The sequence below is a fragment of the Gracilinanus agilis genome, chromosome 6, assembly GCF_016433145.1.
Source record: "Gracilinanus agilis isolate LMUSP501 chromosome 6, AgileGrace, whole genome shotgun sequence".
NCBI classification, from domain to species: domain Eukaryota; kingdom Metazoa; phylum Chordata; class Mammalia; order Didelphimorphia; family Didelphidae; genus Gracilinanus; species Gracilinanus agilis.
Window position 1 is genome coordinate 210462627 of NC_058135.1, and position 72089 is coordinate 210534715.

General features: G+C 37.2%; 3 protein-coding genes across 5 annotated transcripts in view; 1 reads left to right on the forward strand and 2 right to left on the reverse strand.

The window, feature by feature from the left end:
* The window catches only part of TMEM128 (transmembrane protein 128), an 18155-nt gene extending 6680 nt beyond the window's left edge, over positions 1 to 11475 (reverse strand). Inside the window, exons 1-3 of the mRNA XM_044680936.1 lie at positions 11364 to 11475; positions 7425 to 7566; positions 5384 to 5542 (exon numbers count right to left, since the gene is read on the reverse strand). Of these exons, the coding sequence (XP_044536871.1) occupies positions 5384 to 5542; positions 7425 to 7566; positions 11364 to 11475 (413 nt within the window). The remainder of the gene's footprint in view (positions 1 to 5383; positions 5543 to 7424; positions 7567 to 11363) is intronic.
* A 19939-nt stretch (positions 11476 to 31414) lies between these two features.
* Positions 31415 to 49864, reverse strand: LYAR (Ly1 antibody reactive). 3 transcript variants are annotated; one of them, XM_044680367.1, is made up of 11 exons: positions 49426 to 49864; positions 47524 to 47642; positions 45993 to 46114; positions 44188 to 44358; positions 42823 to 42937; positions 38171 to 38278; positions 37114 to 37197; positions 35642 to 36086; positions 35381 to 35461; positions 33443 to 33528; positions 31415 to 31901 (listed from the first exon to the last, which is right to left on the reverse strand). In XM_044680367.1, the coding sequence occupies exons 4-11, from the start codon at positions 44307 to 44309 to the stop codon at positions 31767 to 31769; spliced, it is 1176 nt and encodes a 391-aa protein (XP_044536302.1). In that variant the 5' UTR covers positions 44310 to 44358; positions 45993 to 46114; positions 47524 to 47642; positions 49426 to 49864; the 3' UTR covers positions 31415 to 31766. The 3 variants fall into 3 exon arrangements, with proteins under 3 accessions (XP_044536302.1, XP_044536300.1, XP_044536301.1); XM_044680365.1 differs by having other exon boundaries at positions 35381 to 35464; positions 49426 to 49863; XM_044680366.1 differs by lacking the exon at positions 47524 to 47642 and having other exon boundaries at positions 35381 to 35464; positions 49426 to 49863.
* A 9606-nt stretch (positions 49865 to 59470) lies between these two features.
* Positions 59471 to 72089, forward strand: part of ZBTB49 (zinc finger and BTB domain containing 49) — a 30142-nt gene continuing 17523 nt past the window's right edge. The window contains exons 1-3 of the mRNA XM_044681164.1: positions 59471 to 59622; positions 61326 to 62428; positions 64852 to 64898. Coding sequence (XP_044537099.1) covers positions 59471 to 59622; positions 61326 to 62428; positions 64852 to 64898 — 1302 coding nt within the window. The remainder of the gene's footprint in view (positions 59623 to 61325; positions 62429 to 64851; positions 64899 to 72089) is intronic.

Genomic DNA, 72089 nt, shown 5'->3' on the forward strand with positions numbered 1-72089 from the left:
TAAACTCACCCATCAAGTGGAATTGGATGGCAGAGTAGATTAAAAGCCAGAATCCTATAATATGTTATTTACAAGAAACACATTTGAGGCAGGGAGATACCCACAGAGTAAAGGGAAAGGGCTGGAGCAGAATTTATTGTACATCGTTTGAAGTAAAAAAAACCAAGAGTAATAATTATGATCTCAAACAAAGCTGTGAAGATAGAATTAACTCTCCCCTTGTCTATTTTTAGCTAATCAAATCAAGAACTTAAAGTACCCCTACTCATAATTTATGCGGTTTTATTTTGTATCCTGCAACTTTCCCAAGTTATTATTTCAATTAGTTTTTAAGTTGATTCTTTAGGATTCTCTAAGTATATCATCATATCATCTGCAAAGAGTGATAGTTTAGTTTCCTCATTGACTACTTTAACTCCTTCAATTTCTCTCTTTTCTTAGTTGTGAACTAATCCAAACATCCTGAAGGGCAATTTGGAACTATGTCTAATGGGTTATAAAACTGTGCATACCCTTGGATACTGTAATACCACTACTGGGACTGTATACCAAAGAGATTGTAAAAAAGGGGAAAGGACCTACTTGTACAAAAATATTTATAGCAGCTCTTTTTGTGGTGTCAAAAAATTGGAAATCGAGGGGATGTCCACCAATTGGAGAATGGATGAACAAACTGCAGTATATGTTGATAATGGAATGCTAATGTGATTTATTTATTTAAGAAAAAGCTGGAAAGGTCTACATTAACTGGTGCAAAGTGAAATAAGCAGAACCAAGAGAAGAAAAGAAGGGAGACAATTTGGATCTTATCATTTCAGAAAATATATGTTGAAAACTGTTATCACATGTAATTGGGAAAATAAAATATCTGAACAAAACAAAAAGAAACCAAAAAAGAAAAAATAATAAAGTGGTATAAAAAGTCCAATGGGCTAGGAATAAATTAAAAAAAAAAAAAAAAGGCAACTTGTTGACTCAGTGAAGAGAGAGCCAGGCCAGGAGATGAGAGGTCCTAGGTTAAAATCTGGCTTAGGAATAGCTGTGTCAACCTGGGCAAGTGACTTAACCTCATTGTGTCTAGCCCTAGCCACATTCCTAGCTTGGAATCAATACTAAGACCTCAGGTAAGGTTTGGGGGCAAAGGCGGTGGGGAGAGAAAGGAAAAAAATGGTCACTTAAGTGCTGTGTTGGTCCCCAGGTAAAATAAAACAACAAAACAACAGAAAGACCTCCACCACCACTCTATATGGATTCTTTACTGAAAATTTATAGGATGAGAATTGCACAGAATGAGAAGATGATTTGGCTCACTTTTTCTTTCTTTTTTTACACATATAATTTTTTTCAAATTACTGGCAATACAAATTTTAAACATTTGTTTTCTAAAATTTTGAACTCCCAGTTCTCTCCCTCCCTCTTCAGTATGGTAAGCAATTTGATCTAGGTGGTACATGTGTGATCATGCAAAACACATTCCATACTGATCATGCCGTTGCTCACATTTTCCAAAGGTTGGGGGAAAGGCATGATGGAAAATGATTATGGCATTAAAGAAACTTTTAAAAAAATAACATTGCCACAATGAGCAAAAGTGCAGTTCTTATGGGAACAGAGGAAGTGTTATAATATTTGAAATGGAAATTTGTAGGTTTCCATGAAAGGTAGTTTCCATACTGATCAATGTAACTCCACTTCCTCCACTACTCTCTCAGTACTGAAGACTATCCCAAAAATTCTTGCCTATGTGAGAGCTTTACTAAGCCTAAACTATACATGATAGCATGCATCATTTTTTATAAAACTCTTTAATTCAATGAACTGAACTCCAATGTCAATGAAATTTAATGAAAACTATGTCTATAGGGAGGAGCTCGGCCTTGGTAGTTAGGAGACTTGAGTTCTGATCCCAGATCTTGCCATTCTGACTTCCATAATGCTCTGTGTACCGTGACAAGTTCCTTCTCTAGTCCTCAGTCTTCTCACATGAAAACAAGGCAGTGGGACTTGATGTCTAAGGATCCTGGAGCTAGAATGAATGTATGTCCCTAAAGACAGGAACTCTTCTGTTCCTTCCTATCCTCCCCTTCTACCCCAATGTAACAAGAGTAGTAGATATTAATAAAAATGACTAGCAACTTTAATACCAATTATTAACCAAGATTTGCTATAATGTATATATTTGATCTACAAAGACAGTTCAATGTCATTTTTAAAAAATATCACTTTACTTTGTGACTTTCACAATACAAGACTTGTGATAAAAAGGGCAGAGGAAACACTATTTTCCCTGAAATAGCATAAAAAAAATTAATTCCCAGGGACAATCTTCCCTATACAACAAACTAAAAGAGAACATAGACATCTTTCTCTACCTCAAAGATTTGTGAGGAAAAAACTTTTTAAGTTTTAAATGAATATGAATAACTATGATTATTAGTAAGTAGTGGCAAACTAAGCTAAAAACACTACAGGAATATTTCAATTTAGAACTTTTTTATTTAAGAGCAAAAATCAATAAAGGGAAAATCTGGCCAGGCCAAGTAGGCATAAAGCTCCAGGATTAGATTCAGAAAGACTGGAGTTCATATCTGATCTCAGAGATTTACTAGCACTGTGACTACAGGCAAGTTACTTAATCCTGTTTGCTTCAGTTTCCTCATCTGTAAAATGAGCTAGAGAAGGAAATGTAAAATCACTCCATTATCTTTGGCAAGAACTGAGATCACAAAGAGTCGGATATAACTGAAACAAGTGAACAACAAACCTAACTTATAAAATTATTTTTCAGATATTCATCAAATATTTTAAAGGCAGAATGGTTAATATAAATGGAAACTGTTCATTGAATATGACTTTATAGGCCTAGTAATGCTATTTTGAAGATAAATTTAGTCTCCTAAAAAGGAGGAGAAAAAAACACTTCACTACCTATTATCAGGGAGGCAACTAGGTAGCGCAGTTGAAAGTGCTGGGCCTCGAGTCAGGAAGACTCATCTTCCTGAGTTTAAATCAAGCTTTAAGACACTGTGTTACCCTGGGCAAGTCGCTTAAATCTGTTTGCCTCAGTTCCTCATCTGAAATTAAGCTGGAAAAAGAAATGGCAAACCACTCAAGTATCTTTGCCAAGAAAACTCCAAATGGGGTCACAAAGAGTGGGTCAGGACTGAAGACTGAAACAACTGAATAACAACAACATTCATAACCTATATCAGACTAGATAATCTCTAAAGGCTTTTCCTACTGTAAATCCTATAATCCCATAATCTTCACTTCATTCTTTATTTCTCCTTCTTAGGCTTTTTGCCTCTGACTTCAAAAGATAAGAGAATAGTGAAGTTAGTTATGTATCTGTGCTTCTAAATTTTATGCCCTGAAAACAGTAAAGTTAGGCAAATAAACCTGTGTTCCCCCTCAAGTGAGTTAAAGAGTTGGTAACTTGAAGCCAGAGCTACATGAAAAAGTTACTTGAAAAAGCATGTGCCAATGAACTCAGGTAGCTATCACAGAACTTAACAATTAAGAGGAAAATTCAGAATCATCAGTCTTCCAGCCCACAACATTAATTCACCTAAACAATACGTCCTACTAATGTTCATCCAGCCACTTCTTGTGGCAGGCAGACAGACTACCAGGTATGAAGTCAATTAGCTACTTATTAAACTGAATATCTTTTCAAAATTATGGATCTCCTCCGGCATCTAGCCTAGGCTCTCTTGAGTGTCAAATGGTTTATAATATTTGCTGTAAGAAATCCATTAATGAATGGGAAAAGACTGAAAAATGGTCAAAAGGAAAATATTCTGTACCTTTAGCCATACTTTGGGCAAAAGAATCAGAGCTTTGTTCTCAGGGTACAAAATTGAGCCTGCTTTACCCCAGGGTTGCTCCCTTCCCCAAAGCCAGGTCCCAAATGAATTCCTTTGCTGCTATATAGCCTCCTCAGGATGGTGCTCTCTAAGCAGGCAGCCTGCCAACCTTATTTCTCCAATACTCACCAGGCCTTTGGTATTTTCTAAGTAGATATCCTGGAGTATACTTTGTCCTCCACACATATTAGTCCTAAGCCAGGTGAATTTTCTCCTTGCCTACTCTAAGATGAGCTTTGGCCCAGGTGTCTGGGCCACCTCCTCCCTGCTGGTGTCTGCTTTATTGATGTCCAGCCCTGTCTGATTCTTTGTGACCCTATGCACCACCACACAACATGGGCTCTTCTATCCTCCACTCTCTCCCAAAGTCTGTCCAAGCTCATGTTCACTGCTTCCATGGCACAAGCTATCCATCACATCCTCTGCCCTCCCCTTTTCCTTTAATCTTTTCCAAAATCAGGGTATTTTCCAATGAGTCCTGTCTTCTCATCATGTGACCAATGTAGTTCAGCTTCAAGATTTGTCTTTCTAATGAATAGTCTGAATTAATTCGTTTAAGTAGTGATTGAATTGATCTTCTTGCTGTCCAAAGGACTCTAAAAGGCTTCTCCAGCACAATTTGAAAGCATTGATTCCATGGCACTCAGCTTTCCTTACAGTCCAACTCTTGCCCACCATACGTATCTACTTTGATTATCTAGACCTACGTCAGAAAGGTGATGTCTCTGCTTTTTAGTATGCTGTCCAGATCTGCCATAGCTTTCATTGCACCTGACCACTCACACCATCTCACTGCCAGAACAGGCTAATCCCTTATCGGTACAGAAATTTCATGATATCATAGAGTAGATTTCCTTGCTCATCCTGGCAACTATGTCACAGCTGCAAACTGTTCTGTCAGATTTGAAACTTTAACAATTCAAAACTCTGCCAAAATCAATACAATATAAGACATTGGCATTTCAGAGAGAGAAGATGGATAGGCAGAAAGATCTACTTCAAAATGTTATGTTGTGTTTTGAAGTTTTTCCAGGAATGAGATATTACTGAAGAGAGGTAAACTAAGTCATTGACCAGAAAACCTGTTTTTTCCCTGGGGAAAGTAGAAATCAGAAATGAGCTTTCCTGTGAAGGCCAGTCAGCTCAGAACCGAAACAACACAGTCAGGATCCATGAGGAAGTAACTCCCTTTACTGCCTCACAGTCCAGGATAAGATATACGATGTCGAGTCCCGGACCCCACGCTGGTGTAACCAAAAGAGCTTCCAGACGATAAAGTGTGCTCGCTTCATCAAGGTTACGTCTCGGTGATGAGCATTGTTTGCTTTGTATCTTGCACCCTATAAGAACTGCATTGTAATTTTAGTTCGGGGCAGCTTCACTAGGAACTGCCCTGGTCAGTAGGTACAATTATAATTAAATATTGGTTCCATTAATCTGAACTTCTGGGTGACTGGACTCGCTTTATGAAATGCACTACATTATTAATCACATGTTTTACATCAAAATTTACTTACCAAATTCCTGATAAAATGAAAGAAGCAGTTGTAAGAGGTATCAGTACTGGATATTTGATATCATAGTCTCCAATTCCACAATACCATTCCAGATACAATATGCAGTAAAATGCAATAGCTAAACTTGTGATCAAAAGGCTGATACCGACCAGAAGCCACCTGAAGGAAAAAAAGAAGTGAACAAATTAAAATAAACTTCAAAAATTTAGTCCATAACATAAAATCAAAACAATCTTCTACAAATTATCAATGAAAGAAAAACAAGAAATACTAAGGCTGCTGTGGAAAATAAAGCAGTCTGAAGACAAGCCCTGTTCCTGAGAACTTTGTAATTTTGTTGGGGAGCCAAAGAATAAAAACAAAAGAAGGAATTAAATAACAACACAAGGTAACAACCTTTGGTTACATGTACCAGTCAGAAAGAGAGGACAGTATTGCAGTTAACTATGAAAAGGAAACTAAGCAGGACAACCCTACACAACCAGATGAGCAAGGGGACAGAAGTGTTATGAAAATGTTGGGAAGAAAAGGTGTCTGGGAGGAGGGAACAGTGGCAATTCTAAAATATTGTAGAAACCAAAAAAAGATGAGAACACTGGGCCTGGTCTGAATGAAGTAAGAAGAACTAAGGAAGCATTATACACACAGACCTAGCAGATGAAAAAAACAAAAACAAAAACAAAAAACTATTTTGTTGTTGAGTAATGAATTTTAATGACTATACTTAGCCCCATAAAAGAGCTGAGAAAATGTTCAAGTTAGGACTATGTTCCTGGGATGTTAAATACAGTTGGATACAATGCATTGGTTAGTTTTGACAAATTGCTTTTAATTCTTTTTAAAAAAAAATATATGTTAAAAGGAAGGAAACTGAAGTTCAGGGAAATGAAGCTACTTTCCTAAGGTAATGCCACCGTATCCTCTGACTCCACTACCTGCCATGCCCTTCTGCCTCCCCATGGCACCCCTTTCCCCAAAATCATGGCCTAACCACACTTCTCAGGCCCTGGTCAGCCACGAAAAGCTCTGAAGCTTTTCTAAACAGCACCTTCTCACATTTAGGGAAAGGAGGAATCTTTTCCCTAAGTCCTAGAGATCTCAGTACTTACAGATAAGCTCCTCCTCTGAAAACTGGAAATCACTCAATGTTTTATTATTCTTTCTTCTCTATTCATGTGTCGTATTTGACCAAGGAAACTGTAAGATCCTCATAGGCAGGAACTGTGTTTGATATTTATTTTATATCTCCTATAGCTGCCAGTAAGTAGTTGCTGAACTGAATTTGACTTTTTAAAAGAAAAAACCCAAACCTAGACTCTTTTAGGAATTTTTTCATTCTGCTAAACAAAAATATCTTATTTTTAAAAAAATAAATCATAGGAAAAAGTACATATAGAGATTTGTGGAAGCAACATGTATAATGGTTAGAAAGCTGATCTTGGAATAAGCAAGATTTAAGTTTTAGTTCTACCTCTTACACACACAGGCCATGTGACCCTTAACCTCTCAGTGTTCTGGGCAACTCTTTAAAGAGCATAACTTCAGATGGGGCTGACCTGCATTTGGAAAGGGAGTTTCTTCCCTCAAGGAATTCCCTCTTCCTATGAAATTATAGGCTTTGTCCCTTTTTCTAGAGAATTATGTTATATAGTATGTAATATATAACACCTTATTTTTAAAAGATGTTGTTACACAAAAATGAGAAGCAATGTGAATTTAAGGACGCACACCTTTTCTCTTACATTAATAATTAGAGAAGATTCTCTTGGAGACATACCATGCAAATTATGCACTAAAAATGTATGGTAAAGAAAGGATTAAAATGGTAGTTGTCTCCAAAGTACACCACATAGTATAGTTGAAAAGTAGTAGTTTTGAAATGCTGGATTTATTTAAAATAAAGAGAGTTAAGATTATACAGAAATCCCAGTGGGATTTGGAAAAGGAATTTATGTTGTTTCACTTGTTGACAAAAGCAAATCATTAAAAATAAAGCAACATGTTCACTGAAATGTTTACTTACAAAACTAAATTTCCTTACCCACTTGTTTGTATGTTTTCTTTCACAGTTTTAAAAAATTCAACATAATATGTCACAACAATAGATGCCAAAATCCAAAAAGCAGAATGGATATTAAGTCTTGGAATGGGTTTTTCTTTTTTCTCAACAACTGTAGATTCTTCTGCAAAGAAGAAAAGGTTTTGTCCCATTACACTATAAAATGAGGCAACAGAGACCTATTTTTTAAAAAAAATACAACAATATTACTTCGGGTTAAAAACCTAGATTGTCTCTACAATACATGAAAGTAAATATTATAAAGAGTATCACTGATCTCATCCACCCCTTTCCCCCAACCCCCACCCCAAGACTTTTAAAATGAGAAAAGGAATATTATCCTCAGAATACTGGATTCATTTCATCCAAATAAATATTTTTGAGGCTAGTATCAGTTACACTTGGAGACCCTCATAAAAAAAGAAGACATCTTACAGGGATTATTTTGTCATATGAAAAATGATGCTGGTTCAATTTATCAGCTGCCAGAAACCTGAATCTTTATTAGAAAGTTAAGAAAAACAGGGGGAAATGTTGGCAAAATTAGAACATAAACTACAATAACCCCAAAACTTTTGTAACTTCCTTTTACTAATTTCTTGAAATTCTTTTTTTTTTAGTAAAGTAATTTCTAAGTCAATGGAAAAAATACTGGACTAAGGAGACTCTGGTTCTAGTCTTGGCTCACACAATTCTGGGCAAGTCACAAATTCTCTAGGACCTATTTACAAGATGATGAAATCAAATAGATCTTCTCTAAGTTCTCATTGCCTAAGGTCTAGCATTCTATGATTCTGAACACTTAATTTTTAAAATCAATCAGATCCTTGAGAGTCTCATGAAAATACGGGGAATTCTTTTATCTGACAGCTTTCAATGAAACAGATTCATATACATTCTTAAAATAAAAATCTCTAAGCATAACTATAATAACTATTACACTGAAAAAATAAGAACTTATCTATTCTCCTTTCCAAAATAAAAATTCTCAGTTTTCTCATATATGTGCTCATTTTTAAAATGTGAAATGTCATTTGATCTATGTTTAGGATGATAAATCAGGGCCTTAAAGGGCAAAGTGTGTATCAAATACTGATTTCTAATCCCATCTCTGTCACTAACTCACTAACTTCCTTATGGTCTTAAGCAAGTAATTTCACCTTTCTGGGGTTCAGTGTCATTTGACAAATATAAAGTAGGTGAGGACATAAAGAATTTTAAAGTCCCTCTTAATTCTAACATTCTATGATTCTTTGGTGATGGAAATATATTAAAAAATGGATTCTCTCCACATTCTATTAAATGCAATTCTAAAAATAAAGCAATATAGCTCCTCAGTGAGTCAGGAAATATTCATAAGACTTAATGAATAAATGAACAAAGTAAGAAATATTTAGTAATAATAAAATTTATGTAGCACTTTACATACATTATTTCATTTGATCCCCATAGCAACTCCAGGAGGTAGATGCTATCATCAAAGAAACTAAGGAAGACAGAGGATAAGTGACTTATCCAAGATCACATAGCTAGTAAATGGTATCTGAGGCCAAATTTGACCATGGGTCTTCCTGAATCTCAAGTTCAAGTGCTATGTACACTACATGGCCGGGTTGCTAAGAGCTAATTTATGTGAGAAAAAATTGTTAAATTTTCAGTGTAAGTATTTATAGAAATCAACAAATCAACAAATGCCATTAATCAGAGTTTGGTCTATTTGTTTTGTTGATTGTCTAGACCAGTGATTCCCAAAGTGGGTGCCACCACCCCCTGGTAGGTGCTACAGCTATGGGGAAAGGGGAAGATGACCACAGATGCATTTGGGAATGGTGAGTAACTGTAAGAAGGCGGTGATAGTATGTGACAGGAGGTGCTAAGTAATATTTTTTCTGAAAAGGGGTGGTAGGCCAAAAAAGTTTGGGAACCACTGGTCTAGACATATGAAAATGATGGAGAAAATGTTAATAATGCAGACTAAATTTAAAAGTGTGCCCTATGACATTTTCAGAGAGCCAGTTGTTAAACATTTACTGACATATCCCTGTTTAGTCTATAAAAATGAGCCATTTCAGGAACTATTCCTGAAATCCCTAGCACTCAGAATTTTATGGAACTAGAAGTTTGAGTTAGCATATATTTCCTACAAACAATGGTTTTTGCAATTAAACTTAGTCAACATTTGCCTGAAGAGACTCAAAAAACTGAGCCAGAGGGGCCTTTAGATATAATTTAGGACAACCCACTTATGTACATATGAGGAAACTAATATTCAAAGCAGTAATTTGTCCTAAACCACAGGGTGTAAGTTAATAGCAGCACCAAGACTACAAACCTGACCTAGTTACTAACTCAGCCTACTGCTCTCTAACCATTCTGCCTTTTGTCTACTAGCTTTCTTCACAAGGACAAAATTAAACTTCCAAATGAATTATTTTCAGAAAGCCTGCTGGGCATGATTCACAACTGAGTTCTGACATCCTTCTGAAAAATACAAAACCTACTATTCCAAATAACAACTCATTTAGATAGTTTGCAAATTACTTTTCTCAGAACAGTCCTGTGAAGTAATGTTGGTTCCAAGATCCCCATCACATAAGGAAACAGGGACAGGAGCTTAAGCATCTGGGAGGGCCAAAAACTCAAACTCTCAGTCCAGTGTATTTTCATGGAATCACAGAATTCTATTATTTGAAGGGGCCTTGTGGCTCTAAGGGCATAGTCCCTTCACTGAATGACCAGGAAAGGAAGGCCTATGTAAGGAGCTTGCCCAAGATCATTTGCTAGTCACTTTCTTCAAGACCCAGCTAAAAATCTCATCTACTGGACCACTTTAATTCTGGTGCCTTCCCTCTGCTCATTATCTCCAGTTTATCCTGTATACAATCTCCTCCTACAGTTATCTTCATATTGTCTTCCCCCAACAGAGTAGGAGCTCCCAGAGTGCTTTGCCTCGCTTTGTATCCCCAGAGCTTAGCACAGTGCCTGGCACATAGCAGGTACATGCTTACTGACCACAGGCCTTTTGAGAACTGTTTAAGTGATCCAGATCGCTCTTCCAGGGTGTCTCCAAGGAAATCAGTGCAGGATCAGGAAATTAAAAGGCCAAAAGCTTTTATTTAAACATATTCATTTTAAACAGAATTCTGACCCAGCTAGGACTATAATCATTTATATTTTTGTCACTTTAGGTTTGGCAAAGGTCTTTCCTAACCACATTTCATTTCATCTAGTAGTATAGATAGAAGCAAAAGAGACCAAGAGGTCACCAGCTAGGATCTGAACTCAGATCGACGCGCCCATGGCTAGTCCACTACCCCAGAGCTGCTTCCAAATTAAAAGACCTAGAAATGTCACTTGTGGGCGCATGACTTTTACTATCATCAGAATACAAAATGAGGAGAGCCTGGGTGAGGCGCCGAAGCGTCTCATTTTCCCAGCCTCCTCTGGGTCACGGCAACCGGCCCTTCTTTGGGTGTCAGTTACCCCACCTGTCGACCTGGACGTCTCTCCGTCCACTTCCAACACTCTAGGGGTCTGTCCTGTAGGGGGGATGCCGCCCTCTCCTCTAAGGAGTGGCTTCTTAAGGTTGCCCCGGACCCCAAAGACCTCGCACCCGTGGGGAAGAAGAGGAGGATTTGAAGCGCGCTCCTGGACGGATGGGCGGGGGCAAAGCAGGCGGCGCGTGCCCAGAAGAGGAGGAGGCGCGCGTTCCTCTGGGATAAACGGGAGCAGAGAGGAGAAGGTGCGCGCTCCCGCTGGGATGGGCGGGGGCAGAGAGGAGGAGAAGGCGCGCGCTCGAGAGGTGCTGGAGCCGAACTGAATTAGCCCCTGAAGGGGCGGGGCCTGTACATTCCTCCCCGGCCTCCAGCCCCAGTGGTCTGGCACCATGGAGGATGAGTGGACGGCTAGCAGACACCTTACCGGCCTCTGCCCCTAGGCCTCGAAGCGTCGAGGCCTCCAGCAAGGACTCGGCCTCCAGCTGGAAGCGCCGCCTCAGCTGCTGAAGTTCGCTTGTATCTAAAGCCGCTGCCATCTTGTCCCAACTCCGGAAATGACGTTATCGAGAGAGAACGCCTCGCTCTCAGCGGGTTCCGCCCACTTTCTCTGCGACTTGTGGTTTCTGGAGTTGTGAGGAAGCGCGAGAAAGAGCAGAAAAATCCTTGGACCCAAATAAATTATCCTCCCCCCAAAGAAATCAAATCAAATCAAAGAAATACCCTAGCTGTATTGTTTCCGAAACTCTTTAGAAGTTTAGGAGGACCTGAGTTCAAATTCTTCTAATATAAACTGGCTTCTCAAGGTATAAATTGCTTACAATTTCTTCTAATATAAACTGGCTTCTCAAAGTATAAATTGCTTACAATTACAGTTTTAAGTTGCATTTACTAGTTTTTTTTTTCCATCTTAGAATCATGTGTATTGGTTTCATGGCAGAAGAACTGTAAAGGAAGGCTTTGAGGGGTTAAATGACTTGCCCAGGGTCACATAGCTAGGAAGTGTCTGGGGCTAGTTTTGAATGGAGGCTAATCCACCGAATCACCTAGCTGCCCCCTATACTGATGATGTTTAAGAGTTTATTTGATTCCCTGTACTCCCCAGTGTACATAGTAATTTGATATTACTATTTAGATGTAATTAATTGATTTAAGTAACCATCGTATCATTAGAATTAGTTGTTTATTATTCAAGTTATTTATTAGTTGAATTATTATTCAAAATTCCTACTCAAAATAAAACAAAATAGCATCCCTATGTTGACGTCAATGTATAGGGCTGACTGGCAAATCAGAGCAGCCTGGAAGGCTCTACCACAGGATGGGCACAAATAAGGCATATGAACATTTGGAGTTTTTAGAGAGGACTATCACTGCTGGTGTGGGGGCTTGCTGAGCCCTTTTCAGGGCTGCTCAGCCACCTTTGGTGTCTTCCTTCACCCAACTCTCACCAAAGGCTCCAAGAAGCACTGGGGTGCACTGGGGCCACACCCCAGTAAAACTAGCTCAGCAGATGGGACAGCCCAGGCTGAGGGTGGCCAACAGCCCTCAAACCTGTGGGCCAGTTAGTGGGATGTCCAGTCCAAGCCGATGAGAACAGATTTTTGTCCCAAAGGCCATGATGTCATCTGAAGCAGATGCTGTGGAGCACTTAGAGTTAGGGTAGACATCAAAGATGGCAAGATCAGCTCCTAGATCCTAGTTGTTGGTCATCCTGACTTCTGTCTTCCTAATGGACTTTGATGACTGGAAGAGAGTGAAACACTGATGTTTTTGTGTAGCTCTACCAATAAAATCCAATTCTTGTACAAGTCAAAGCACTACCCCTTGATATCACTGAACCTCTTCAAAAGGAAGGATGAACAACATACAAATGTATTACATTTATTTAAAATTCAAATTATAAACTAGGGGCTGAGGCTCCAATCTCCCTGTGCCATCTTAATTTGTATGCTCTCCACACTCTTTAAATGTCTCTGTGCCCTGTTGATTGGGGAAAGAGCTCAGTCTGATGTCTTTTTGCCATCTCCACACAAACCTTTTGTCTGAAAAACAGATAGAAGATGCAGTGGATAACTTGGGGGGGTGGGCAGGAGAGGTACTCAGAAGCTCAGTATCTCATCCCTGCATTAAGAATTAATTGATGATTTTGAAAATCAGATAGGAAAACAATAAAAATTACATGATTCCAGCAGTAAAAGCAGAAAAACCCTCAAACTATAGCCCTCACTCATGTTAACAAACACTTAAAAAAGCTTAGGAATAGGTAAATCTTTCATACATATAATATATAGTATCAATTTAAAGTCATGATCTATTGAAATACTGGAAACCTTTCCAGTAAGATTAGGAGCAAAGTAAGAGTGTTTATTGTTGGCAGTAAGACAAAAAAAAAAAAATGAGAAGTAAGCAAAAAAAAAAAATTTATTTCTAGATGCAAACCCATAGATGGGCTACTTAAAGGTGCATTCCTTACTGGTAGGGGTTGCCTCTAGACTGATATTAATGCCCCTTACAACTAAAGTTTTGTGAGTCTAAAAGACTTAAAGATTGAATGGAAACAATACCTTCATTAAAGTAGCAAGATATAAAACAAAAATCATCAGCCTTTTTCAATTTTGCTAACAAAACTCAGCAGAAGGAGGTAGAAAACTACATTTTATTCAAAATTATCTATAAAATGCATAAAACTTCTGGGGTTTTAGCTAACAAAACACAGTTAGGGTTTATAGGAACATAACTATGAAATTCTACAGAAATAGAAGAAAAAATTTTAAGAGATGCTCATTGTGTAGGGTCAGGCTATACCACTGTTAGAGTGCCCTACCAATCAAGCCTCCAAAGGGTAACTTTGTAAAACTAAATAAAATAACAAAATTAATTTGGATGAATTTTAAAAATATCAAAATTCTTAAAGGTAATGAAAAAATAAAGTAGAAATGTGTGGAGACCAAAATAACCAGACCTCAAACTGTATTATAAAAAAGTAAGCAAGAACCAGAAGCAATCAAACATAGTAGCCTACTGTTAAGTGAATTTTGATTGCATACAGTGATGGGCAAACTACTGCCCATGGCCAGATGCAGCCCCCTGAAATGTTCTATCCAGCTGGGCAACATTATTCCTAATCTGACGAATACAATGAGTAGGATACAATTCAATGAGTTGCCTTAGAAACAGACTGACAGATGAGTGTTTCCTTTCCTTTGGCCCCCTCTTTAAAAAGTTTGCCCATCACTGGATAAAATGTTGAAACTTTTGTGAAAACAAAAATTGAGGAAAATCTTTCACACCCACTATCTCTGATAAAGGTCTGATATTTAAGGTATGTATAGAAACTGATACATATATAAAAACAAAAGTCATTCTACAATCATTAGTCAAGTAAGTAGTTTTCCAATGAAGAAATCCAAACTATTAAAAATTTTATAAAAATATATTTCAAATCAGTAGTAATAAAAAACGAAAATTTATCAATCCATAAATATTTTTAAACGTAAATTATAAAGCAGGCATTATACTAAGGTAAGCCCAGAGGACACAGAGGCATAAATGAAACTATCCCTACCCTCAAGGAACTTACATTATTCACAGTAAAATAAAAAAACAAATACAAGGTAATTGGGTAGGTTGGAAGGATTAAGGACAGTAGTAGTTGGAAGTGGCATTTGAGTTGAGTTTTGAAGAAAACTAGGGATGCTAAATGTGAGAAGAGAATGTATTCCAGGAATGAAGAAAGGAGGGAGAAGACAGTGTACAAAGAATGAAGATAGAATGTTGTATCTGAATAACAGTAAGAAACTTGGTTAGCCAGGACAAAGTAAAGTATAATAAGGAACTTTGGAACCAGGTTGTAAAGAGCTTTAAATGCTAAACTGAGGAATTTATATTTTATCCCAAAGGTTGCTACTGAAGTTTATTGAGTAGAAAAGAGGCATTTACAGCCTGTACTTCAGGAATATTGTTTTGGCAGCTTTGTGGAGTGGACAGAGACTGAAAACATGGAGAAAAATTAAAGAGGTATTACAGTAGTAAGATAAAAAGAGATAAAGGCTTGAACTAGGAGGATGACCATATTAGTGGAGAGAAGAGAACAACTCAGATTTTACCATCATATTGGCAAAGATGATAAAAGATAAAAATGTTAAATGCTAGATGGGATTGTGGAAAGAAAACAAGTTTACTATATTCATAGAGTTGTTAATTGGTCCAACCATTCTACAAGGCAATTCAGAATTATGAGAAAAAAGTAACTCACTCATATACCTACATAAAAGTGATTCACTCAGGGGGCAGCTGGGAAGCTCAGTGGATTGAGAATCAGGCCTAGAGACGGGAGGTCCTAGGTTCAAATCTGACCTCAGACTCTTCCCAGCTGGGTGACCCTGGGCAAGTCACTTGACCCCCATTGCCCACCCTTACCACTCTTCCACCAAGGAGCCAATACACAGAAGTTAAGGGTTTAAAAAAAAAGTGACTCACTCATATACTCAAAGAAATCAAAGACAGAAGGAGAGGTCCCCTATGTGCAGGAATATGGTAGCACTGTGTGTTTAGCAAAGAGCTGAAGACAAACTGGATGAGAATCACTGGGAGAATGAGAATGATTAGATAATTATCCATTGCTCCCATTCTTAAAACCCTTACTATTCTATTTCTTCCTATTTCTCTATACCTATATATCACCTCCCTTTTTCAACCAAATGCCTCAAAAATGCTGTCTACCCTTGTTGCTTCTCTTTCTTCTCAACGTTTTATAGTCTAATGTCAAATCTCATAACTTAATTCTAATTGCTCTTTCTAAAGTTACCAGTTATTATTCTTCAATTTCCAAATCTGTTGGCCTGGACTCTGAATATATTTGCAGAAATAGTATGAGTCTTTTGTGTATGTGTGTGTGTGTATGTGGGGATACAAGTTATAATACTTCAATAAATATTCCTTTCTAAGAACAAATTAAATCTGGCTAATTGATATTAATTGATAATAATGGAAGGAAACATACCACTTATGAACTATATAGCATCATAGAGTCACTCCCAACCCTTCAGAGTTACCTTTAGAATATTGAGGGGAAAACTGATAGCCATGCTCCGGAGATGCAACTTACCAGTGCAATCGGGAGTTTGGGATAGTGACCAGAAGAGCTTTCACTACATGTAAAGAGAGGAAATTGATCTAGATCATTCAAAATGTCCCTAGTTGTGTGGCCCAGGGCAGGTCACTTAACCCACATTGCCTAAGCCCTTACCACTCTTCTGTCTTGGAACCAATACATAGTATTGATCTAAGTCGGAAGGTAAGAGTTTAAAAAAATAAAGTAGCCAAAGCTCTTTGCTTATAGTGACTTTGTAAGAGAGAGAGCACAATTGTTATTATTCACATTTTAAAGAAGAGGAAACCGTCTTGGGGAGATGAGGTGGCTTGTTTAGGATTATACAGGCATTGAGGGTGAACTAGACAAGCTTTTTGGTAGCATAAATACCATTTCAGTTTTCTGTTTTATTTCCTTTAATGCAAAGTTTATTAACAGATATGCTTTTTTGCCATTTCCATAATAAATGTGAAATTAATCATTCAAAAATTTTTAAAGAAGGAATTCCAACTCAAAGCAATTGTTTTCCCTAGCCTTTCCAGCAATATCTTATTAAACAAAGGATTTAACAGTTGAACAGATCATATCACTTTTCCCAACAGTACCTCTCTTTTCATTTTTCTTAGTTTCCCAAAGATGCCCTGTTCACCTTTCCAAAATCTACCTTACCTCTCTTCCCATCCCGCCCCTCATGCAATTCAAGTACAGGCAAGAGTCTGTTGCTTATATGGACTACATTCCTTCTATCAAATGTACTATTATATGTATTGTCTCCTTCCTAAAGGGTCAATTCAGGGTTGGCTGGTAATTCAATATGCCCATGAGAATTCAACCTTGACTTCATGAGTTTGTGTATGTGTAATGTGCAGATCAGATCAGGTTTTCCCCCTTTAATGGTTTCAGGGGATTTGCATTTGGTCCCAAGGAGCTTTCAGCTTCTTTTCCCAATGTTTTCAATGCAGCTCACATTGATGATATTTAAAGAAGGCTGGAGACAAACACTATCAATTTGCTTCTCCTCCATTTCTGTATATCCAGGGTCCTTGGCAAACTATCAAGCAGGAGCATTGTGAGAACAATCTGAAATCCTACCAATGTGTAAAAAGTTGAAAAAGAAAATGGAATGGAACGGATAAGACAGAATGAGGAGGTTGGTTTAGAACAGTGATTCTCAAAGTATGGTCTAATGGATCTGTTTGGTTTTCTGAGTCCCTTTCAGAGGGTCTACAAAGTTAAAATTATTTTCATAATATTACTAAAACATTATTTGCTTATTAAAATACTCCTTTTCCAACTATGTAACTATGTAATACAAGATTTTCTTCAGTCAAAACAATATATCACAACAGATTGAAAGCAAAAATAAATGAGAATCTAGTTGTCTTCTATGTAACCAGACATTAAAGAGATTTACATAAATATGTAAATATTGACACACTTAACTTTTTTGTTTTACAAGATAGTTATTTGTAACAATTTTACTTATATTAAAACAAAATAGCTTCATATGGTTTTTTCAGCTTAATAAACATTTTTAAATTTCAGCTATTTTAATTTTTTAATGGTAAATATTGATAGATATAACCTCTATGACTGAAACCTTTTTTTAGAGAGAAATGATTCAGATATTTATTGAATAATTTTCATGAAGATAGGGTAAATTATTTCAGATTTCTCTAGACTAAATAATACAAAATTTTCAACCAAAACCCAAAAATTTTGGGGGGAAACTCCTCAATACTGTGATAATTGAGATTAAACCTACCTGCCCACCTTTAGATTTAATAACCAAAGGTGAAAACATCCCCACTTAACTCACAAGTTGGGTGGTCTGTTAGAATGAGTAACAAATCAGAATTTATTGACTGCCTCCTGGGCAGTCCTAAGAAAAGTGTCTGTCAGGATTGGACATGCAAACTAAAAGGACAGGAAGTGATGTAAAAGAGGCCCCTTTAAAAAGAGAGAGTTGAATGAGCCAGAGTGTTTTCTTGTTCATTGCTGGGACCTGGAGGAGTGCTGGACCTGGGACCCTGAGGCCTTGGTGAGACTACTCTTAAAAATCTCTCTTAGAACTACACATGGTGAGTGAAGAAGGCTGATTCCTTTAACCTCCCAGGAGGTACTGGCCTCCGGGAGGCTCCCTTGATTGGGAGAAGCCCTTGTAGCTAAAACGCTTGTTTATTGACTTTTAGGCTCTGGCTAGGCCTCTGGAGCCCTGCCGGAGTAAAGCCCAGACTTAAATACAAACTTCTTATTCTACCCTCTTCTCATCTCGCAACTTCCACTCTCTCCTGTATTTTGTAAATAAACTTCCATAAAAGTTATTTTGACTTAAGGTTATTTTTAATTAGGAATTGATAATTATTCAATTCCCCTGAGACCTAACCTTTTAATATTTACCCAAACTCCTTTTCACCCCTTACAATACTTCTTAAGAATGTAAATGCAGAGGGCAGCTGGGTAGCTCAGTGGATTGAGAGCCAGGCCTAGAGACGGGATTTCCTAGGTTCAAATCTGCCCTCAGACACTTCCTAGCTGTGTGACCTTGGGCAAGTCATTTGACCCCCATTGTCTACTCTTACCACTCTTTTGCCTTGGAGCTAATACACAGTATTGACTCCAAGCTGGAAGGTAAGGGTTTAAAAAAAAATTAAAAAAAAAATAAAAAAAGAATGCAAATGCATCATGAGATCAAAACGTTTGAGAACCACTGGATTATTTTATAGATCCTTCCAGTTCTAAAATCTTGTGATCTATAAAATGAGGATAGCAAGCTTAGGCAACATGGCATAGTGGCATAGTCAACCCTGGAGTCAGGGAGCCATGGGTTTGTGGCCTGCCTCTGAATATCTTTGGGACCATAAATGTATTTTGGATCACTCTTTAATACTAAATTACAAATTAGTTGCTCATGTACAACTATAGAGGGAATTCCCACTCTGGGAGGCCCTACAGCCAGGAATTCATCAGTCTGCACCAAAAATAAAAATACAATCACAGGATTGTTATTATCAACTGAGAAAATATATAGGAAAATGCTAAGTATAAAGTATTAAAGGATGCTCAGCTATAACACCACAATCCCTCAGGATAGAAATAGATATGTTGTTATAAATTCTAGAAAGGCACTGAACCTCAAAGCCTTGCAGAAAGCTACACCTAAGGGGAACCTCAGGAGGACTCCAACAAGGGACAAAATGAGTCAGCATCAATATAGTAGTGCTATACCTTACATTTATGCCCACTTTTTAATTTTATTTTTAAATTTTTTATTTAATTAATTTAGAACATTTTCCCATGGTTATAGGATTCATGTTCTATCCCTCTCCTTCTCCCACCCCCTCCTATAGCTGACACACAATTCCACTGGGTTTTACATGTCATTGATCAAGACCTATTTCCATATTGTTGATATTTGCACTAGGGTGCTCGTTTAGAGTCAACATCCCCAATAATATCCCCATCCTCCCATTTGATCAGGCAGTTGTTTTTCTTCTGTGTTTCTACTCCCACAGTTCTTCCTCTGAATGTGGGTAGCGTTCTTTCTTTCTCATAGGTCCCACATAGTTGTCCTGGATCATTGCATTGTTGCTAGTAGAGAAGTTCATTACATTCGATTTTACCACAGTATATACGTCTCTGTGTATAAAGTTCTTCTGGTTCTGCTCCTTTCACTCTGCATCAGTTCCTGGAGATCATTCCAGTTCACATGGAATTCCTCCAGTTCATTATTCCTTTTAGCACAATAGTATTCTGTCACCAACAGATACCACAGTTTGTTCAACCATTCCCCAATTGAAGGGCATTCCCTTGTTTTCCAGTTTTTTGCCACCACAAAGAGTGTGTAAGCCCACTTTTTAAATAGGAAGCTTGTGCATAGAAATGGAGAGGGTGGCCTTGGGCTAAAGGAAATTTTTTTATCATTATTATTCTTTCTATATCTTCTCAATAAATGTCTTTTTCTAAAAGCTAACAGAGCTCTATTGCTTCAATCAGTCATCAATCGATAGGCACTTATTCAGTGCTTACTACGTGCCAGGCACTATGCTAAATTTTGCAATACAAAAAAGAGGAAAAAGACAGTCTCTGCCCTCAAGAAGCTTACAATCTAATGGGGAAAACACATGAAACAAATATATACAAAAAAACTATATATAAGATAAATAAGAAATAATTAAAAGAGGGAAGGCACTGGAATTAAGAAGAATTGGGGAAGGCTCCCTGTAAAAGGTGGGATTTTAGTTGGGACTTAAGAGAAACCATGGAGATCAAAGAAAGTGTTCTAGGTATGGAGGTCAGCTAGAGAGAATACCTAGAGCCTGGACATGGAATATCTTGTTTATGGAACAACCAGGAAGCTAATGTCACTGGTTCAAAGAATATGTGTCAGAGACTAATATATAAGAATGTAAAGTTAGGAGAAGGGGACTAGGCTATTCAGGACTTTGAATGCCAAACAAGCATTTTGTGTTTTATTTTGAAGGTGACAGCCACTGGGATTTATTGAGGGAAGGGTGATATGACTGAACTTGGGCTTTAGGAGTGGTGCTTTAGTAGCTGAATGGAGGATGGATTGGAGTGAGGAAAGAGTTGAGGCAGGGAGACCTGCCTGCAGACCATTGCAATAATCTAGGCTTGAGGTGAGTCTGGTCATTTCAGTGGAGAAAGGGGGGCATGTTTGAAAGATGTTTCAAAGGTGAAATTTGCAGTCCTTGGCAACAAATTGGATATTGTGATATTGGAAATTTGGGAATCCTTGAACTTATTTTAAATATACCCTTCGATATCAATTTTATTTGTAACAATATGGAAGGTGAGAGATAGTGAGGAACCCAAGATGATTCCTAGGTTGTTAGCTTGTGGGCCCAGGAAAATGATATTTCCCTCTATAGTAGTAATAGGAAAGGTAGGAGGATGTGAGGGTGTAGGGGTAAGGATAATAAGTTGTGTTGTGGACATATTGATTTAAGGTAGGCAGAGATTAAAAATTGTAGGTCAGCAGAGATTGGGGCAGATGGAAATAAACAAGTTTAGTTGTCTTTTTTCTCTCCCACTGTAAAATGGGTGGAAAAGGAGAACTGGGAAGAGAAGGAAGTAAAAGGTTGAGTTGGGAATCATCAGCATAGAGATGGTAATGCTTGATAATGGGGAACATACTAAATAACAGCTCATGTACAACACTACCAGGAAAGCAGCTACTCAGGTTTGCTCTCAAAACCCTGAAGGAAGTAAGTTAGATATTCTGAAGACTCAACCTTCCATTAGGCTAGTGAGGGTGCTACATTCATTTTTTCTTATATTGGTGATCCAACTTGTCTAAAGTTACCAGTATATACAATATAGCATATCTACATAATTATAACGTGCTATACTAAATTTTGTTCTTTTCCCACCTTTCTTGTTTAAACTCAAAATATTAACTGAGCTTACCTAACAGGGTAAATGGGAACTTCCTCTTTATTCCACTGAGATGATTCTCCATATATCCCCAACAACTCAGTGGTCACAGGAAACCAAATAATACTTCTAGCTGCTTTCAGTACCTTTTATCTCCTCCTCTTCCCAGTTCCCTTTCTCCACCCACTTTGCTGTGAGTGAGAAGCAAGACAACCAAACTTGTTTACTTCCATGTTTCTCCCACAATTCTAGATCAATAAGGACCTAGGACAGGGCTTGAAATTGAATCCATTCTGTATTATAAAATGCATTAGCTTTATGACAGCCATCTCTATTGCTTCTTTGCTTACTACAAGGCTTATTGCTATATTCCACATGGCTAATTTTAGAAATCTAAAGTCCATATAATCCCTTTCAATTCAAGATATAATAGATGCCACATTATGTCCTATGCACTGAGGGAACCTCAAAGATGAGCAATGGCTCAGTCCCTACCCACCTAAAGTTTACATTAAAAAAGAACCAGTGTGGCAATGCACAAATTAAATAGGATCCAAATATACATTCCTTATTTAATTAAGCTAGCTGGACTCTTGTTTGATTTTTTTATTATTGCACCCTAATTCAAATTTAAAGCCAAATCTTAGAAGGAATGGTGTTGAAAACTTCAGTTTAATTCTTGGGGGATTTCTTCCTCACCAAACTTTCAATATTTACAATGGAGAAACTCAATATATTGCATAACATGAGTTTTTTTCCAGAAGTTGATGGTTGGTGGAGCAGGTTTGGGTCAATAAGACAGAATTGCAGGAAAGCTTCCCTTTCAGAAGGAGCTTATACAATACCTGCTCTGTGGGTAAACAAAGAACTAACCTTTACATCAGTGTCAGCCTTTCAGCTTTAAGGAACATATGTATTTTCCATGTAATTACAATTAAAATTACAAAAAGGGCTTTTTAATAGCTTTGTTATCAAGAAATAAATTAAGGTATCCCTTGAAATCCTAGTTAACCAAAGGAAAAAAAGAATCTGAACTACTGTTTTCACTCTAAGAGAAACAAAGAAACCTTTATTTCCCTGGGGCACCAATGTTTTCCTTAGAACCCTTCTACCTAGTAGTTTCAAAACAAAGCAAAATAAAATAGCCTTTAATGAAGCCAGACAAAAATGACTGTCATAAGTTCAATCATCTGTCCTAGTTAAGTGAATGAGGAAAGAGTTTGCTGGTTTTCTGAAGACATTAAAAGGATGCGATTGGGATTTTTGACACAAAGCTGATAGAATGGGCTCCATCAGATATTTTCTGTAAGAGACAGATAATCAAGAAATACAGTGCCTGTTATAATTTGTTTGAACATGGACTTATCTAATTTGAAATTCTTGTTGACAAATGGCCAGTATTTCCAATGGACTTTGGAGACTAAATTCAAGCAGTCTCTCTGCAAATTCACAAAATTATACTTAATGAATTAATCTTCAACTTGTAAGGGATGAAGGTAAGATCTGGTTCCCATCCCACCTAAGCTAATTGATATAATCACAACATGAAATGGGCAAAATCAGAAGTAATGAGAAATTGATCTGCTAAGGAAGTCCCTGCCCTGTTATCCCTTTACCAGTAAGAAAAGAGTGTTCAGATTGAATCAAAAAATAAGTTTGGCAATAGATGACAAGACTGTTCATTTCCCTGGTAGTCTTACAGCCTGCCAACTTAAGAGGCAGTTGAGACATTTGATGCAGGGATCAATTTTATGGAGTATAACCCCCAAGCCCCTCCAAGAGGACACAACAAAGAGAAAGGATTTTTTTCTCCTCCCCATGTCACATACAGTGGAGCTACTTTCCAAGGAGGAGATAGAGCATACAGGGGAAAGCCCACCTTCAGACACACTGACCCAGAGAGTCAAGGTTCAAGGCAAGAAGTAGTTTCAATGAGTAGAAAACAGAACCAGTTGTAGATTCAAGAGAGAATTCACCTGAGAATCCCATTAGACTAGAAAGGCCATCAGGTCTCAGCAGTACCTGAAGTTTGCTTTGGCTAGACCAAATGGTCCCCAAGATTTCAAGCTAATAGGATTTGGAAGTCATCTCTATTCTTTTTTTTTTTTTAATAGGCAAATAAATCGAGGCCTAAAGTGATTAAGTTATTAACACAAGGCCACACAGGTAGTAGGTTAACAGAGATAGAATTCAAACTCGGGTTTTTTTAACTTTAGATACAAAGCTCATGATAGCACCATAGTTATCAGCTCTAACATTATTCAATTCTCCCTAATATATTGTATAACTAGACCTATTAGATTTCAGTTCAAAAAAGTTATAAAGTATTTAATAAATAGGAAGCAGAATGAATAGTTTGAGATATGTATCATATCCTTAAAAGGCATTGCTAAGGGGGCAGCTGGGTAGCTCAGTGGATTGAGAATCAGGCCTAGAGATGGGAGGTCCTAGGTTCAAATTTGACCTCAGGGGGGCAACTGGGTAGCTCAGTGGAGTGAGAGTCAGGCCTAGAGATGGGAGGTCCTAGGTTCAAATCTGACCTCAGGGGGGCAGCTGGGTAGCTCAGTGGAGTGAGAGTCAGGCCTAGAGACAGGAGGTCCTAGGTTCAAACCCGGCCTCAGCCACTTCCCAGCTGTGTGACCCTGGGCAAGTCACTTGACCCCCATTGCCCACCCTTACCACTCTTCCACCTATGAGACAATACACCGAAATTAAGGGTTTAAAAAAACAAACAAAAAAAAAATCTGACCTCAGACACTTCCCAGCTATGTGACCCTGGGCAAGTCACTTGACCCCCATTGCCCACTCTTACCACTCTTCTGCCTTGGAGCCAATACACAGTATTGACTCCAAGACGGAAGGTAAGGGTTTAAAAAAAAAGGCATTGCTAAGTCCAGCTTCTTTGAATATAGTTTTTTTTTGTGTAATAATCCTGGCTGAGATAGGCTTGAATGGTCCTATGATCCTGCTGTAGAGGGAGACCTGATTTCAGAATGGTGGAGAGCCTTAAGATAAAGAAATGGAGAGGCCAAGTGAGTCAAAATGCTGACTTTTAACAGGTGAGCCTTGGGAATCAAGAGATTTGTGGGGAAAATTAACATGTCATTTGATTTCTAGAGCCTGAACCCTAGAGATTGATAAGGGTATGTGCACATATGTGTCTCTTATCTACTCCAACTGATTTTAATCTCCTGGAGGTTTTATTTTTATTTTTAAGAAGTATTTATTAAGTGCCTATCATGTCCTGGGCATTGTGCTAAGCACATTTGTCCATATTATCTCATTTGATCCTCATAACAGTCCTATGAGCCAGGATGCTATTATAATCCCTATTTTGTAGTTGAGAAAACTGAGACAGAGGTTAAGTGACTCACCTTGGGTCATATAGCTAGTGTCTGAGACCAGATTTGAACTCACTTCTTTCTGAATCCAAGTCCAGAGCTTTATCCACTTACCTACCCTGGCTGCCTCTATGGGACAGAATTCTCTTTTGTAGCTAAGAGTCCCAGGCTTCTTGGGCTCAGTCCCAGGGTCGCTGTTCTGTTCCCTCTTTGACCCCAAAGCCACCTCTTGAATTCCTCCTGTCGCTTCTCATTCTCTGCCTCCCACACAGGGACAGTTATTATACCCCAAGCATGTTGTTGTAACTGATTCTAGGTGACCTAGAGATCTATATTGTTGTAACAGTAAACCTAGAGGTAACATTGCAAGTGTCTAGGGCCTTCTGAGACACTGAGAGGCCATTGTTGTATTTATTGGAAAGGCAATAGAAGTCTATTCATGGAGGTCAGAGCCCTGCTGACCCTCTCAAAATGAGTTTGGTTAACACATCGACGATTTAGGTCAGCATTTCTGAAATGGTGTCCTATAGAATCCTCAGGATTTGAAAGATTCTGGGCAGGTACAACAGAAAGTTAGGTCTCCTTGATGACATTGTTGGACAACTCCATGGATTAGTGGTATTCTGTGAGTAGACCTTGAACAAGTCACTTCACCCTGTTTGCCTCTATTTCCTCATATTTAAAATAAGCTGGAGAAGGAAAATGGCAAACCACTCTAGTATCTTTGCCAAGAAAAATCCAAATAGGGTCAGTTAGACATGATGGAAATGACTGAATAACAAAAATCCTGGGCTATCTCAAAGCTATTCCATATTCCTGGCTCTCATATTTCAGGATTTATGGGCTCTATTAACATTTTTTTCAAGCCCCTATGTGATTCATGGTCACCAAGTATCTTTCCTAAATAGTTAAAAGTTATATATGTAACACACATAATGTGTATATTATATATATAATACTTAAAATTCTATTTGTGGTTAGCTCTTCTCATCCCAAAGCCCATTTAGCAGGTGCAGAACATTGAAACTCTCACTCCAGTGAAATTTAGAATTCAATATAAAGTGACACTTTTCCTCTGAGCAATAAAGGGAAATGTAATATGTTCTCTATCCCTGGATGACTGGGCAGAAATGTTGAAGACATGTTCTGGTTATTTCTTGAAAGCAGTTAAGAGAAGAAAGGGATTAATGTTGAATGCATCAATTGTGAAAGCTGCAAAGCAGTTGCAATTTAGAGTATATACTCCCAGCTCCTTTTCTGGCCCTTTACTCAGATTTAATATGTTATCACTAAATTCCTTAATAAAGGGCTGCAACTTGAAAAGCACTTCATTGTAACCAACTGTATTCAGGGAGAACAAGCAGTATCACCTGCTGATTCTGTTGGTCTGAATCCACTGTACAGATGGAGTGGGATTATAGCACCAGATGGGAGGATCAGTTTTCAATGAAAGAATAAAGAAAAGAACTTCTGTACATTGTTCATTGCTCTTGTTCCTAGAAATGCATTAGATGGAGGTTGATTCCCTAAAGCTCTTAAAATTTTTATCCAACTATAAAAAAATGCTACTAAAATCAGACTGCAGTCCATGCCAAACAAACCAAAAATTGTATCTTTTCTTTTTTTGTTCCTCAAAGCCAGTTTCAAAGCAGCCTAAGATTATAATTTCTAACTAAATTGTTTTAAGTGATTGAATCCTGTCAGGTTCATGTTTGATTTCAAAGGAAAAAATGAGAAGTTGCCAAGAACAAATGTGAAAGGTTTTCAAAATAAGTAACTGAGGAATATAAAGAAATTTTTTAAAATTTTGGATAATGGAAATAGATCTGGGAAGAGGGACTATACACCTTAACTAAATCCACATTAAATATTTTTTAAATCTCTCTGTAATCATAGGCCAATACAACCTAATCATAGGGATTAAGGATTTTTAAAAGTATTAATTAGTAATTATTTAGTCACTGTAAGGGTCTGTGATTTTGTCACTGCAGGTATTTCTTCCACTGAAACAAAATATAAACCCACAATTACTTGGTAGAATTTTAAAAAATATTTATTTTATTGATTTTTTTTGGTCTTTACATTTCAACCCTACCCGCCCCATCCCTGATTTAAATTTTCCTTGTTACTGACAAAGAAAAACATGAAGCAAAAATATATAACACAGTGTGGCACTAGATAAAATGTAGTCTTTTGCCCTAGTTAACTCCTATCTCGGCTAAGAAGTTTCATTATCTTTTCTAGAACCTTCATTTGTTTTCAATTACTAAAAATTCCTTTTAGTAATTATTTTGTCATTACTGTAGTTTTTTGTATAGATTGTTTTCTTGATTTTGCTTATTTTTCTCTGCATTAGTTCATACAACTTTTCCCACTTTACACTGTGTAAAAGGCATTTTTGGTTTTCTTTGAGTTCACACTTGTGAAAAGGGAATCCTTTGTTCTCTCTGCTTAGTTAACACATTTGTTGGTAATAACTTTGAATCAACACAAGCTTTAACTAGGTGGGAGAAACTTAAAAACCACTTAGTAAGTTCACCTTACTTGATGCTAGCTGAGAACAAGCCAGAAATTTAAGAGTTTACACTCAGAAAGGTGTGATTCCAAAGGTGGGAACTCAGACAATTTGGAAGCTGTCATTGGCCCTTGTGAAAACGGTCAGGGACAGGAAACCATCATAAAAGCTATGAAGGCAGTGTGGTAAAGGTGGTCTCTGATGAAGGGGCTAGTAGAGTGTGAACGCCAAGAAAAGAGTCACTCCAAGAAGGAAGTTGGCTTCAAGAAGGTTGACTCAAAGAAAGTAGGCCTCAGGAGTCACCTTCAGCTTCAGTCATTGTCTTGGGTGAGTGGATAGATGGTTTCCCTTCCTGTCTTCTGGAGATAGTTTAATTCTGATTGAAGGTTAACAAGTTCAGGCTGAGCCAAGCACTGGAACAGTATTTAGGTAGATAGGTTAATGCCTTTCTACTCTTGTATTTCTCTACTTTATAAATAAAAGGTTTATAATTTTCATATATTTAGCCAAACCATTAATTTTAACACTTACAACATACCTTGATTAATCATTTCTTAGTGTTTAATATTCTATTATCATCTTTTTGTTTTGTTTTGTTTTTAGTCCTTGCCCAACCCATGGATTCCCACTGTGTCTCCAGTTTTTTGCTAGTAGAGAGTGATGCTGTGAATATTTTGGTATGATTAGACCTTAAATTCTACGTGCTTGCCTTGGAATATACTCAATGTCCAGTAGTGGACATATATACTCCAGACCACTGGTCTGGTTTTCAGTCCAGTTCTCATAGTCATAATGCAGGGAAGTAGCATGTGGAGAAGGGGCTAGTCATCCCCATCAACTGTCCACTAGCTGGTACTTAGACAGGATGTGGCAAATGTTTGGCAAATCACACTACCCTCACAACTGAATGGAGAAAGCCCAGCCCCTTTAGTCATCACTCTGGGAAGCCCCCAAACTTTGTGGATCTGCATTCTGGAAATTGTCTCAACTGGTGCAGCCCTACCTTTTCAGCAGGCCTGGAAAATTAAGTTCTTACTACCAAAGCCCTTAGTACTATCAAATGCTTCAAGACCAGAAACAGGTATTTTTATTATCTATTTTGCCACTGTAGCCTAGGTACTATGGATTCATTCCATCCCACTTGCAGCTTTATGTGTTATCTCCTACATGTGAGCTCCTAGAAAGCAAGGACTGCCTTACTTTCCTATTTTTATCCTCAGGTTGGCTTAGTGTTCTACATATGGTTAAAAGCTTAAAAAATCCACTTTTTATTCATTACTGGGTCAAAGAGTATGGTTTTTTTTCCTTTTAAATTTCACATTGAAATCCAAAGCAGTTGGATCACTTTGCAGCTTTACCAACAATGTACTTTGGGTAACAATGTGCCTGCCTTTCCCAGTCTCTCCACCATTGATTGTACCTATCTTCCATCATCTTTGTTATTTGCTGGGAACAAAGAAAAAACCATGTTTCAATTTGCATTTCTATTACTATTCATGTAGTCATTTATGCTTTACAGTTCTTTAGAAAATGTTGTGTCCTCAATGATTTTTTTTTTTTTGGTCTTTACATTTCAACCCCAAACTCATCCCTGATTTAAATTTCCCTTGTTACTGACAAAGAAAAACATGAAGCAAAAATATATAACATAGTGTGGCACTAAACAAAGTGTAGATTTTTGCCCTAGTTATCTCCTATCTCTGCTAAAAGGAGAGGTTTCATTATCTTTTTTCAGTGCTCTCTATTTTTTTTGAATTTCAAACCTTTAATGTTCTGTTTTGATTTTATTCATGTAAAAGCTTTAAAATCTTATATGGTCAAAACTGCCTATTTTATTTTTTATGAATTCTTTATTACTTATCTGGTTAAGAATTCTCTCCCTAGTCTTAGCTTGAAAGGTACCTTCTAGGCCTGCTAAGCCTCTTGTATTCATGTTGTCTATTCATTTTTAGCTTGTGTTATATGGTGGGAAATGTTGATCTAAATCTTGTTTATGCCAAATAGCTATAGTTTCCCTAGTAGTTCTTTTAAAAAATGAATTTTTCCTCTGGTAAATTGTGTTCCACTTGTTTCCTGCTAATGTTTCTGATCTACTTTTTTAAAAATGAAGTATCAAATAGTTTTGTTTTATAAAATGCCATGCCCTTCCCTTCCTTGCTTATTCTTTTTCTTATTTTGGGGGGAAGTTCTAGATATTTTGAGGACAGATGGCATTTTTAGAGTTGTTGTAACTAAAAAAGTAATAATCTGGGGCCAGTCTGGTGATATACTGTTTTAACTTAGTCTCATTCTTGACACACATCTATTGCCAGATTTGTGTTCCAAGCATTCCAGTTCATGTTCCACTGTTATAACCTTAAAGATCAAGCAAGTTACTTGCCACTACGATAAGGCATCAAAAGACTTCTGATGAAGATTAAAATAAAAAATTGGTAATAAAATCAAAGAGGAGAATAAAATTCTATGTTTTGGAATGAAGAGGGAAAGACTTTCATGCCATCTCAGTTTTTATTGTTCCTTCCTAACAACCACAGGAAAGGGAAGGGTTAAATATTTCTATTTCACAAAGAGTGAATACAAGCTTGAGTCTATAGTTTTTTTAGAAATAGGCATTTTGTTTACTGTAATAAGCCAAACCCATGTTTTATAAGTTTATAGAACCAGATGAAACTAGGTTGTTTTCACAAACTTATGTTTTCTTAAGGGACTTGCCTAGGATCACATAACCATAATTATGTCAGAGGGTCTTAAACGGAACCCAAAATCTTCCTAAGTATTGTCTTTTCAGAACCACCCAACCATTATATCCCATCTCCCTGGGTATCTAGGTTAAAAAAAAAAAACCCACTACTCAATATTTCTAGTGTAGGGGGGAAAAAATTTTACCCTATCCTAAGATTCAATTCTCTCCAGCATCTGAGCAGTCTTCCCAACCCTGAGAATGTCCTTATCCTTACCAGAATAGAGAATTCTTCCAACCCTGAGAATGTCCTTATCCTTAACAGAATAGAGAATTCTTTTCCCTATGCTATTAGCTTTGGGACATTTTCCTCTTTAGGAAATACCTCAAGTTCAGAATGATGCTACCCACACTTTGCCAAGAAACCTTTCCTAGATTCTGCTCAATTTTAAATTACAGACAAAAAGTACCTGTTATTGAACTGTCCACGACAACTCTTCCAGTCCAGGCCCAAGTCAAACATATACAACTTCAGGAGAAGAATACTTGAATATATAAAAAATCTGAAGGGAGGAAAAACCCCCAAAACTCTATCTAGTAATCAAATAGTTATTTCTTTTAAAAATGCATGTCTCAATATATAATATAAATCTTAACCTTCATAACTCTCTAGTTTAATATTTATTATGCAAATCAAAATACACCAATGTATCTTACTATGGCAATAAGTTATAGAATCTTATAAATTTTAGAGCTTCATTTTAGCTGTCATTCAGTTTCTAGTTATTTCAGCTGGTTTTTTGAAGCACAAGATAATTCTTGAGGGACTCTGTGTGAAGTAGACAAGCTTCACCTCTTAAACTTTCCAAACCTTGCTACCAGTACTCTTTCAACCTTCTTCCCAACAGACCCCATTTTGGTTCTGACTGACAATAACCAGCCATTTACTAAGTCAGCTGATAACAGCATAAAATGGAATCTCTCTCTGAAGTACTGGTATTTTAAAAGTGGGTGTTGTTAACCAGATACCCATAACCTCCAACAACAGAGAGCCACTATTACCTACCTCTGAGGAGTGAAATAAAAATCTTGGCATGTCTGCTCTGAGCAATGAGTCAAAGGTCATGGAATCAATCCTAAATGGGATATTAACCTTCACATCTAACTCTATCCGATCATCTCTTAAATCTGTACCCTAGGTCAGAAAGTGGATGAAAAGGGCATAAAAAGTTGAACACATATCCACCAACACTGATGGAAGTAATTGCTGAAGGTATCCTACTGATGGTGATAGGCAGCTCTTCAAATATACACAAGACAGAATATTGTCATCATTCCTAGATAAAATTTTGAAACTCTTTCACACACATATATGGGAAAAATAAAACAAAAACCTAACCAAATTTACATAGAATTCTTGCAAGGTTAAAAATGCTTAGAAATGAAAAGATTAAAATGTATTTCAATTTAATTAAAATTTCTGACTCACCATACAAGGGATGACACGTCAATGTTACTGTGTTTTAACTGCTGCCAAGATATCAGTATATTCTAATAAAAAAAATTCATGTTTTCTCAGCTCCAGTAATTTTCTATACCAAAAATTTAGAAGAATGGGCAGCAGTTATCTTTATTTTCAGTTAAAAGCTCTACCAAAAAATATACATTTTCCTTAACATTTAAAAAACAACAACAACAACACAAAATCTGAGTGGCTGTCAAATTCTCTAACTGTTTTACAAATAGTGATGGATGGTAGAAGTTAGGAATAGTGCATATTTCTTAACAAAGTAGGAAAATGTTCATTTCAAAAGTTTTACTTTCTCCTTTAAGAGCTTAAAGCTGGGGTTCTTGCTGATCTTCTTGTTAAAGATGACTAGCAGCTCCTCTTCAGATTTGTGGTGTTCATTAGTCACTGCAAAGTATTGAGCTAAAACCTTCATGAAAAGAAAACAAATGTTAGACTTAACTGTACTGAAAAGTTATCTTTCAATAATAAAAAGATGTGCTTTAAGTAGGGATCCAGGACAACAAAACAGTAACATTTTAAAAGAAAATAACTCCATGGTAAGAAAAACATGGCTCAGCACCAGATATTTATCACTGGGAGGCAGAATGCTATAATAATTATAATAAACATTGTAGAATGTTTATTATGTGCTAGGCACTTCACAAATATCTTATTTGATTCTCACAACCCTGGGAGGTAGGTGCCATTATCATCCCCATTATACAGATGAGGAAACTGAGGCAAACAGAGGTTAAGCAACTTGCTCAGGGTCATAAACCTAGGAAAGGTCTTTGAGGTCACATGTGAACTGAGCTCATCCAGACTCTAGGCTAGGCGCTCTCTCCACTGTGCCACCCAGACCTGGACTCACAAGAGACTTGGGCTTGAGGCCTAGTTTGACTTTCCAACTGTGTGGTGTTGGCCAGGTCACATACATATTTTAAAAATCAGTTACTGTAAGGGGCAGCTGGGTAGCTCAGTGGAGTGAGAGTCAGGCCTAGAGACAGGAGGTCCTAGGTTCAAACCCGGCCTCAGCCACTTCCCAGCTGTGTGACCCTGGGCAAGTCACTTGACCCCCATTGCCCACCCTTACCAATCTTCCACCTATGAGACAATACACCGAAGTACAAGGGTTTAAAAAAAAAAAAAAAAAAAAAAAAAAAAAGGGGCAGCTGGGTAGCTCAGTGGATTGAGAGCCAGGCCTAGAGACGGGAGGTCCTAGGTTCAAATCTGGCCTCAGACACTCCCCAGCTGTGTGACCCTGGGCAGGTCACTTGACCCCCATTGCCTACCCTTACAACTCTTCCACCTGTAAGTCAATACACAGAAGTTAAGGGTTTAAAATAAAAAAAAAAATTAAAAAAAAAATCAGTTACTGTATCTGTAAAATGGAGACACTAGCAAATTGTGAAGCATATTATAAAGGTGGAATTGATTGGCTGTGGTGGTTGGATGGGAGAGAGAAGCAACAGAGAGGTAAAAGTTCTATAAAAACAATTCCCAAATTTCCAATATGGGACACTAGTTAAATAATAGTGCCACTGAGAGAAATATGAAGTACACAAGGAAGAACATGTCTGAGGGGAAAATAAACTTGGGGAAGCAGGAGAGAGAACACTAGACTCGGAGTTGGGAAGATCTGAGTTCAAATGTGACCTAAACTACTTTCTAGTGGAATGATCCTAGGCAAGTCACTTAGTCTCTTTTTGTATCACTTTCCTCAACTGTAAAATGGGAACATATTAATAGCACCTACCTTGCAAGGTTACTATGAAACCAAATGAGAGTATGTCTGTAGAGTACACAGTGCTTGGCACATAAGAGGTGTTAAATAAAAATACTTATTTCTTCTTTACATCATAGGGTTGTTATAAGGAAAGTGCAAAGATTATATAAAGTGCTATATAATAAAATGCCTAAATATTTTAAAACAAGCAAACAATTTCATCAACTATACTAATTCCATACCTTTTTCCTTAATTTTTTAATTGATATTTCATTGTCGGGGGCCTGTTTCAGAACAGCTTTGATAGTTCCTTTCCAGTTGAATTTCCCTAAAATGTGACAAATTACACATAACAGTACAATATATACATGTGCATATAAACATATACATGTAACATTTGTTACAAAAATATTCATAAAATAAATGTGAAAACTATACCAGTTGGATGAATAAAACAGTTATAAGTCAACTACTTTGGGAAATGGATGAACTCTTCACTGATTAAGATATCACTAACACCTTGTAATCCATTTAATACCATGGAATAAATCATAACATGATATATATATATGTCCTGACTAAGTAGAATACTAACCATTCTCCAGTCTTATATTCAGTCTAACTCAGGGCATCCCAAAGCTGGCACATTCTGCCTCCCCATCTCTACATTCAAACACAAAAGCTCTCCCTGACCTCAAGAAGCTTTCACCCCAACACAAGAGACAACATGGAATAGACACAGACAGGCAATCACAAGTGACCAGGGAAGGTTTCCTGTAGCCCTTGCTGAACCTTAAAAGAAGCCAGGAACACCTGAGGGTACGAGTGAGAAGCACACAGAGAGCTGGACCAAGGTGTGTGGAACATCCAGTAAGGCTATTGTGGTTGGACAATAAAGCGCATGGCAAGGAGGTAAAGCATAAAGACTAGAAAGGTGAAAAGGGGCAAAGTTATAAAAGATCTTTCGATATCAAAGTTTTCTATTTGACTCTGGGGGTAACAGGGAGCCAGTGGAGTTTATTGAGCATGGAGGTGACATAGTCAGACCATGCTTTAAGAAAATCATGTTGGCAGTTCTGTGGGGGATTCAGGCAGATAAATCAATCAGAAGGCAATTGCAGCAATGGTGATGAGGGCCTGACCCAGGGTAGTGGTTATGTGAATGAAGAGAAAGGGATATAGATGAGAGATGTTGTGATGGTACAACCAGATCAACTGGATTTGTGAGGTGAGACCGATGAATAGAAAATAATGAGGGTCTGAACCTGAAAGACTAGTGACCCCAATAGGGAAGTTTGGAAGGGGGAAAGAGAATAAGTCCTTTTTTGGGAGATGGCCTCATTATAGGAAGTCCTGTAACGAGGCAATTGGAAATGTGGGATTGAAGCTCAGAGGAGAGGCTATGGATAAATACTATCTGGATAAATAAATCTACAAGTTAGAGATAATAATTGAACTCAAAGAAGTCAAGACAAATAGCAAAGAACTTGGGGAATTCCTAGAGTGGAAGGATAGAAGATCCAGCAAAATAGAATGAAGAACAGCAAGACAGGTAGAAAGTGCCCAATTTATTCCTAAAGAGTAAGGTACTGAAAACATTTACCTCAATATTTAATTGGGTTTGATAGATTAGATAACTATTACAATTACTCCTAAGTTTTGGATGCTTATGCATTTATCATTATATGACATCCTTAAGATAAATTATAATAACATGGTATCAGTAAAAAATATATATCAGAAAGCAATCTAGGCCATATCTGCAGATAACATTCCTTTACTGGAACTATAGGCCTCAAAAGGCCAGCTTTTCTACTTTATGGGAACATGCTCTACAAATGATTTAGCTTACAAACTCTCACACAATCTTCACAAACAGCTAATGGAGTATTTACATTTGCTTAGGTACAGTCTCTGGATCAGAAGAAATCTACTTCAAGTATTTCATAAGCTATTCCCTGATCTTTTCTGAACTGGAAGGCTGCTTTCCCTCATTTAATCTGATGTCAAATCTTGTCCTTGTTTTTTGGCCTTTCTATTCTGATTTGTCTTCTATTTGAGTACATGCCTTATATATTTCCCTTTTCCTAGGATTTTCCCTACCCATCACCAGGCTGAGTTCATTACTTTGAACATGGGAGGTACTGAAGAAAAATTAAGTCAAATTTGTTGAAATATACCTTTTATAGGTGTTTCACTCTCTTCAGTCTCTAAGTTAGTATCTTCTGTATGTTTCATTTTTTTCTTCTTAGAATCAGCTTCTTCTAGGTATTTAGAAAATTAAAATACAACATCATTACTACCATTGCCATCATTTGGAAGGGAAAATACCCCAGTTGGAGTTTTGTATTTAGAATTAAAAATACTTTTTTCAAGAAAAGAAGTAACAAACCATTTTTTTAATCATTAGAAAACACAGTATGCAAAAATGAGCCACCTACCTTCTGAATGCTTACGTTTCCTTTTTTCTGCAGGTGCTTTCGTCTCTTCCTCTGTCATTTCAACATGATTCCCATTTCCATTCACTTCTGATTCTGCGGCACATTCCTTCTTGGGTTTTTTCTTCTTATTTTTCTTCTTTTCTGTGTTGTTAATTTCTGACTTTTCTTCCTGGTTAGCATCAAGTTCTTCTACCTGGCTCCTCTTGCGCTTTTTGGATTTCTGGTCACTTGAATTTTCCTGATGGTTTTCTAACTTCAGTTCTTTCTTTTCTTTTTTCCTGTTCTTCTGTCTTTCTTCTTTGCGTTCTCTTTTGTTCTTCTTTGCTTCTGGTTGTCCAACTGTTCTTTCACTGACTTCAGTGGGTGTTGTCTTAATTTTGTTTTCTGCATGTTGATTCTCCACTTGGTTGAGGGGCTGTTTCTCTTGTTCTTTTGTATTTGGTCCCTAGTTATTGGGGGAAAAACACAAATGAGATTATAAATATTACCATAAAAACATTACTTACATATGAGCTCTTACTACAATGGGAAACATAATGAAGCAGTGATAAAATCAAAAACAAAAGCCAATGACAATATAGGCTGTCATTCAGTAAGACTTTTTACTTCCAAAGGAGTGAGCTTCCTGCCACCTAAACCAGGCTTTCTAATCTCAATACCTAACAATACCTCTACTACTCCTTCCCATTAGTCTAAATTCTTCTCCTTGGCATCTGCTAAAGAGCCTAAATTTTTCCTCAATTATCCCCGAACGAGGAAAAATCAAGAGGACTTCTGAATCAAACATTAATTTTTTTCTAGTTCTAAAGAGTCTATCATAAATCAAATGACTTGCTAAATTTGAACTGAAAGTGTATTTTGCTTAGAAAGTATACGTTTGTCTCAAGCAGCACAAAACAAGGAAAATATTCAATACCATTTTGACCAAGGAAAATAAAAAATGTATAGACTCTCAGTAAGATAGGTATTTCCTGAGAGGAAGGTCTTACTGATAAGAGACTAGTCTTTTTCCTTTAATGTTGTAGCCAATAATTTGAAAAAACAAAAAACAAAAATTCCTCCATTCAAATGACCAGTTGGTTGATGTTAAGGGCACCTGCAGAATGGAGCTAATAATACCTGCACTTTCTGCCTGAGAAGAGAGGTGAGAAGACAGTGCTTTGTTAACCAAACAATGCTAAATAAAATACTGGCTATTAGGATCAAGGTCTTTTAGTAGGTTTTTATAAAGTCCAGTATATTTAACCATACTAATTTCATTATGTTAACCTCCCCTTGTCTATAGCTAGTCCTACTGAAGCAACATCATGAACAATATGTTTGCTATTAAAACATCTTTCCCAAGCCCACAGGAAAATACTCTATATAGCAGAGTCAGATTTAGTTTTATCCACAAATTATAGGATGCAAAGAAACTCCATTCTACAACTGTTACTCATTTTAACTTTAACCTCAGTTCGAGGATGACTTACATTGCTGGTAGCTTCAGAAAAGATATCCCACACCTGTTCCTGAAGAGAGTCATTATAAATTTTTAAACTGTTCTTCATCCAATTCTGTCAAGAAAAGAAGTTCAAAGTTATTTGCATGACCACATATTGATTAAAAATAAATAGAGATTATGCTTAACTTATTCTCCACCCTTGAAAAGTAAGCCTAGGTGTCAGTTACTCTGGTTCTTATCCCATAGTGCTGATGGCTATGAAAATTCCTATTCCAACTCCTCGAGATCAGGGCAATGGTAGAAGGTGGCAAGAAAAGTAGTGTTGAAGAAAGAAAGAAAGGTGATTCAATCCTATGAGACTTCCTCTCTGGCCCTGTACTGCTGGGTTTTGCAGCCCAAATTCATAAATAATATTTTTACCCCAACCTAGAGTCCTTATCTTGTTCTTCATTAAAGAATATGACCCATTACGAAGATTTCAGAATAACTCTGAATTCAATTTTTTTCTCTAAAATGCAGAAGAATTTTACTTCAGTCTTTGGAGTCGCTTCATGTCCTCATCACCATCTATATGAAAACAAGTTACTTATTTAAAAGAAAGCCAAGTAAGGCATAGTGAATGACAAAGGAAAGGGAGGATAAGAAGACTTTTTAAACATTTCAGAGGGCCATGAAAGATAAGCAGCAAAGAGGGAAGTCTAGCAATACTAGGCCAGGGAAATATCCCTCTAAGTTTTTAATCAATGGAAAACTCCTTTAACCCCATTCCTCTTTCTTAAAGAACAACCTCCAAAACTCTTTTTACATCCTCAAGTTAAAACTCTGAATGCATCTTCCCCCACCCACTCCCCATAGAATCACTTTATTGTAGAATGAATTCCATGTGCAAAAGTGATTTAAAAAAGTTTTTATGATCGTCTGTGAACCTAGTCACCATGCATTAACACTGTTTCAATAAAAAAATGTGCTTCAAACTTCACCCTTCCCCCCAAATTTTTTAAATCAATATTATCCATGAACATTTAGAGACCAAGGGGTAATCTTTTTCAACTTCTTTTTGTGAGGAAGTGACTTCAACTACTTACCTGAAATTTGGCCTTTTTCCTTGGAATGTTATCAAAACCGCTAACTTTTTCTAAAATTTCTCGCAATTTGGGGCTAATAGTGGGTTTCTTCATTACTTCATGAATCTTCTGCAAAAGGAGAAATGTAGAAAGCCAGAAAAGATGAGTATAAAATCAATGAATCCAGACATAAACCCAATTAAAAACTCATGATAACAGTTCAACAACCAAATTGGTACTATTGGTATATAACTTTGCTGTGGTCAGAAAGGTCTGCTATGAACCTGTTGTTTCTCTGAAAAAGTAAAATACCTAGATAATAGTAAGATCATGTAGTATTCTCTTAGTCATGAGTTCCTGACCTACGATTCTACCATAGGGGTCCATAACACAGAAAAAAGTTAAGAACCCTTGCTTTATGTGGTAATGGAGAATACTTGTAGAATCTCAAATAACTGGATTCAAATTCAAAATTGGTTTTAGTGGAGTCATAATTAGTAAGACTGATTTCTAAGGAAGATAAAGGACAATATTGTTTTTTTAGTTCATGGGGATCATATGATCATATTCTAGAGCTGGAAGGGCCCTCAGAGATCATATGGTTTAACTCTTTAATTTCTCACCCGAGGAACCTGGTTTAACTTTCCCAGGACTTGAACCCAGGGTCAGATGACTACTCTATAATAAGCTAGTTTCACTATACTAAGCTCATATGACCTACTATAGGAAAGGGTAAGAGGGAATTCCTGTTCCCATTCCTAGATTTGCTTTGGGAGAATGTTATAAGGGTATTTAAATCACTTCTGCATTCAATGCACTTTGTATCTCTTATTTATTTTATAGGTCGTTTTATCCTCTACCAGGTCCCCATACATTCCGCCCATGGTGAAACTAAGAATCTTACTTTGTGTATTTTATGTGTATGAGTGTATATTCTTCCCCTACTAAGCTATAAAGCTTTAATAATGGTAGCCTATTCTGCTAAGTACCTTGACCATAGCATATGCTCAACAAATACCTAATGAACCAACAATACAATTAGTTTTAAAGTCTAGTTACATTGTAGACTGCATCAGTTTCCTTCCAATGGCATTAGATGATCCCCACTGTCTATTAAATTTTATGAAGAGGACTTTGAGGGACTATCCTAAAAATCTAATCATCAACAATAACACCAAGTTGCATACTGGGAGCTGAGATGGCAAAGTAAAAGATGCTCCACTCCCCCAACCCCTCCATATGCACACAAAAAGAAAATAAATTGCCTTAAAACAAACGAAAGCTGAAGGAATATGTCTCACTGGGTTAACAAGAGACAGAGGCCCAGGCAACATCTTTGAGAACCAGCAGAAATTGAAACAAGCCAATACATGGCAACTACGTCAAAGGCAAAGAAGCTGCAGAAAAGGAATGAGCCAGCCATTCCACACTGGTATAAAAGGCAGAGAAGGCAGGAAACTTACTAACTTTCATGTGGCAGTGGAGCCTTGAGGCCACATGGGAGCAGAAAGGGGGAACTGGAACTTCAGGACCCTACTCACTACCATGTGGCATCAGAGACCAGGGACTACAAGGGAGGAAAGAGGGGGAACTGGAACTACAATAAACTATTAGCTCCTATGTGGCAGCAGAGTCCAAAGCAAGAGACCTGCCCATCCCAGGCCACTTGGCAAGGGTAGGGAAACAGCAGAGAAGGGACCAGCCCAGTCCACAAAACAATAAGGAAACTGGCAGCACAGAGAGCTGAATCAAATCTCCACAGAGCAAGCCAGCAAGGCCACCTCCTTGACAGACATACTGTGAGGAACAAGGGCAGCTGGTCCCATTCCAAGTACTGGAGAAGAGGACTGTGCAAGCTTGGAGCAGTTTGCCCACTATCCCAAGAACAGAGAAGGACCTCAAAGATAGGTAAGGTAATGAGGACATAAAACAACCCAAAAAATGAGCAAACAACAACAACAAAACCCTGATTCTAGAAAGTTATTTTATTGATAGGACAGACCAAAATATGAACTCAGAAGATAACAATGTCAAAAAGGAAATATGGGAAGCCTCAAAAGAACCCCTAGAAGAAACGGAAAAGAAGTTAAAAAAAAAAAACAACCAAAAAGAAATTAAGAGAATTGACAGAAAAACTCAATAGCTGGGGGTGGTGTGGAATTCATGAAGAAATCAACTCCCTAAAAACTAGAAGAGGCCAAATGGAAAGTGAGGCAAAAAAAATAACACTGAAGAAAATGATTTTAAAAAGTAGTATTGGCCAAATGGAAAAGGAAAAACAAAACTCAAAGAAAAAAACAACTAGCAATTTGAATTGGATGAACAGAAGCTAACGAAACCATAAGACACCAGGAAACTTTAAGACAAAAAAAAAATGAAAAAATACAAGAAAATGACTGACCTGGAAAATAGATCCAGGAAAAAGAATCATTGGACTATCTGAAAAGCTATGATTTTTAAAAGAGCCTGGACACCATATTACAAGAAATCATCAGAGAAAACTGCCCTAATATCCTCAAATAAGAAGGAAAAATGGAAATAGAGAGAATCCAGGACTTCCTGAAAGACACCCCAAAATAAAATACCTCAGAACCATTGTGGCCAGATTCCAAACTTCCAGGCAATGGAGAAAGTACTACAACCTGCCAGAAGTAAACAATTCAAGTATGTAGGAGCCACAATCAGGATTACATAGAAACTAGGAGCTTCTACATTAAAGTCATGGAAAATGATATTCCAAAAGTCAAAGGACCTAGGAATATAACCTCTTAGAATTAAACACCAAGCAAAACTGAGTATAATCCACCAGGGGAAAAAGAAAATATGATGAGCAAATTAGACACTCAAGAGAAACATAAAAAGTAAAGTAAAAACCTTAAGGATTTTGATTAGGTTGAATTGAGTACCACATTCAAACTTGGGACAGTGATAATTAAAATAAGATAGCTATGATTCTTGAGAAAGGTAAGGTACTTTAAAAGCATTCAAGACACCTAATGTACCTAAGATACTTAAGAATTTTATCACTATCAGAGCTCTGAAAATGCGTATATGTAGACAGAAAGAAGGAAGCTGAATAAGATGGGCTGATATAAAAAATCAAAAGGGATGGGAAAGAATATGTGGCAAGAAGAGAAGAGGAGAAATAGAAGTGGGTAAACTACCTTTCATTAAGAAGCATGTAAGTGGCAAATTCAGGGGTGGGATGAGAAGGCTGTGATCGAACTTTACTCTCATCATAGTGAGAATAGCACCCACACTCAGTGTCAACTATAGAAACTTACCTTACCCTGTGGGAAAGTAAGGGTAGGAAGAATAAGGGAGGGATGGAAAAAAAGAAGGCAAATTAGGGGAGGTGGTCATCAAAAATCATCTGTGAACAGAGAAAGGCTAAAAGGAGAGAGAGAGAGAGAGAGAGGAAACAAGGAGAAAACAAGAGTGAGGGAAACACACAATTAGTAACCATAACTGTGAAGGTGAATGGGATGAACTCATCCATAAAATAAAAAAAAAGGACATCAGAGTGAATTAAAAACCAGAACCTCACAAGCTGTCTATAAGAAATACATTTAAAACAGGGAGACAGTAAAAATGAAAGGGTGGAGTAAAATCTACTATGCCTTAGCTAAAGTAAATGATAACATTGTTTCTATAGATAAAGTATGTTTCAAACAAATGATTTACAAATAAACTTTTAGAACATATCCCAATCATAACTTTGGCATTTCCCGTTTTAGGAAATCCATCTGGTGATAAAAATCTGTCGATAGGCATCTTTCTTCAAGAGATAATAGTTAACTACTCCAAGGTGTAAGAAATAAAATGGATATAAAAGGATAGATTTTAAAATATTATGGTTTTAAAAGATTTATTAACAGCCATTAGAAAAATGAAGCCATGTGCCATACTAAGAGTTAGTTTGAAAGGACCCACCATTACCTCCTCCTCCCCTCCTGGCTTGTCTCTAAATCCCCAAAGAGCAAGTACCCATCCAGTCTCTCACTATTTATCCTTCTGTTTATCCTTCTGTTTACATTACTATGCAAGACAGGAAGCCTGTTGGCTCACGGGAAATGTAGTTTCAAGGAACCCTAAATGTCCACAGGAAGTTTAGATCAGGGACCTCAAATTTAGATCAGGAACCCCCAAATCTCCAATATCACAAAGGGTCAGTGTCCAGGATATCCAATTCTAACCTTTATTGTACTGCTCATCTTTAAGGAAAAAGTACATTTTGAGCAACTGAGTCAGAAAGTATGACGCAATTAGTAATTTTAGCTGTTCCTTTCCCTTTCCTCCTCATCAACACCCATTCCTGTCAAGAAGTATTCTTTGCAGGGGCAGCGAGGTGGCTTAGTGGATAGAAAGCCAGGCTTGGAGATGGGGGGGGGTCCTGGGTTCAAAAAATCTGCCATCAGACCCTTCCTAGTTGTGTGAACCTGGGCGAGTCACTTAACTCCCAACTGCCTAGTCTTTACCACTCTTTTGCTTTGGAACTAATATTTAGTATCAATTCTAAGACAGAAGGTAAGAGTTAAAAACAAAGTATTCTTTACTTTAAAATCACAGATACATTTGTAGTAGTTCTAGCAACAAAAAGCTATTCTCACTATTAACCAATGGACACACATTTTTTGAAGAAAATTATACATTAGAAATAGGAAGTATTTTACCTGAATCCATTCTTGCTGTTTAACATCTCCTTTGTTGGTTTTGACCTCATATCCTTTGCCCCCATATTTCTGATCTTCACTGATGCACTTCACATGTTTTTTGTATTCATCACCCCTTAAATAGAAAAGAAATGCATTTCAATAGATTTAAAATTTCAATTCCTATCCCAACTTACTAAACACATAAAACACAACCTATTACATCAATCGTTTCAAAATTTCATTATTATACTTCTTAGTACTAACAATAACAAACTAACATTGATATAACACTATGTGCCAGGCACTGTGCTAAGCATTTACAATTATTATTTTATTGGATCCTCACAACTACCCTGGGAGATAGTTGCTATTATTATCCCCATTTTAACAATGAGGAAACTGATTCAGAGAGGATAAGTGGCCTGCCTAGGGTCACACAGATAATATGTATCTGAGGCTGGATTTAAACTCGAGTCTTTCTGCCTCCAGCAGTCCAACAGTCTAACCATGAACAGCTCCTCTGATGTTAACGTCATCATTTTCTCTCCTCCAAGGTCCAATATATAAAATGCTATTAACAAGTTCTTTGCTTATTCCTCGAACTTTTAATACCAAACTTCCAGATAAATACTTTATAGGTATATCAAGGTATTTGTAAGCAAAGGTAAAAGTACTCTTTGAGCTCTAATAGTCAATAGATGTTTAGGGTTTGCTTTGTTTTGTTTTGGTCTGGACTTGTGATTTCTTTGTCGACAGAGATGCTGTGTTAATGTCTGCCACTGATGCAGAGCAGTAGCTCAGTCTGAAATGGTGGCGTGGGGTGCTGAGCAATTGAGGACTGTGGCCAGTGGTTACAGAGGTAGTACATGTCAGAGGCAGGTGTTCTGGATACCAAAGCCAGCTCTCTCTCCAATATGCCACTGGCAACATAGATGTGAGGTACGAAATTAGTACAAAGAAAAGGCTATAGCTTCAGTGTGGATGTGCACATAGAGACAGAGCACCAAGGTAGCTCCTTGGGACATACACTTAGGTACCTAAGACTGAGTTAATGGGGAACAATGATTGAGTTCCTGATGGGATTCCCCCCCCCCTTCCCAGTCCTTTCAGACTCTTCCAAAACCTGATCTTAACAGCAACTCCATAATTTTCAAGCTCAATGGGGAAAGCCAGAGTACCAGGCCTGTAGGTGGGAGGACCCGAGTTCAAATATGACCTTAGACTCTTTCTATTTATGTGATATTGAGCCAGTCACTTGACCCCTATTTGCCCAGCCCTTGCCCTTCTACCTTAAGAGTTGTTACTAAGACAGAAAGTAAGGTTTAAAAAAAGAGTACAGTCATTTATAACGCCTTTAAAAACAACTACATTAAAAAAGCTTACCAGAAATCTTTGCCACAGTCAATGCAAGAAAGGCATTGACAGTTTCTGCAAATATTCACATGTTTCTCCACTTGCCCTTTCTTCACTGATTCTCCACATGCATTGCATGTAAAAAATACCATTTTAGTAAATGCTGTTTTACTCTACCCAAAATAGATGAAAATGCTGGAACTAAAAGAAAACACAAGATTAATTTTAGATGTGTCAAGAATTTACAGCATATATACATACACATACATATGTATACTAAAGTTTATTCAAAATCAAATGACTCAGATTTAATTTTCTAAATATATTTTACAGTAACAAATATATAGTATGAGCAAAAATCAAAATCACCTAAATAAAATTACTATCCAGCAAAATCAAGTCATCTTTTTTTTTTAAATGCTTTCCTCCCTGATAGTGGCTAAACCATAAGTAAAAATAACAAGGTAACAATTTATGCCACCTATCTACTATTTGCACATAGTAATTGGTATTTATGTATATGAAAGAAATAGAAGATGATTCCAAATCTGCAATGCAAATGACTAGCTCACCATGCAAAATGACAATGCAAATAATAAGGAAGGTATGTATAAATGTATGGGTACAGAGCATGTGGTTGAGGATTGCTGGCAGAGAAAAGAAATCTCTTCTCTTCATAAAAACCACAAAGAAAATCATAAAAATATATTGATGGTGATAGCTGTTTGTCAAAATATGCCTCATTATTTTGTCTCAATATTGCTATTGTTTACTCAGCCTCATTTAACAGCTAATAATACAGGAGCCTTTTAGTATTTCTGTCCCTAAATGCCAAGTGAGCCCTAACCCTAGCAACTCATACAGAAAAAAAGAGGAATAAATAACTACTTTGGGGGAACTGTCTTCAATGAATCACTTCTCCAAGGTCCCTAAAACTAAGAAAATCTTAGTCTTCACTCTATCTTCACATATATCCTATAATCAATATATCTCCTCTATTTGTGGGTACTTATTCCAGGTGTTTACTGATGAATGAGACGTCAGTAGAGTGACAAAGGCAGTTTAGGAATATTTTCAAACTTCTGTGACAGAGTAATGTTTAGCTCATGTCTCCTAAGATTAAAGTGATCTGGACACAGCAAGAGCCCTTTTACTATGGGCACCTCCCTAAAAATATAATGTTCTATCTACAGGGTGTGATGGAATATTATACAAAACAGTCTGACCCTGGTCTCACTGTCAAGTTAAGCTGCTAAGAACATGAACCTGGTGTCTGTAGCTGGAGTCTAAGAAAAAGATTGGAGGAAGAATACTCACAAATCTATAGATTTAGGAAGGCTCTTCCCCTTACTGCTAGATACCTTTGTAGGTGCTACATAATGTTAATGATGACAACAGCAATAATTCAACTTTTTAATAGGAGATAGTCATTAACTGAAGGCTATATCAGATTCTTTATATCAGATCTATATCTAATCTATATCAGATCCTTGATCTGTTTTAATGTCTATTTTTTATCCAATTTCAAATGACAAATATAATTTTAAGTAAAACAAAAAGCTAACTCCCAATAAATGGTTTAAAATCATATTATAAGTATCAACCTGGGAAGATGTCATAATCAGTGGCCAAAACCTATATATAATATAGATATAATAAACCCATTAAGATATAGTAAATAGATATAATAAACCCATTAAGATATAGTAATTCTACTTGCTGATAATTTATTTGATATTCTTATAAAACAATATTTCTATTCTACAATTAAAAAGCATCCCAGGGACATAAGGAAAGGAGTGTTCAACTCTTTTCTGAGGAACTCTGCCTCTCACCTGAAGTTTTGTGAACCTGTGGGGGAAGGACTGCTTGAAAGGGGCGTCCTACCAAGCCTTCAGAAAGGAGAACAAGTGGCCAGAAGTTATGCTGCTGTCCACAATCAACTGGCCAGGGACTTCTGTTAGAGAAAAAGATAAAGAAATCAGTTAGAAACTTAAAATGTAGTTCAATAACACAAAATAAAATGTTATCCTGGCAATGATCTGGTTCAATGTACCTACATAAGCAACTCACCAACTTCAGGATGACTGAGAGGTTAAGATAGAGAGAAGCCTATTCCATTTTGTCTCCCCTTGCTGTTATTACACATTCCCCCCCTCCTTCCCCTGACTCTATCACTCATCTGGCAATGATAAATAACAGGAAAGATGAAGGGGGAACTAGAAAAAAAGATGAGAAGTCTCACAAGACCTGTCCTTCTACCACTCTTCCAGACCAAGGTTTTCAGCACCACTAATGGGAAGGAGGGAAAGTATATACACCTTCATGTACATATCACTCAGTCTCTCAATACATCCTCTAGTCACTGCTTCCATTTCTACTCCTTGTTCCACATACACTTTCTACCCTAAAGCTCCAGATCCAGCCACAAAAGTGATATAGAGCTTGGAGAGTTTTCTCTTCTACTAACCAACTGGATAGAAGGTAAGTGGAGAGACTTTCCAGTTCTGTTGCCAGTTATATTCTTCCTAAGAAAGGCATTTCTAGTTTCCCAAGTTAGAACCCTGATTGTATTTTTCTATAGAACCACCATTATATTTGGTGTTTGGGCTTAACAGTAATGTACTTCAGTTCTATTATGGGTTATATAGGTTTTGGTTCACTGCCCTGGAAACCTCAACATCACAGATATCATCCTTTCTTTAAAAAAATGATTTCTGAGTTATTTTGCACCATGTTTAGAAAACAATTTCATATGTTCTGAATCTTTGGGCAAAATGCAGTCTCTTGTTCTGCTCTTTTTGTACTTTACGTTTAGTGGAGATAACAACTTCAATCACCTGCTTGGTATTCATATGGATTAGTAAAATAATGCTTGTAATCAGCTTACTTCTCCTTTAGAAGCCCCAGCGCACATATTAGTATGAGCCATAAAAATAACCTTGACTATCTTTCACACTATAAAACTATAGCAAAGAATATAACTTATTATTTTCAGTATATGGCTGGGCAAACTAAATATTAACTCTAAAGAAATTCTGCTTGAATCTATAAATTAAAAATTCCCATTGGTACTAGTAAGCATTTATTAAGTACTTATTGTGTCTGACCCTGTGAAAAGAGCAGGGGAATTCAGAGAACGGCAAAATTAATGGCTCAGGTCCTTGTAGAGCAGGACACATTCATATGTTACAATTATGTCCTCACATTGCAATCCATGACTGCTGTAGTAGCATAGGGCCTGGACCTGTGATTTCATTGAGGATGAAAAGAGGGCACAACAGACCTGTCCTCTTGCCACTTCTCCAGCCCAACATTTTCATCACTATTAATGGGAATGAAATATATACAACATCATGTACATACCACTCAGTCCCTCAATTATAAGCCTCCAGCCACTGCTTCCATTTCTGTTCCTTGCTCCTTGGCCTTTGGAACTACTGGGTGAGAAAACTTTCTCTGCTGATGCAGGTTGGCACTTTTTTCTATAATGAGAAGTTAAAGGGCTTGTGTCACAGGCAAGACCCTGGCTTCAAGATGGCTCTCTACTGTCCCATACTGACTCTTTACTATTTAGAACTATCCTTAAAAAAAAAAGAAGCAAAGTCTTTGGACTTATCAGAGGTGTGACCCATTGGAAAAAGCATTCAGAAAATATGGAGATGTGGTTCTAACTTCAGCTATATCACTAGCAAGATGTGTAACCTATAAAGTAAGCCACTTTCTATCTCTTCTCTATTAAAGTCTCATCATATCATGGAGGAAATCCTGAGTTCTCAAAATTCAGTTTAATTCAGCATGTATTAGATGTCTATGATATGAAAGGCATGTACAAAAAGCAGGAGAAGCATCTATGCTGTAAGATCTATTGCAGCTTTCAAGTCATCCCAGAGACACACAATAGTTTTGTAATTTAGAACAAGTCACTTAACTTCTTAGTGTCTCAGACACATTAATCAGATGCACTAACAATTCCCTATGAAATCAAAGGACCAAACCTTTAAATACCCCTTTCTCACCAGAATTTGGGGACAAAACTAAAAATTTTTTTAGGGTCTCCTTTCAATGTCTTTCTGTTTTCTTGGCAACAGTTCCTTTTCACTCATCTTTTAGTTGCCTAGGGCCCAAAGTCTCTTTCTTTACCTTCCTCCCTATTTGCATTTTCAAGGAATATTTCAAGGAATAATTAACTCAAACAGTTGGTATGAATTGAAAGGATCACCAGCCAGTCCAACACCCTTTTTTTACAGATGTATTCTTATTCTCCAAAAGCTTGTCTTCTTAAATTTGTTCTATTGTGCTTGTGTATACATCCCATTTCCACCAGGAAACATCAGATTTTTAAGCTCTCGGAGCACAAAAGCCATTTTTCATGTCGATGTCCTTCTCCACTCAATCTCAAAACTTAACAGTTTGTTGAATAGAATTGTGGGTTACAAGATCTGCCCAAAAGGGTGAGGGAGGGGAACTTACAAGGGCAGGGATAGGGGTAGTGGCAGTGCATAGAGATGGAACGCTGGGCCTGGAGGGTTCAAATGTGGCCTCAAGACTTCTTAGCTGTGTGACTGGGCAAGTCACTTAATCTATTTGCTTCATTTCCTCACCGTAAAATGGGAAAAGAACGGCACCTACCTCCCGGGGTTGCTGTGGAGATGAAATGGGAGAATAATTGTTAAGAGCTTGGCCCAGTGCCTGGCACATAGTAGGCGCTGAATAAATCTTGGCTATGGTTATTACTGCTCACCATCACACTCAGACTAAGTGCCTGAGCAGGGCTTCCCTGACAGATGTCTGGGTTTTTCCATTACTCCAGTTCGCTTAGTTAGGCATGTACCGCCCCTCTCCCCTCTCGCCCACCCCGACATCATTTGATCCGTAAAGAGGTATCGCAGAAGCCCGGGCCAAATGCAGAATGAGGCTCCAGGGATCCAGCCAGTGCTCATTTGATGATGGCCAAACGGTAACTTGTCCAGGGCTGCCCGGACACAAGACACATGGTCGGGCAGGGACTCGAACCCAGGTCCTCGGACTCCCAGGTCACTGCTTTTCTCATGCACCCAGCCTGGCTGAGTCGTGCACCTCCAGACTCTCGGGCACCGGCCCCACGCGGGGGTTGGGAGGGGGGCGGGCGCAGGCCGCACGGGCTTTCCTGGGTCCACGCTGGGACTCTGACCTGGCCGGGGCTGCCTGTTGCGGGTAGCCCCTTCCCCAGGCAGAGGCCCCTTCCCATGCAGCCTCAACCCACCCCAACGGACCATTATCACTCACCCCCGCCGCGCGCCGGGGAACCGTTTCAACCGCCCGCGCCCAGCACGTGGGCTCTCTCGGGGCGGTCCCGCGAGTCCGCCTCCCGCTTCTAGTCCACGCCAACTATCTGGGACTCCTCAGATCCGAGTAAGCAGCGGAGACCGCGAACTGGAGAACTCGCGCATGCGTGCGACACACTCTCCCCTTTTCTCTTATCCTCGGCCCCGCCTCCGGTCCCCATCTTCTCCTGGAGGAAGTGACGTTCAAGGAAGTGCTCTGGCACAAGAAGTGCTGTCAAACCGCCGGGCCCAGCGGCCGTCGGCGGAGCCTTTGGTGCTCCGCTGAGTGGCTGGGGCAGAAGGAGTCCGAGGAACAGGAGGAGAAGGGCGCGCTCCTGCCAGCTCAGACAGGTAAGGAAGCCCTTGGAATGTAGCTGAAGGGATCGAGGAAGACAAGACTTCACTGCTTGCCTCTCTTCACCTCTGCACTCTCGACAGGGTCCTCAGAGCTCTCCTAGACTTTAGAGGGGAGGCCGGGCCCTTGCTGCGGGTCAGGAAGGATCCTTCTAGGCCACTGTAGGAGCTTGCGGCTAGCGCCGCCCCCGGCTAAATGGGCGGGCCTGAGGGAGGCGGGAGCCTTCCCTGCGCTTGAAGGGCAATGGGAGGAAGTGGGTTCTTTGGACTTGTAGGCGGAGAGGAGGAGGTCTGTTGTATTCCTGAATCGGAGGGGGTGACCTAGGCCACCCTTCTAACTTTTTCAAAAGCGGAAACTTAGACCCAGAGAGGTTAGATGACTTTCCCAAGGTGACACATTTGAACCTAGGTCCTTCGGACTCCCTCAATTAAAAAAGTCTGCGTATGAGGCATTGCTGGTTCTTTGGCTCTTGTCTACCACGTGATTTCCTTGGGGCGCTTTTTGTTGCTACTCCAAGTGTGTAAAATTAGGGAGGAACTGTTGCGCTTACTGTCAAATCAATAAACTGGCATTTGATAGCTTCTGCAACGACGACGAGGTACGAGGCGCAGGGAGGGAGAATCATTGAAAAATGATTCTCAAAAATTTGGGCTGTAAGGACGGGTGAGAACAGTACATACAAAAATAATATGAAAAAGTATAAGATGATTTCTTGGAAAAAGCCTTATGTAGAAGGTGGCATTTGATCGAGTACTGAAGAAAACTAAAGATAATAGCTTACTTTTTAAATTAAATTTTTTTTTCCTTTTAACCAAAGTATTTTAGCTTCCACTTTATCTCTCATTGGGAAAAAATGGGAAAAAAAATGCTCTTGTAATAACCATGTAAAAATTAGGGATTTTGAGAAACTGGCAGGGGGTGGTGGTGGTGTGTGGAGCAGGGAGAGGAAATTCCAGACATGTGGAGGATCTATGGAAAAAGGCTCCAACATAGATGACTGGAATATCCCAGGCTCAGAAACATTAAGAAAGTCATTTTGGCTGGACCATGATATCTGGAAAGAGAAGAAATGTTCACTAAGGCTAGGAATTATTATTATTAATTATTATTAGGGGCCAGCGTGTGATAGAAAGCTTTTAAATGCCAACAGAATTTATATCCCATCCTGATTTCGTTAGGGAGCTATAGGAGTTTGAAATATTAGGGTAGAGGAAAGAACATTTAAGAGACTAGAAATCAGGAAACATCTTGCTGTCTGATTTTCAGAGAATCACTTCATTTCTTTGCTTCTCACATTTCTTATCCAGAAAAATGAGGGAGTTGGACTAGATTATCTTGAAGATCTTTCTCTGCTCATTCTATAAAATCACTTAACCAGTTGTTGGAAGAGTATGAATTTCTGATTCCTCTTCCAGTAAGTTTTCCATTGCAATAAAGTGCTATAGAAGTTAAAAATATGAAATGATTTGCAATTTTGTATAATGATGTCATCAAGGTCCAAAGAATTTCATTTGTTTCTATTCTAATTGGTAACTAAGTTTGTGTGGTGTCAGGTGATTGATTTACTATCAATTGGTGGTTTCTATAGACATGATTTTTTTCCTTACAGTTTGTTTTTCCAGATTGAGAATTAATGGATGATTTTTCAGAATCAGAGACAAAAAAGTTTTTCTTTTTGGATGTACAAGAGGATATAAGCCATAATTAGCAGAACCCTTTTCTTGACATATAGAAGCTTTCAACAGCTGAATCAAGCACTATTTAATTAGAGTAGAATGGCTAAACATCTTTGGTACATAGGAAGAAACAATTCCAGAAAAAATGGACACAACAATACCGTGTCATAAAGTAGTCTTTTGAAAGCAAGTCCTACAAGTTAAAAAACAAATCTGCTTACACTTCGAATACATGTTGATTTCCTTGTGAAGTTGGGCATACTAACTGATGCTCAAAAAGTACTTTGGAAAACATGGTTCAGGTTTTACAAAATTTTTAATATCTTCTCTGTTTTAATATCACACATAATATTTTGGAATATATCTTCCCTCCCCTTTCCTAGAGTGCCCTTCCTTGTATCAAAGAATTACAAAAGAAGGAAAAAGAACTTAATCAAAACCAACCAACACATTAACAGAGCTTGGCAGTGAAAGCAGTATTCCATTCCTGTAGTCCCCTAGTTCAGCAAGTGAGAGAAAGATGCATTTTCTCAGAAAAGAAAAACAAACAAAAAACCAGACTTGTGGAGTATTTAAGGCTGTATACTTCTATATCATGGAATAATCAGAAAGCACTGGGCATGCTGAGAATAAACATTACTACCAGAAAGAAGGAAATTTACTATATCTTAGAGAGGAAATTTTTAGTTCCTGATGGAATAATTTCAGAACCAGCTTCCTGAGTGTTACCAGATTAGTCAGAGCAAAGCTTAAAATGAGCATTAAGTTGGAAGGAAGGATAAAGATGAGAAAACACTGTACAAATTATAGTAGTTTCAACCTGACCTATGCAAATGAATTTTGATGCCATAAAGTGGGAAATAGGAAAAAAAGGTAAATATATTGGCTTTTATTATTAAAATTTCCTGTGAAAGCATAACTAACATAAAGCAGTGGCCACAATGTCTAAAGGGTCTTAGAAAGGATCTTTGCCTGCATACACTTGGTCTTCTTAAGGAGATGTTTCAGCAAAGAACAACTTTAGGATAGAAACTCTTTTATAAACTATAAAGGAGGATAGCAGAGAATTAATTGTACTCATAAAATAGTTTCAGACAGTAAAGGAAAACAATAAATGTTGGAGGGGATGCACCAAAATTAGGACACTAATGCATTGCTGGTAGAATTGATCCAGCCATTCTGGAAGGCAATTTGGAATTATGCCCAAAGGGCTTTAAAAGAATGCAGCATGCCCTTTGATCCAGCCATACCACTGCTGGGTTTGCACCCCAAAGAGATAATAAGGAAAAATACATGTATAAAAATATTTATAGCCACACTCTTTGTGGTGGCAAAAAATTGGAAAAAGTGGGAGTGTCCCTCCTTTGAAGAATGGCTGAACAAATTGTGGTATCTGATGGTGATGGAATACTATTGTGCTGTAAGGAATGATGATCAGGAGGATTTCTATATGAACTGGGAGAACCTCAATGAACTTATGTAGAATGAAATGAGTAGAACCAAGAGAAGATTGTACACAGAAAGTGAAACATTGTGGAACCATCCAATGTAATGGACTTTACTACCAGTAGCAATGCAATAATCCAGGACACTCCTGAAGGATTTATAAGAAAGAATGCTATACACATTGAGAGAAAGAACTAGGGAAGTAGAAATGCAAAAGAAAAACATCACTTATGTATATGGGTATATGATTTGGGGTTTGGGCTTTAAAAGATTGCTCTATAGCAATCTTGAATAATATTGAAATAGGTATCAAGTGATACATTTGTACAACCCAGTGGAATTGCTTGTTTGCTCTGGGAGTGGGGAGAGAAAAGGGGAGGGAAAGAAAAAGAATCATGTAAACATAGAAAAATATTTTTAAATAAATTAATTAATTAAAGTAAAGATAATACATAATATATATTTCCACGTTAGCCATGTACAGACAAAAAAGTAAAGTTTTTTTAAACACATGCTTGAAAAAAATAGTTTCAACTCTATGTTGCTTTACACGGGAAACTCCCTTTCTAGCTTCCTTTATAAGTTGTCTTCCCCCATTAGAATGTAAGCTCTTTGAAAGTTGGGACTGCCTTGCTTGCTTGTATTTGTATCCCCAATGCTTAGCACAGTACCTGGCACAAAGTAAGCACTTAATAATGGCTTTATTATTCATTTGTTTAAAAAACAGTTTAAAAGTTTGGTGTGAGATCCAACTGAGTCCCAGCACCCCAGAAAATGTGTAAATGAGGTTGGCTAGTGGGCAAGAAGTAGATGTAAAATAGAACAGAGTTGTGAAAGTTTTTTAAATGACTTCTGTTCATCATAAATGGTAGTGAAATCACCACATTAGAGTCAAACAACAGTTTCTGATATAATAAACAAGGAAGCTCTATATTTCTTGTGTTTGTAGGTCATTCTCATTTGGATGTTATTTTAGTTCAACAAATGTTTGTCAAGCTTGCCGTGACCTGAGGTCTATACTAGATACTGGGGATATAAAGACAAAAAATCAATCTATTCCTGTCCTCATGGGAGCTTATATTCTACCTGGAGGATGCAATTGTTTACCCAATCTTATTTATGTAAATAAGAGAAAGTGGGAAAAGCCCTTAAGAAAATATCCAAACTAGACCAACAACATATCAAAAGCCATGTTGGAGAAGACACAATCTTGAAAACACCTAGGGATCAATGTCACCTCTAAAAGGATTCATTTCCTAGACTTCTTCCTCCAGTTATTAGCACTCCTAATTTGATTTGTATTTACTTTATAAATAAACACACACACAGAAATCTATATAGATTACATATACAAATTGTATTTACTTATCTGAGTCTGTGCTATCTCTGCCATCCCAAGTAGAAAATTACCAGAGCTTAGCAGATGCTTATTAATGAGTGTGAATTGAATTGAATCACTTTACAAGATATCCCAGAGTGGGGAAAATTCTAAAAAAGAAATTTTTTAAACTAGGATGATATTAGTACTCAAAAAGAGTTATCAACATAGGCATATTAATGCATTATTGGTGGAGTTTTTAGTTAGTATAACCATTTTGGACAGCAATTTGATATTATATAGATAAAGTGGGTAAAAATACCTTATCCTTTGACTCAGAGATTCAGTTATTGTCATATATACCCTCATGATATTATTGAAAAAAAGAAAAGCCCTATACACAGCAGAATATCAATACCGATTTTTGTTGTAGTCAAGAACTGGAAACAAAGGAAATATATATCAATTGTGTATGCCTGAGCAAATTGTGGTATGTGAACATAATAAAATATTCTATTATAAGAATCTCTGAATGTGACAAATACAGAGAAATAGGAAAAGACTTAGATGAATGAATACATAGTAAAGTAAGCAGAGCCAAGAAAATAATATACACAATAACTACAACAATATAAATTGAAAGAAGAAAATTGATTTCATTGAAGGAAGATAAAACCTTCTAGACTTTCTCACAATGTAGTTTCATGCTTTTGTGAAGATCATACCAGATGATTGTAACCAGAGATAACAATAACTCACTGATTATTATAAAAAGTAAAAAACATATACATTTACTTTTCACAGTTGTTTGGCACTGATATGAATGATATTTTTGCAGGGGGATAATTGAAGAAAGTTCCTTGATAGATGGTCAAATACTCTAGATTTTTCTTTAATGTATATGTTATTGTTCTGGTTGCATCAAGCCAAATAAATTTTACAGTGCTTCCTCAATGAGCTCCATGATTATTCAAAAGATCAATTTAGCAATCCATAGATAAAAAATAAAAATTGTCCAAACTAGGATGTACAATTGGAAGACAGTCTTTACATCTAGGACAAGTACTGCAGATGGAAATTTGCCCCAAAATAGAATAAGAAGAAAAGAGTAGGCTAGATTTCATTTAGGAAATTGCTCAGTGTTGTTTTTTTTTAATGAATTCAAGCTGTTCTGACCCCAAAACAAACTTTAACAAAATGTTCTCCTTTGTGATAACACAATCTCTAGAAAAGTTATAGATAATTCAAATGACAATGTATGGTGAGTGGGTTTTGTAGGGAGAGAGGGATAACAGAAGAACAGCTTAAGTGCTGTACTATTAAAATCCTAAGGAAGGCCTAAAAAAAGCATATTTGAGTAGATCCTCCAAAGATTCTTAGGGAGAAAATAGTCACACAGGATGAAGCTTTGGCTGGATTTGTGATTTGTACCAGTGGAGGCAAGGCTCAAGAAGTTCATTGAAGTATATAAAGGAAAAGCATGGAGAAAGAATATTTGAGATAAAATCAGTAATAACAAAAGCATAAAGGTGAGAAACCACAGGGCATGCTTGGGAGGCAATAAATAGTCTAATCTAGCTGTTATGTGGAGTATGTGAAGAACATCATGAACTTAGGCTAGAAAGATTGGGTCATACCAGCTGATTGCCTGGGAAGAAATTTGAAAATTATTTATAAGCAATAAAGATCAGCTAAAGAATTGTGAACAGAAAAATGACATGACCATATCTATAAAAAAGATTATACTAACAGAAATATAAAGGATTGGAAATGGAAGAAAGTGGAGGTGGGAATATAACAGTTCGAGGAGTTGGAGCTGAGGGCCTATATTAGAATGGTAGCGGTGGGGAAAATAAAGAGAAAGCAAGTTGTGAAGCATGCTATGAAGGTAAAATTGATTCGCCTTAAGAATAGTTATACAAAAAGAACACACAAGTTTCTAACGTGGCAAACTAGTTTAATGGTAGTGCCAGTAATAGAAATAACCAAGCACCTAAAGAGGAACAAATTTGAGGGGAAGATAAGCTTGATGGACAAGTGAATAGAGACATTGGCCTGGAGTCAGAAAGAACTGAGTTTAAATCCAGCCTTGGCCAATTAGCTGTTTGGCTCAGGGCAAGTTTTCTTCAGCTTCCTCAACCACAAAATGCGGATGATAATAATAATAATAATAATGTCTAATAAAATAACAATCCCAGAATTGTTGCAAAGATCAAATGAAATAATATTTGTAAAAAACAATTATCATAGTTCCTGGAACATAGTCTACACTATATTAATGCTCTTCCCTTTTTTTTTCCAGTTTAGTGCCTCCACAGACCAAAATATTGAAGTCAGGAAGATTAGAAGGGAGATAAAATGAATTTGATTTTGAACATCTTTATTTTGTTATGAAGATGAGATCCAAGTACAAATATTCTCTAGGCAGACCAGAATGCATTTCTGGAGCTCAGGAGAAAGGGCTGGAGATGTGTATGGAGGCAGTATGAATGAGAAAGAATGCTAAGATTAGAACCTTGGCAATATATACCTAAGGGATTGGGGATCAAATGAGAGCCAAGGAGATGGGAAAAGGATTAATGAAGAGGGAAATCTGAAGCTTTGGAGGAAAAAGTGTTCTTTAGGAAGAAGTGATCAACAGTGTCATATGCTTCAGAGAGAATAAGGAAAATAAAGAAGAAAATGAGCTATTGAATTTAATCTAAGGTCATTTTTGTCCTTTGAGAGATCAATTTCAATAGAGTGGTGAGATTAGAATTCAGACTAAAAGGGTTAAAGAGTGAGTGGTGCAGAAATGGAGGCATAGAGGTAGACAACTTATTTTCTTAAGTTTAGTAATAATAGCTGAACAATGGAAGGGTCAAAAGAAGCATTTCTGGAATTGGAGAAAACAATTTATTTTGCAAATTGTTAGCAAGAAACCTGTGGAGAGGTGCCCTTCACTTCTTCCATTTACTTCCATGAAAATTCCTACTATTCTCTTTTATACATAATAGACACTTCATCTGCTTTCAATACTTTCACTTGCCTGTATGCCTGTTGATTACCAAATTTATATCTCTAGTTGTGCTGTATCACATAAGATCCAGGGCTGTATTTTCAATCATCTTTAAGATATTTCCACTTGGATATCAGTCCAACAAAATAATTATTTATTAAATCTTTGTCCGCAAGGCATTGTGCTAGGGGAATGCAAAGGTTAAAAAAAGCAGTCCCTGCTACTGAGGAGAGTAATAAAAAAGTCTTATTCCAAAGAAAATTGAGTAGGGAAAAATTTCATGTGAAGAAACCCACAATTGAGCCTTAAAGGAAGACAAGGATGCTGAGAGGGCAGAGGTAAAGAAGAAGCGTATTTCAGTCATTAGAAATAGCTGTAATAATAGAAGAAGGTGAAAGGTGGAGTATTAGATCAGGAAATAGCTATTAATCCAGTTTGGGCCAATTGAAGAGTAAATAGCATAAAACGAGTCTGAAAGTAGGCAGGAGCTATATTGTGGAGGGTTTTATATTTCAAGCTAGGCTGAAGGGTTTTTATTTTATCCTATAGGTAGTGAAGAGTAACTAGTTTTTTGAGCAGGACTGCAACACAGTCAGACTTGTCCCTTTGGAACATTATTTTGGCACTTAGAGAATGGATTGAAGAAGAGACACCAGAAGTAGGGAGATCACTTAGAAAGCTATTGCCAATAATGCAGGCAAAAAGTTATAAAGGCCTGAACTAGAGTGGTGGCTCTGTTTTGTGTAATAAGCAGTAAGTTGTTGGAAGATTTCTGAGCTATTCGGAAATCTTTGACATGATTGGAGTTGTGATTTAGGATGGATATGGCAATATGTAGGATTAGAGGGGAATCAAGAGGAGAGGTATGAAGGCCAGGTAGATTGCTATTATAGTAATCTCAGGAAAAAATAGTAAGAACTTGAACTCTAACTTGGGTGGAGGCAGTAGGAGTGGAAAAGAGAGGGTAGATGTAATGGACATTTCTGAGATATCAGTAGGGTTTGGTGACTGCTTATAGATAGGGCATGGTCTTCTAGGTATTTCAGTCTCCACAGGTTTATTTCATACAACTCTTTCCTACTTGCCCTCCTTTCCACCCAGACTGGCTGGCCCCTAAAAGTGGTAGTGAAGTGGAAAGAACATCAGACTGGAGGCAGAAGAACCCTAACTTGAACACACACCAGCTATGTCACTCTGGGGAAGTCATTTCATCTTTCTGATGGTGGTTTCTTATCTGTAAAATGATAATGCTTGTATTATCTGTTTTGCTGGGTGGTTGTTAGCAAAGCATTGTGCAAACTATAAAATGTTATTAGAGTGAGTTACTCTTTCTACTTCCTTCTCCTGCTAATGTCTTTTGTTTTTACATCACCTTAATTTCTCAAGATATCCTTCTCCTTATAAAAATAGAAGTATAAGTGCAATACTTTTTAAAAGATTTTTATTTTATTACTTATTTTAGCACCCCAAACTGAAGTGATCTCTAACCTCTGAACTCCTACAATAATTATTGTCTCCAGGAGCAGCTAGGATTGAGATTGGCTTGAGAGCCAGGCCCAGAGATGGGAGGTACTGGGTACAAATCTAGCCTCAGATACTTCCTAGCTGTGTGACCCTGGGCAAGTCACCTAACCTCCATTACCTAGCCCATACCACTCTTCCGCCTTGGAACCAATACACAGTATTGATTCTAAGATGGAACATAAGGGTTTAAAAAAAACAAACCCAATACTATTGTCTCTTCAATTCACTTGATATGTTCCTGTTTTTCTTATTACTGTTCTTTAAAAGATGTTCACTTGCTATTTATCTTGTCTTCCTAGTTAAATTATAATGAGAATAAGGACAACTGATACATAGATACTCGGTTTTTTAAAAATTTAATCTTGGGGAAAAATGAATCTTAGTCACCTTACTTTCGAGGGCCCAGTACATTTCATGGTGTTTTAAACATTTTTTGTCATATAGTTAAGTGGGCTAAATCTAAGAACTAAAACAATAACGTTCTTATTTCAGTTTCCTATGACAGGAACTTTTTTTGGTCTTCTGTTGTGAAGGGAGATTGTGCCAATAAAAAAATATCACTTTTAGTGCTTTTCAAGAGTTTTTTTTCTTTCTGTGATCTTTTAAGTGAACTTTTATTAATTCTGTGACTATGTGATAAAAATATATTATCATTCTAATTTTTATTTTAGGTATCTTGAATGATTTAGCATGGACCCTGTTGCTAGTCACAGCTGCCACCTCCTTCAGCAGCTCCATGAACAGCGAATTCAAGGCCTTCTTTGTGACTGTATGCTGGTGGTAAAAGGAGTCTGTTTTAAGGCACATAAAAATGTTCTAGCTTCTTTCAGTCAATATTTTAGGTAGGTGTTTGGGGCTTTATTCCTTTATGATCTTGACAAGAACCAAATTTAAGACCAAAATACTTTGGCTCAGTTTAGAGGTCTCCCTTTAAAAGTATTATCCATATGACCTCCATTTTAAGTTTTTTCCTTTTTAAACTATGCAAATCTGGCTCTGAGAGAATGTTGTGATCCTGCTAAGATGTTTTTCAGCAGCTGAGATGATTTCATAAAAGTAGTACTCAATTATTAATAAAAATAAGAATGATTAAGTCCAGTGATCTACATGCAATTTATTTTCTTTGAGAATGAAAAGATTAATAAACTTAACATCTGTTATTGGAGCTTTGTAATAAACTCTCACTTCAATAAGAGACCAGACATTTTGTTTTGTCCTTAAAAAAAATTTTTTTTAGCCTTTGTTTCTCATATATTCTAAAGAAAACACACTTAAAAAAACCCCTTACATCCTGTCTTAGAATCACTGCCTATGTGTTGGTTCCAAGGCAGAAGTAAGAGGTAGGTAATAGGGGTTTGAGTGACTTGCCTAGAGTCACACAGCTAGGAAGTGTCTGAGGTCAAATTTGAACTCAGGACCTCCCATCCCTAAGCCCGGCTGTCAATCACCTGACCACCTAACTATCCCCAGAAAACATGCTGTTTAAGGCATTCCAGTAGGATATGCTAAATAGGAATATAAGTGTAGCTGTGTTTTTTTCATTGAAATAATTAAGGATAATTTGAAGGTCTGTTGATAGCCAAATATGAAAAAAATGTATATACTCTTTGATGTTATATACTGTCATTGGAATTTATATTATATAAGACAGTTTATATATAGATAGATAGTAAGCAGATTTTGTTTTCCTTAGAAATCATCTTTGAACTTTTCCATATTTGTTGGCATGTCCTGTATTTTTTTGTCCAAATCTGTGATATCTGCATAGGAAGCTCCCCTAAGGAGGCAAAATTCCCTCTACCAGTGAAGATCAGCAATTTCTGTAAACTAGAATCTTAGAGAGTTGCCTGGGGCACTGCGAGGTTACATAATTAACCTGTAGGTTAGCCAGGATGGGTCTGTTCTCTATAAAGGAAGGCATTGGGAGGAGTTTGGTTGTCTGCCCTCCAATCAAAGTTTGAGTAATCAGGCTGGTAGTTTAATTAGAAAAGGCAGACTTAGGGGCAGCTGGGTGGCTCAGTGGATTGAGAATCAGGCCTAGAGATGTGAGGTCCTAAGTTCAAAGTTGGCCTCAGACCCTTCCTATTTGTGTGACCCTGGGTAAGTCACTTGACCCCCATTGCCTAACCTTACCACTCTTCTGCCTTGGAACCAATACACAGGATTGATTTTAAGATGGAAGGTAAGGATATTTTTTTAAAAAGGGGGCAGGACTTGAAATCAAGTTTTCCTGACCTCAAGACTAGCTTTGACCATTATATCATGCTTCTTCTCCATGACTCACATCACTGTGGATTTTAAAAACTAGTTGCAAATTTATAGTGCAGACTTCACAATGATATCTTCTCCATCCTTTTGGATAGTTGTATTAGTTTGCCCAAATTATTTGAAGGATATAATTTTTTAAAACTACTAGATTTTTAATTCTAATGTTTGTAGGATGATAATTATTAATATGGGCTTATGTAGATATTATTTGTAAGCAAAGGTTGTCAGTGTAGATTTGTTCTTTTACACTGTAAACAGATATATTTTCTTTCATCAGGACATTATTTCAGAATTCTTCGGGCCAGAAGAATGATGTTTTTCATTTGGATATTAAAAATGTAGGAGGCATAGGGCAGATACTGGACTTCATGTACACTTCTCACCTAGAGCTTAACCAAGACAATATACAGACTATGTTGGACATAGCACAGTGTTTACAAGTACAGAACGTGCTGAATATGTGTCATGCATTTTTAAAATCTACTACAATGGAGCAGTCAACCAGCTTACCTTGTAACAGTGCATTCTCCCTGCCCAGTACTCTGGCTACTGATGCTAATGGTGTTATGAGTGAAAACTACCCTCCTCATCTGCTGCAGACATGTTCACCAGGTGCACAACCTCATAAGGTTTTGGATGGCCAGCCTTCCCATGGACCACAAGCAATCCATCTTCATAATTCCTCAGGTGAAGGACCAAAACAGACAACTATAGATGGCAACTGTACTGAGCTTCCATTTAAGCAGTCAAATTACTATTACAAACTAAGAAACTTTTACAGTAAACAGTTCTATAAACAAACTTGTTCCAGTCATGAACGAGCAATTGAACAGCCCTTTGCTTTCAATGCATCTACAGATCTGAACTCAGTAGAAAACCATACCTGTACTGTCAGTCCGTCTGAATGTATCTTGGAGTCTTCGGAACACCTCCCTTCTAATTTCCTTGCCCAGCCTTTGAATGAAGTTGCCCCAGATCCAGAGTCTGACAGCACATCATTGCAGCCTGCTGAACAGAGGAGACTGAAAAAAGCTATCCACCTCAAGAAACTAAGCTTTCTAAAATCACAGAAATCTGCAGGACAGTCATCTGAAGTGAAAGCAGATCATAGTCTAGCAAAAGGAATAGCAGAGTCACCCTTAGTTAATGAAAGGCCTGTAGAGAAAGCTAGTAATCAAGGGACTGAAGAAAGAGAAAGCGAAGAAATCATACATTCAGAGAATTTTGACTGTGTTGCTGAAATTGAAAGGACTGAGGGCACGGTCATCTTGAAAGACCAGTCACAGACTCTTCATTTGCAAAGACAGTACACTTGTGAGCTTTGTGGAAAGCCTTTTAAACATCCAAGCACTTTGGAGCTTCACAAACGGTCTCATACAGGTACAGTTTCTTTAGTGCTTGTAGGCAAAATGGTGAATTAGTTTAGATGCTGATTGATGAATGGTTGCAAAAGATTTTTTGCATCTCTCAGGTTACCTTTTCCCTTTGTAATGAGTAAATTCTTAATTAGCTAAATAAGAATTTACTCATTATACCTTCTTCACTTTTAGCTTGCAGATGTAATTCCTAAACCTTAGAATTCCACAAATGATTCTCTGTAGCCTGAACTGAAAAGGTGGCATCTTTTTATCTTATTTGATGTCTGTTCCATATTAATTTTTACACCTCCCAGTTTTATTTTTTCTGTTTCTGATGAACCATCAATAGAATATTTCTCTGCCATAGCTTATACTAGTTTTTTAATTGTATAATTTATAATTCATGAAAAAAGTAAGATATTCTGATTTTATAAATTAATCTGATAAGCTATTTGAGATGTCTGGGTAACCCTTGGTAAGAGGGACTAATTTTAAATTTTTATTTAGAATGAAAATTATTATAAACTAATAAACATAGGTTAAAGCTGGTTAACTGATATTTCCCTTTTCTATTTTTCAAAATAGTTTGATCTTGTCAAAAAATAAAGTGTTAGGAAATAGCTGTGTGAATTGCACCTTGCCTTCCTATAACTGTAGTTAATTGATTACTTTAGATAAGTATTTCACAAACATGGCAAACATATTATGGGCTTTTGAGGTGTTATGTTTCAGGATGTTTTTAAGATAATGATAATTGAAATAATTGTGGTTGTGGTAAATACAAGAAATATCAATTGATTTGATATTTTTCTTCCTTCTGTCCTCTTAGAATTTTCAGGTCTCATTATAGTTCCTTTGTTGTTTTCTAGGTTGACATTATTCTACCTCAAAGATAAAGAAAAGGAGGTTGTCTTTAACCTTAATTTCTATTCTAAGAACTTTTACTTTTGTATCTTTGAATTATAAAAAAAATTTTAGAGGCCTTATTGTTTCCCTCTTTCTCTCTCTTTTTCACACACACAAACACAAATGTACACACATATATTTGACATTGAGACCCTTATCTGTGTAGTTTCAGAGGCAGCAAAAAATTATATTTTGTACTTTGAAAGCATATCTCTTGAATGACAGTGACAATGTAATTAAAATTAATGCAAAGAATCTTGTCAAAAAGGAAATAAATTTTTTGAAATATGTGGTACTCTGTATAGGAGGGTCATTGACCTCGATCATTTGTGAGCCTGGGCCATATATAGCCCCAATTTTCTTACAGTATTTCTAGTAATTGGATTTTTAATTTATCCATGAATCTATTATCACATCCCAGGCATGTCTATAGAATTAAATTGAAAATTTTAAATGAATAGGAAATAGCCAAGGATCAAGGATTTTTTTATAATCCACAAGGCTAACCTATATTTTCAAGAAGAGATACAAATAAAAACAGGTCAGTGAACTGTAGTTTTACTAGACCAATAAACTATCATTTTATCAGAGCAGGAAGAAAAAAAATTAATTCTAAAGATGAGAGCACATAAAAAATGTACCATCTCTTCTCTGGCAATATAATTTGGTAAGCTATAACTTGAGAGGATTGAGAGAAATAGGATACTTTTTTTCCCCCACACTTATCCATATGGCATGATATAAAGTCAGAACTTTGCTCCAGCAAAAGGCCACAGCTAATAATGAAAAATACATTTTTTTAGTAATCTGTTAACTTCAATGGAGGTCAAAGAAAACTATTATTTTTTCCTCCCTTACTCTAGTCTATTGACTCCCTATACTCTCTCTTTCATGTGTCTTTATGTTATTTGCATGTAAGATGGTAGAGGTTCAACAGCCCAAGGCTTAAAGTCCAGGGAGACTTTTAGGATACAATGCCTGTTTCACTCTTTAGGTTCCTAAAGGCGATGCAATCCTCTGAGCTTGTTTTCTCATCTGTAAAATAAGGAGAATAATTATTTTTGGATTCTCAATTGTGGCAAGATTCAAATTGAGATCCATAATTCACGTGCTTGAAGTAAGCCTTCAGGACCTATGGAAATGCCAGGTGTTTTGTTAGGGTCAAATGATAGAACTGAAAGCTCATCAAGCAAGAAGAGGTAAAAAGGCTTTGGGGGCCAACATGGGGGGCTAGTGCAGAGGAGAACAGTTTTGTACCTCATGTGAATGGGGCTTTCTGGTGAATGCATGAATTGTCTGTCTGATAATTAGACATATTTTGAACTAGGTCTTTTTATTTTAGAGAGAAACAACCAATTGCAAAAAAAGTTATTTTTTTCCAGTTGGAGAAAAGTACAATTGATATGTATGAATGCAATAAAAAACATAGTGTTACTTTTATTTTAAAGCCCTTATAACAATACAAGAACTACTTCTTCAAAGATATCACTGATTACACCATCACCACTAACAGTTTTACATGTTCTGTTTTTGTTTTAGGTGAGAAACCTTTTGAATGTAACATTTGTGGGAAACACTTCTCCCAGGTGGGAAAAATTTTATTTACAGCTAATTGCTGGAAACCTGAGTGAATTGCTTATTTTTAGTACAAGCAAAACAATTATTCTTGAGTTTATGAGACAAAACTTTGCAATTTTTGTGTATAATCAAGCTTAAAGGAGTTCCAGTTAAACCGGGATAAAAATAATTTTAAAAGAAAAGATATTCTGTTTTCCATATTAGAGATAAAAGGGGAAAAAATTTTCTTAAGTGAATGAACATTTATGATACTTATATGGACTAAATCCTCTTCAATTTTTTTCCCTCTTTGCTGAGTTCCCAGTCAAACCAGTAGTGTACATACTCAAAAGCAATTTAGGATTGCCTTTGAAAACAATCACCTAGCCCATTGCTGGTCCCAGGCAAATGCCTTTTCAGTTTAGCATAGAACTTAGGAGAGTTTGTGCCCTGGTGACCCAGACTTCCAGTATCAGCCAAAATCCCCTCCATTGCACAGAGGAATTCTGGAAGAGGATACAGACATATAGCTTTACTGAGCATCTCTTTAACAGGATCATTGTAAGGTTCAAATAAAATCCTTTTTGTAAAGCATTTTGCAGACCTTAAAACGCTGTATAAATGAGAGCTATTATTATTTATGTTTTTATTTGGAGGAGTATTTTTATTGTCATTCCTTTTTTTTTGTGGCTAAAGGATTGAGTCTGTCATTTCACAATGACCTTTCACTCATCAGCATGATACTTAATCCAGTTCGTTACACTGTTGACACATCCTAAATGTGGCTGTCTGATTAAATTGTTATTACTTATTAATTAATCCACATCATTCTGGTGAGGTGTGATGCTAAAGTAATAGAATTATTTGTATTAAACATGTCTGTGCTTCAGCAGACAAATGACTGTTGTCTCTGACAAAGTCATCTCCTTGGAGTAGAGAATGCATATTATTTTATCAATACTGATGCCACTGCTCAAAACATTTTGGAAACTTCTCTTTGGGTATTGCTTGTGAGTCCTAAGGCTGTGTTTTTCAGTATGCTTAGTGGCACATATTTGCCCTTTGAGGTTAAAGGGTTTTTTAAACACTAAAAGCTATTTGCAGCCAAGTCTAGTGAATAAGGGAAATGATGAAAAATTACTGATAAGGGATGGGGAATGCATGTATGCAGATAATTTCTTCCTTTCACTCTTCAGTTACATGCTGCTGCTAAACTACTTCTGAAAGGAATTCTAAAACATGTTTTGAGCAGCAATAGAATTATAACAATTGTAATTTACTTTTGAGGACTACACTCATTTAATTGTGGAAGTTCTGGCATCTGGTTTTTTAATTGCTTCATAATGATACCTTAGAATTATAGTGCCCTAGAGTTGGAAGGAGCCTTATTGATCATCTAGCTCAGCCCCCTGCTAATGGATGCATCCCTTCTACAACATTGCTGACAAGTAGTCAAGCTTCTTCTTGAACACTTTTAGAGATGGGAAACTCACAACCTGAAAAAGGTTATTAATTCCATTTTCCAAAGCTCTTTTAAGAAATTCTTCCTTTTTCTGAATCAAAATCACTTCTCAATAACTTCTATTCATTGGTCTTGATTATTCTATTTAGAGGCAAAAAGAATGCCTAACTCATCTTCCTCTATTATCAGTGGTTCCCACTTTTTTGGCCTACTGGCCCCTTTCCAGAAAAAAATATTATTTAGCCCCCTGGAAATTACTTTTTTAAAAAATTTTAATAGCAATTAATAGGAAAGATAAATGGACCTGTGGCCATCACTGCTCTCCCCCCCCAATTACTGCAGCACCCACCAGGGGGTGGTAGCACCCACTTTGGGAATCACTGCTCTATGTGCTTCTTTGGTCTTGACATCTCACCTATCATTAACATGAGTCCAAATTCCACATCTACTTTGCTATCACCATCAGCAATTTCCATATATAGTATTTCCTGGCTTCCAGTCTTATAGCTTCTTTTCTTACTCCCTAATGTCTTTTATTTCTCACATTTAGGATACTACCAAGATACCCCTTTTTTTTTTTTAGAACATACTTAAGTTCCTCCTCCTCGCTTTAGTTTTCCTTCCATAGCTACAGTGTTTGTTCATATTCTAATCACCATGGACAGCCATTAAAGCAACAATAATTTTTCCTCCCTCTCTAAAAGCCAGAACCATTTATTTCAGATACCACTTCATTAATATCAACTTCTTGAAAGAATGCAAACTGTGATTGCCTCTCAGCTCAAATGAAAACTTTTCCTGGCTTCAATTGATTTCTAGCCAGTGACCTTCTTTTGGAACAAGTTAACAAATATTTATTAAATACCAACTATGCTCTAAGCACTTTTATATGTTTGTCAAGAGTATCCAAAAGAGTAGATAGTTCTGGCCATAAAGGATCAAATATAAATTCCTTGGTATCTCCCTAGTATTTGACAATTTGATCACCTCCTTTCTTCTCAGATTTCTTAACATTTTCTGATCCCAGTTTCTCTTTTTCTGGCTCCTTTATCAATCCTTCTTTCTCCTATCTTCTAAATATGGTTTGTGTGATCAACAGTTAAAAGTTAAAAGGAACATTGAAAGTTTAGAACATAAAGAAACCAAGACAGGTTAAATGTCTTGCCTAGATCACAAAGATAGTAGTAAGTGATAGAGCCAAGATTTGTACATGGATCTTTGAACTTAAATCCAGTTGGATTTCCATCTCTCTCTTTAAAACACTTATCAAGTCTCTCCTTTGTTAATTTCTCATCTCTTCTGATTTCCACATTTCCACATCTCATTTTTATTCAAGTGATACTTAGAAATCTCCTGGTATGTACAAGGGACTTTCTTGTGAGCTGTGGTTATTTAACAGCAATGACTGCATAGCTCTTGCCCTAAAGAAACTTAAGACTTAGTTGGAGATAAAAGCATACAAGTAACTAATATAAGACTGTGTGGGATAAGTGTCATACAGATGGTATAAAATATTGCTGTAGGAGTTCAGGGAAGAAAGATCTCTTGCAGCCAAGGTAACCATAGAAAGATTTGAAATGGACCCTGAAGGAGAACAGGATTTTAAAAGATGAAGATTGGGGTATATTATAAAAGCAGGCATTCTAGGTGGCTTAGAAGGCTTGAACAAAGGGGTGGAGGCAAGAATAGTATAAGGCTAGTTTAAGGAATGAGAATATTGGTTTAGCCTAAACAATAAGAGAGTAGTGTAGATATAAAACTGGAAAGAGAAGCTGGAGCCAGACTGAGGAATTTGAACTGAACAGTGAAAACTTTCCTGTGCATTTAGGTGACCAAAGCAGAACTTGAGGAAGATAAATATGATGACCAAGTGCCTGATGGGATGGCAAGAGGGGAAACCATTAGGATGCCACTGAAATGACTTGAGTATGAAATATCAAAGATGTGCATAGGGATCGTAAGAATGGAAAAGGGGCCAATGCCTATGTTTTAGATATGAAATGCTGATTGCTTTCCCTAGTTCCCAGCCTCATTTTCATCTGTCTGCTGGATATATTCATCTAGTTGTCCTAATATTACATCAAACCTGACAAATATGTTTAGAAGCACCCTTCTCATTTTTCCCCCTCCAAAAATTTCATCCCACCAATCTATTCTCTCAGTTTTGAAGCAAAACCTCATTTACCGCCTCACTCCCCGCCCACCTATTTGATAGAGAGGTAATGAGGTCTAGTCAGAAGAATGCTAGATTTATAATTGGAAGACTTATGTTCACATCCTGACTGTTACTACCTGTGTGATCCCAGGTAAGTCTCTTAACCTCTCTGGGCCTCATTTATCTTTTTCTTAAAATGACCTCTAAGTTCCCTTCCAGCTCTAAATTTGGGATCCCAAGACTTGTTGAATTGACTATCTATCTACCTTGAAAAGTGCATTAGGCACTAGGGGAAATACAAAGATCAACAAGGAATAGGCTTTTCTCTTATGGGCCTTATAGCCTATTGGAGGAGAAAAATGTATGCAGAGAACAGTAGGGCCATTTCCTGTTTGGCAGTATGATATAGTGGAGTAAGAAGATGACACATCTAACCCTCAGGCAGCTCTTGAAGATACCTACTAAGTTATAGAGAGGTTGCAGGACATTCTAGTGGAAAGAGTCCTGAAAAAAAGACCAAGTTGTAGATTCTTGATCTATTGGTGTAAGTTTAGGCCCTTGTTATCCTCTTCCTTTATTACTGAAATAGCCTCCTATTAGCCTTCTTCCTTCCAGTTTCTCTTCAGTTAATTTCAGCAAAACATTTTTTAGTGCCTACTGTGTTAGAGGTTCTATGATAGATGCTGAGGATACAGACACAAATATTAAATGTCTCCTCAAGAAACATACATTCTACTGGGGGTAGATATAGCATTTATACAGATAAGTAAATGTAATTTGCTGAAGGAGAAACCCCTTATTATAGCTCAGGAATCAGGAAATGCTTGGTATTGGTATTGGGAATGACCTCTGAGATGACTTTAAGGAAAGGATTCTAAGAGGCAGAGTTAAGAAGGAAACGTAGCCCAAGTATGGGAACAGTCTTCTTCCAAGTTATTTTCCTCCACAAAACTCATTAGGGAGCCCTCTTTCCTTACCAAGTAGAATGCCTGTGTCTTAATTTGAGATTGGTTGTGCCTATAGTGCCAGTTAATTCAGCTCCATCTCTTTATATCATATTTAACCTTAAAATCTTAGCTCAAATGTTACCTTCTCAATGGAATTTTCTCTGCTCCTTCCAGCTTGAAGTAAGCCCTCTCCCTCTTCTGAGCTCATATTTCTTTGTAGTCTTTTTATGACCTGACCACACATTTTTTAAGATGTGTGTAAATCTTATCATCTCTACTGGAGTATAAAAACTTTGTGAAGACAGAAGTTACTTAATTTGGTCTAGGTATTCCCCATAGTACTTAGTAGCACAGTATGTGTTGTGTTAGTGATTCAACCAATCAAATCATTTCCCACTAATTATGTAGAAGCCTCATTTTCTCAAACATACCAGGCAACTTCCCTTGCTTGTCTTGACACCTCTGCCTCCCAATCATATCGTTCCCTCTGCCTGAAATGCAGAAGTCCTCTCAGTTCTTCCCACCTAAATTTTGTTTCATGCGTAGCAGGCAGCATATAGAATACTGAAAAGAAAAGCACTAGAACTTGGGAGTCAGAAGACCTAATGCCATTTACTGTGTGACATTGAACAAGTTTCTTTACATTTCTCTTTCCTCATCTATAAAATGAACATGAAAATATCCTGTGCTATTTAACTGTAGAGGGCCATTGTGAAGAAAGTGCACTATACAGTGTTAATAGAAATGTGAATTGCTATTTTTGTTACTTCTCCTTCAAGAGCCAACTCAGATACTGAAACCTACTTAACCTCTCCCTAACACCGAGAGACATTTCTCAAGAACTCCTTTCATGAAATGTCCGTTAACACTTTTCTACCAAGTCATCCCCTCCCATTCCTTCAGATCCTGTTCTATACTCAGCTCCATGAAGCCCTCCCAGTATAACCTTCTTACCTAAGAATTTCAGATACTTTGCTAATGTACCTGCCCTTTCTTTTCTTTGTGCTTCTGAAGACTGCTTTTTTTAAGTTACATTTATTATCTATGTATCTGCTTTGTTTTCATAGCAAAATTATATAATCCTTATGGGTAGAGTTGTTAATTTTATCACAAAGTACTGTGCATGTAAGAGATATTTAATAAATGTAATCATCATCAATTTCTTAAGACCTTAACCAGATAGTCTTCTGTGGACTAAAGTAAAACTTTATGAACATAATAACTCCCTTGGGATTAGTGTATTTGTTTTGGTAGCAGTGACTTAGAATGGATTCTAGCTATATTGTTAGATTGTAACAAATGAAATTCTCTGGAGGTTCTATTTTTAATTTTAAAATATTAATTTATTAAATACTACTCAAGATTTCTAACCAATTAGTGAACTTCTTCCACAGTCCAGACAGACACCCAAGAATTCAAGTGGAGCAAAAAAAAGTAAGGCTCAAAAGAGTGACATAATTACAAGCAACTAAGTCTCTAGGCTGGGTGAAAAGAACTCGACTTACTGTCCCACTACCCAATTTATATCCCATCTGACATCAGTCCATCCCCTGTCCATCTCTGATTGGAAAATAGGCACTTAGGAAGTGGAATCAGAGACCTGAACTCCTTTATAACAAGCAGAGTGTCCTAAGGATGCCAAGAGACCTGCTATGTGGCTATTCAAAATGGCAGCCTAGAGCCTGCTAACTTCTTACCTCATCTGTAAGAGAGTCAAGTGTCTCCTTGGCTAGCCCTTAATCCTATCATTCCTATCAAAGATCTTAACTAAAGGAGGGAGATTCCAACCTAGTTTCATATTCTGGGGGGAGAAACCCTTTGACTCATCTTTAAAATAAACCAATTTGTCCTGACCCCAAAAGTGAAGGCAAGAGTGGAAAATGATTTTTCAGTAATATCCGAATTTGGGGGCAGCTAGGTGGCTCAGTGGATTGAGAGTCAGGTGGGACATCCTGGGTTCAAATCTGGTCTCAGACACTCCTAGCTATGTGATCCTGGGCAAGTCACATAACCCACATTGCCTAGCTTTTACCATTCTTCTGCCTTAGAACCAATACACAGTATCAAGATGGAAAGTAAGGGGCTTAAAAAAATAATCCCAATTCAACCTTAGTTTTCCACAAGATTTAAAGGTAGAAAAATGGCTTTATAGGTAAGAACCAAATTGTTTTTTCAGAACTTATCTTAAAATTCTAAATTCGTTTTACTTAAAAGCCTGGAAGGGTTTTAGTTAGTCATATACGTGTTTTATAATGCAGCCAACATAGTCTTTGGCATCATAGAACCATGAGGTTGGAAGGGACTATAGAGGTAATCTAGTACAGGTGTTACTGTAACAGTCATAACAAGTAGTCATTCAACTTCTACTTGAAATCCTTAATCCTTTAGTGACAGGGAACTCAACTATTGAGACAGTTCATTTTATTTTGAGATAGTGCTTATTATCGGAATATTTTCCCCTATATTGAAAAATATGCCCTTACTTAACTGTGATTTTAACTCATTGTGCCTGTTCTGCTCTCTCTAACATTTGATGTCTATATCATAAGTGCTAATAATAATCCCATTTCACTCTGGTCAGAGCATGTCTGCAATATACTAGTTATGTGTGCCATATTTTATGAGTAGCTAGGTGGTGGCTTGGTGGATAGAGTGC

What these genes read in the sequence shown, in the direction of transcription:
- LYAR (XM_044680366.1), bottom strand. Translation starts at nt 44,309, where the DNA reads ATGGTATTTTTTACATGCAATGCATGTGGAGAATCAGTGAAGAAAGGG. An exon ending in GGAAAAAGGCCAAATTTCAG is followed by an intron (nt 37,198 to 38,170) that starts GTAAGTAGTTGA and finishes TTTTCTTGACAG; the next exon opens with AATTGGATGAAGAACAGTTT. An exon ending in TTTCTGAAGCTACCAGCAAT is followed by an intron (nt 36,087 to 37,113) that starts GTAAGTCATCCT and finishes CCCAATAACTAG; the next exon opens with GGACCAAATACAAAAGAACA.